Here is a 72,089-nt window from a genome sequence, read left to right as displayed (position 1 = left end):
TACAATATGTCTTTATAAATGGGAAACTGAGGTACAGAACTCACTGTACCACTCAGAGCATCACTTAAATGATGTCAAAATGGAAATAAAAAGCAGTATTATTGATTTCTTGTCCTGTACCCTAATCACTAAGTCCATTTCCTCCTAATAAATAATTTGAATTGTTTTCATTTTAGTGAACTATAAAGAAATAAAAACTTGTTTAAGTTGTCCCAGGGTGAATGAAGATGAAAAGGCAAAACAGGTACATGGCCTCCTTTCTTCTAAGCACTTCATCACATTGTACAAACAAATGAATGAAAATGAAAATGTTGAAAATTAAATGCTCCATCATTAGCTAAATAAGCAGAAGTGATAAATAACTGGTCCTAGGAGCATCATTTAAAGACCACACTACACTGTAAAGTATCCTCTTTTATCAGATTTTTTTTTGACTCTGCTAGAGTCACTGGAACCAGTGAATCAATAAATACATCAAAATATGGAGGTAAACAAAACCATAAAACATCCAATGTAACAACTGAAACACCCACAAATACATGAATATTTATGAAGCAAGAGGTACTTCTGAAACACCCAGCAAGTTTGATTGGATTGTGCACTCACATGATTGAGGGAACAGGAATTCCATAACAAGGAAAAAAAAAACCAGTGGATATGCAGTGGAGTTCAACTCATTGTTTTTAAACTTCCCAAAGCATAAAAAAGATGACCTTCAGTGTGATTTGAATATGGCAGTATCCGTTTCCTGATACAGAGTATTCAAAAAAAAATCATCCCATTTTAGTTTTGGCTCAAAAAAGAGGGTCATCAACAGCAATCATTTGAGTCTTATGCATTTGTCCATCTGTCCATCTGGATGGAGATCCTCAATCCTTTCTCTCTGCTAGATCCAAAAATAGGGTTCAGGGAGCTCTTGTCCTGTTTTGTGTACAAAGGCAACAGTTATATAATCAAATTCCTATGGGATTGCCATGAAAGCTGAAGAGAAAACAATAGACATTTTCAACATTTTTGAACATTTGCAATTTTTCCCAATTTAAAGACCATAAGCGTCATTAAATCAGATTCTTTTTTAGGATCTTGTATGCATTAAACACAAAAGATATTATGCATTTTCTCTCTGGTAGGCAATAGGACACAAGCAATAAAGACACGAACAATAAGACACAAGCAATAGGACACAAAGAAGTGGAATAAAGCTGCATCAGGGGAGATTCAGATTTAACATCAGTATAAAGTTCTTCACTCACTGGAACAGGCTCCCCAGGGACCACAGCACTAAGACTGGCAGAGTTCAAAAAGGAGCCGAACAACATTATATGATTTAGTTCTAGGTAAACCTAGGTAAAAAACTCCTGAGAATTTCAAGGAATTAGGCTTAGGATCCTAATGGACCCCATTCAGCTGAAGATATTCTATGATTCTATGACACCATTTCCTGGAAAGACCCCAGTAACTTGTGTTGTTTAAAGCACATTTTTCAGAAGGTTACATAGACTTATTCAAAGATAATGAAGATTGAAGAATTCAGTAATTTCCCTTTTAGCTTGCTGTCATCAAACTAAAATTAGTCACTTCTTTCGAGCCCCTTCAGAAGCAGGAGCAAGGCTGTTGAGAGCTAAGGAACTGAACAAAGCAGATTAAAACAGTGAAAAATAGACTTGACTCTCATATTTCTGGACTTTTGACTTATACTTCCTAAAAATCTACTGCTTAGTGATACAAATAATGTTCTTTCTTCAGAACTAAACTCTCTTTTAGAGTATTCTCTAAGAATATGAACCCAGATATTTTGGTGCAGATCTGTAGCTTCAGGGCTGAAGCAGCTTTTATGTGTAATAGGTAATACAATAAAACCATGAAAAGCTATTCAGGCTACACAGGTTGATATTTACTGATCTTTCCCTCTCCTCAAAATCACTGTGTCCTGGCATTATGTTTCAAGATTTCTAAATCCTATACCTATGTGTGCAACAGAGCTGCTTTATAGGTATCTTTTTCCAGCCAAGAATCTCCAAGACTCATTCTTAAGATTAACTGCAATCAATACACATCAGAGCATTGTGCAAATATCTAATGCCTTCCCACCAATGGGGAATATATTTAGAGTTATGCACAGAATTTTCTTTCAGAATTTGTTTTCATTGTGAGAATTTGAAATACAGTAGGAGGTTTTCTTGTGTAAGATGACAATTTTATGAATGTTAATTCTATTCCTCAATAAAGCACCCAACAGAAAACAGGTCTTACTATTTTTTTGCCTGACTGGCCATATTACTTGAGATATATATAATAGCAAAATTTGTGGGTTAGTTTTCTCTGGTATTCAACCAGCTCTTTTGTATGACATCTAAATATAAATATAGGGGGAGGTTCTGCAACCCTTATTTTTGCCATGTAGCCTTTGCAGAATTGATATTGGCATTGTGTCGTTCTATGGTGTCCCATTGACCTTATCTGAACATTAATTACAGTACAATTTGAGCCTAATTTCAATTAAATCAAGGAAAGGAACCTATTGTTCTTACAGCTCTCCAGTAAGCAGATAATGAATGAAAGTTTGCATATTCTGGTGTTTTTAATAGACTTTAGAATTTGATTGAAAATTATGAATCAAACTGAGCTATCATATTAAATTAGCCATTGGACAGGCCCTATTGTCTCAGTGGGTCGGTTCTCAACCTTTATTCTCTGCACACACTCTGCAAGATGTCTCACCTTGGGTTTTTTTGCTTTGAAGGGTTCTGGTTACTATATCATCATGGGTTTTGTTAAACACTATCTTTAGCCCTCCAGATCACTTGAGATAGCAGGAGGCCTTCCTGCTCTCAGCCTGGCTGAATACAGTATTTTTAACATTTCAGGAAGCACTTCAAGGAGACTTTCAAAGGCAAACAGACTAGTGTGGGGTAAATGAGAACACTAAGTGTGTGTGTCTGTTGCAAAAAGCGATGCTTCCATGGGACTGATCCTGCCTGGCACTGAGTGACTGAAAATAAACTTTAGGATGTTCAGGCAAGTCATAGTGTGTCTCTGTACAGAAGCGAAGAAGCAAACTATTGCTTCCCATGATAATTATCCCTGTAAGTATTGTCCAAGTGAACCACCATGTCTGTCAGCTTCTGTGAACTTCTCTAAACTGCAGAAGGCAGGATTCCAGACCTCCACATGTGAATTTAATGTTGGATAAATTTTACGGCCAAGTGTTGCCAGTCCCTTTCTAGAGTGTGTAATTATCAAGAAAAAAATAACTTGTCTCTGTAGCCCTGAGCATGTAGATCAGCAGAGCTGCAGGTTTGGTTGACCTGACCTTGGCTGGCATGTTGGCAAATTCCATTACCAGACCTGTGAACAGAGGACACAGGGAGCAGCCACCGTCCCACACTTATGCACTGCACAGCACCTTGGCTGGAGCCTGCAGGGAGAAGGGATCTGCATCCTAGGGAGACTGCTCATGGCCTGTACTTCCCAAAAAGAGTAGAATAGAATAGAATAGAATAGAATAGAATAGAATAGAATAGAATAGAATAGAATAGAATAGAATAGAATAGAATAGAATAGAATAGAATAGAATAGAATAGAATAGAATAGAATATCAAGGTCCTTCACTGGCCTATGAATATCTTCACTAAAAAAGCTTGCCCATATCTTTCTGGAAGAGTATATACTTCATAAACTATTTTTTTTTCCTCCTGGAGAAAACCACCAGAAAGTCTTCTTTATTTTCAGATATAAAAATCAAATCTGTCAATCCACTAAATCTGTCTGTCCTATCACGGCTCCTGTCTTACACATTTACATCTCTGATCAGCTCCTCTCAACAGCAGCCCTTCTGTGTGAAGCTCAGGATGCTTAGTTTGAGAGAGAGGGACAATAAAAAAAGAAGTTCTTTGTTACTACTGCCTTTTTTTTTTTAATTGTGCTGTGACAGGGATGACATTTAGCCAAATATCAAATGAAACATCCAGGAATACAAATTGTTTGCAAGTGAAATTTTTGAAGGAGGTCTCCACAGAGACTTGCCTATTTGTATAAGTAATGACTCCTCTAAGTCACATTGAGACTTGAGTGTCATCTGAACCATGGAATTTAAAATGAAAGTGAAGCTTCATGGCTGTATATACTGTTTAAATGTCACCTTTTATTCATCATGCTTATTTTACATCTAAACTAGTACTAGATCTTGTATATAAAGGGGGAAGAAAAAAGATGTTAATAAAGGAATGTTTGGGGCTACATGTTGACATTATGTGGAGAATGAGTAAATATTTTTTGCCAGAGCATGTACTTGATTTTACTAGAATCTTATAGTAACAAATTACTTCTATTCTGGGAACCCCTTAAACATCCTTTATCCAGAAAAAAAGGTTAAATTATAGTGCATTGAAACTGCCTCTGAGGAGGTAAGATGAATGAACAGTTACTTCAGGATTAATGTGGCTTTTAAAACAAGCTACAGTCCAAGGAATTATTAGCACACAGTGAAGATTGTATTAATAACTAAACAAGAGAGTAGTAACATACAGAGTACAAAAGAAAACAAAACCTTTGAAGAAAAAAACATTTTTTATTTTAATAAAAGTTTCTTTGATGTTTTGAAGTAGTGATTTCCAGATTGTTGACATTTTTCAAAATCTCAGTAGTTTATACAGTTGTGTTTAGGACCATCTTGGTTTCCTAGGTCATCCAAACACTAACAATGTTGTAATACAATGACCTTCTTCATACCAGCTAGATTCTCTACTGGACTGTAGAAGACCTCAAACTGTGTGCTTTGGTCCAGGTTAAACTTAGGAGTAGCTGTCTATTGCCTCAAAAGAAATTTAAAAATTCTTGCTCTAGATGATAACATAAAAATAAAGTGACTGTTACAAAATATGATGATTTTTTTCCTCAGTAGGTATATTCATTTGAGCATTTGAAGAGGGGAGAACTGAGGGGGGGGGGGGGTCCATACTACCTAAATATGAGATTCGTGCAGTGTTGACAACCAGATGCGAGTGAGTTTTATCACCCTTTGCATCCAGAGAAACAAAACAGGCAAAATGAAATGTCACTGGGTACCAGTTTTAGGACAGAGAAAAACCAACTTAGAGGTCTTCCATGAGCTACATTGGGAATCAACAGCAGCTTATGCATTTGTACAGACATGGCTTCCAACCCAAGTGTATCTGCAATGAATCTAAAGAAATTTTTTCTAGAGCCTCTACAGTCAAACTAGAAAACAAGTCTGCAGTCTTGTTATTTATGTCTGACTTTAACCCATAGAGGTTTTTCACAGTATAGGAAAGAAGATAGCTCAGCTAGTATCCTCCTCTATTGCCTATGATATTTTAATTTCTTCAAACATCTTATAATGTTCAAATTAGTCATTTCAGGTAAAACTAAATACAGGGGGACATTCTATGGAACTGCTAGAGTTCCACTAAAATATTGCATAGTAGAAAATATTTTCTGTTCTGATAGATAAGAATTTTATCTGTACTTACACTTCCAAAAGAAATAATTTTTAAATTTTTAATCAAACAATTCTCTTTTTTGTACAAGTTGGAATTCACTGGTCTTATTTTTCAATTATAAACTTGTTTATACTAGTCAGTCTGTAATAGTCTGCACTCCAAAGGCAAGAAAAATCAAACCTAGGACTAAAGAGCCAAAATGTGCAATGATTCTATTGCTGCTGTAGATCTAGGTCTTAATGACAAAGGTTGTTAATTGGATAAGGAACAAGGAACAGAATGGGAGTGAGCAAATGCTTTTCTCCATGGTTCAAAATCCCATCTGAGCAAGGCTGTTGTGAATGTACTGATTGACCTAGGACATCTCACTGTAAGACTCCACACAACTGAAAGGCTTTCCTCCTACCCACTGATTTCATTTCTCCCTGTAGGAAGTTGGGTCAAGGCCAGCACAACTCAGAAGTGCTCCACAGCTGGTGACATGATGGGATAGTACAGGGACAGATGGGTTATACCACCACTTCAGGGCTGGTCATGCCATGCCTGACCTGTCCTTGCTGCTGTGATGTGAGTCCTCACTCTGCTTTTGTAAAGATCCAGACAGTTTCTGCTGAAGTACTACCAAACTGGTCTCAAGGTTGCACTTCAGTATGGCATTGTGTTCACAGTATGCACTCATGACAGGAGTGTTTGGGGTGAACCAAGGGCCCAAAAAACATTTTCAGAACGCATACATGTCTATTGAAAATGCCAACCGACTACAATAGCATTAGCTCAAGTGAAAAATTAAGCTTAATAATCATCTTGTGATTTTGGTGATGGACAGTGAAAGAGATTTCACTTGCGGGACAGTAAATTCATGAGGAAATAGCTTCCAATTTCCTCAAAACCATATGGTGCTGGCACTTGTGTGAGACAAGATACTGAGGCAGACACTGTCTGATATAACACCTCCAATGGGCTTGGTGTGCAATAATATGACTGTATTTTTTCTCAAATGAAGACTCCACCAAATTGCTAACATCCTCTGAGAAGGCTGATCAACATTGTTAACACTTTTTTACATGTCAGATCAGAATTCCCCAACCACAATCTCAGTACTGGGCCTTCAGCCATTTGTCTGTCCCTCATTTTACTCAGGTAAATTCGGTACCTGTTTCACATTGTTTCTGCTGCCTTTGTTATATATACAAGACATTGTGCTCAGTGTTACATACATCTCATCCCTTAAGTGTGTGCTTCTGTGAATTTCCTTGCAACCATGGCCCAGTAGATGAAAATTGGGTCAAATGTTTATTTGATAAAGTCTTTTCTCTCCAAGGTATTTAATTCAATAATTTTATTGGCCCCTTCATGCTACACATTTATTAGAATTTTATTCCCCCCAAGAACACGGTCTGTTAGCTAAGCAGTAGTAGTTTATCAGGCAGCTATGTCTAAAGATTTCTGTTAAGAGTGCATACTTTGTCTGGCAGGTCCATGCAGAGCCTCACTAACAAGAATTGAGGAGAAAGCAAGGAGATTTTACTTGGCTATACATGAACAAAGCAAGTGGATTAATAGAAAAGAATTTCAACTGCTGGATTTCAACCCATCCTTTGTGACTTAATGGGACGGTTTAATAAAGAACCAAATAATGTGGGGAACCTGCACCCTATCTAATATTTCATTTGGCCTGACTCATGACTCCAGGTGGAGCTTGGAGTTAATGGTTAATAGTTACTGGTTATCAGAGTGTGCCAATGCTTAACAGCTTATGTAGCTTAGATATGGTGCTCTTCAACAGCAAAGCTCTCCAGAATCTGATGGCAATCACAGGCTCCAGTTGCTTCTTAGAGTCCTTACCATAGATGCTTTCTCTAAATGTATCCCTCTCTTTGTCTGTATCTCTGTGGATTCTGTTTCAAAATTTTATGGTATAGTTTTACAACCCTGCAAGCTTAACCAACATGCTGTAACAAGGATTACCATGGCTTGATTCCAAACTATGCAAAGAGCTGCTTTTATTAATTGTAAACCTGCCACTTGCTACCTTATTTGGTGACTCAAGCTCTTAAAGAGTAACAGACAATGAGCAGTCATTTTCCTGATAGCTCAACTTGATTTTGTAGATATCTGTCACACCTTCTTGTCAAATATCCCCTTCCCAGGCTGAAGAGGCCAAGCATACTTGGCTATCATCCCTCATATATAGAAGTTGCTTGACTTTGGTAATCTGAGAAGGAAACCCTTTCTTAAAATCATTTTCCAGCTTTATGGAATCCTTGGAAAAAGAAAAAATAAATCACTTTTTTGAAAATTAGGCAGAGGAAAGCGAGAATAACCTTGTGGTGCTAAAATACACAAATGCATCATAGTTTCCATCCCCACCTGTCTTTATCTTGACTCATAAACCTTTCATCGTAATTTCTCTTCCCCGTCCAGTTGAGAAGAGGAGGAATAGAGAAGCTTTGGTGGGTACACGAGGTCCAGCCAGGGTCAGCACACTACACTGCAATTCCACTATTCTTGCAACACTTAACACTTGGCCCTGAATAATTTAGGACTGTCAGCAACTTTTGTCTCCGCACTCTTGTATTTTCCCAAATCCTCACTAATCTCTTGAACAGTGCAGTCTCTGCACAGCTTCTTTTGGTCATGCAAACACCCAATCTATCTTTTCTATAATTTTGAGACTTTCTTTACTAATTTAAAAGTCTTCTCTCTGCTTAGTGTCTCTGAACACCTTTGGTAAGGGATGCTGTTGACAGGACTTCTGGAAACCCACCTAAGCATCAGAGGGCTACAATTGCATATAAAGCCCATCAGCAGGATTTAGAAGATGTGTAGAACTACAAAAAATTAGTATTCTAGAGGATACTGAGCTCACTGCTACTGCACACATGGATTAAGCAATCATAGCACACTGTGCAGCGAGAACACTTAGTGTTTACTAGTGCCTTGCAATTTTGTTTATGTTCAGGAAGACAGAATAGCTATTTCAATGAAATAATCCCTAACAAAGGTCCTGATCCTGAACAGATGCTCACAAAAAAGTCTTTCTTTTCTTTCTAGAGTATAAATAAATTACAGCAATTATATAGAATTCATGTGCATAAGAGCTTCACTAAAGCTTACCTTAAGTGAAATCAACCCCTGCTCTGATTTTGCCCAGTAGGATTGGCAGAGCACTGTGCTTGCAAGGGTAAAATATGAGGTTACTGGTCCCAGGAACTGAAAGCAGGAATAGAAAGGGGAAAACTCAAGATTTTCAATATAGTGCTGCTGAGATCTTCATCTTCAGGTACCACAGTAAAGACTTTTGAGTAAGAGGCTGACACATCTGCTAGGATAGGTCTCATCATGCCACCCTGGTCTGCCCATATGATCTTTGGGTTATCTGGCTCCTCATCACTGCCAGCCAGGAAGGAAGAAGGCACTGGCCTCATGGCACCCACCATGACATCTACCTGGCTGTGAGTTCCTCCATTTTCTTACAAGACTGAGATTACATCACAAGGGCAAGGTAAAGCACAGTGTAGCTCTGAGCATCTAACCTACTCCTCTCTGGACTGCTAAAAAATGGAATAAATAGTACTACAGAAAATCAGGGTTCTGCAGTTTGTACTCCTGTGATTGTTTTGATCAACAAATTTTCAGATCTAATACTTACAAATTTCGTTGGTTTCGTAAATGCAGAATGTACAAGACAGCAATCAGTAAATTTAACTGCAATAAACATAAAATACATACGAGTACCCTTGAAGGTGTATTGGTTTTACAGTGATAGAAAAAGGTGCAGCATTTTCTGGAGCTAGATTCAGAGTACTAAAGCCAGAAAGTCCTCAACTCTCTCCTTTTCCAATTTTATCTAGTTCTGTGTCAACCATCACTGTGAAATTTTGACTGTAGTCCCTTTATCTTATCCAGATGATCCACATGTACTGTGTTCTCTCACAGAAGAAAGATCTTAACAAGAAAAGAGAACACTCTCTTTTGTGAAGAAAATAAAAACAACTCATCTATTTCAACACTCTCCCACTATTCCAAGAAACAGGGTAACTAATATATATGTATCCTTTTAGGTTTTGAGTGTTTTTATATTAATGTCCATCTGTAATGCAAGAGTGAAATATATTCCTTGGGTTCTTTTTTCTGTTTCATTTTAAAGAGAAATTGCCCATGGTTCAAACTGGGGTGCAGATAAATTTGGATAAGAATTCCAACCTCAGAGAAGTGAATTAGAAATTAAAATAACTTAAAGGCAAGATAACATATGCTATTCTCATGCTTTGATTAAAACTGGTGAAAAAATCTCTTCGGATCTCTTTAGAGGTGTAACTTTGTCAATCACGTCTGGTTTCAGCGCACTGTAACTGGATTATGAAATCACTCCTGACTGATGCAGATTTATAAAGAGGATCTACTGCAGTTTGGTAGGACTTGATTGACTTTTTGACGGCTCATGAATATGGATTAGCCCTAAACCCTCTAGAATCTTTAGAGTTAGGTGGATGTTTTTCCACCACGTTAAACAATAAATGAAGAGCCTTCTTATAAGATATATATTAAACAGGGATTTGATGGCAACCTCACAGGGAAAGGATAGAATCCAAAGAGGAAGGAACAGAGTAGAAGAACATTTAGAGGGTAAATGCTAACTGGGTGGAATTTTAGAAGGAGAAGACATTATGAGATGAACAGAAGGTCTACAATCCTCTTGGTGCACATTACCCAAAAAACTTGGAGTTACGCCCAGGAATCCTGAATCTTTCGCATTTTTTCATGAAAAAAAAATTAAAAGGACCTGTTGAAGAAGACAATATGTGATCAGGAAATTAAAACTGCACCAGAACATACACATGCATATAAAAATTTACAAAACATATTTATGGATATTGCTTCTATTTCAGCTTTCTTGAGATAAAAGGAGGGAAGAAAATAAAAATATAAGAAATTAATTACCTAAGAAGGTTTCTGTTTTCTGAGATCAAAACAAGAATAAGAGGATATGTGATTATAATATCTTAAAGAAATATCTATTCAACATGGTCTTAAACTGCAGAAATTTTTTCTGCATGACATTACTGAGGTCAAGACCTTAACACATCCCAAAAGAGGCTGTATTTTGCAATAGACACTACAAGAATACACAAGAAATAAGAGAGTATTCCTCAAGAATACATCTTTTGAGTGATAACTAATTAAGAAAACCTTAAAGAGAAAATATCAAGAAACAAAATAACTTGATTTGATTCTTACTACAAATGTTACCTTCTTTTTAATCTATGAAAGACATAAAAATGTAGTGTTTTTACTACTCTATCACTGTATGTTCCTCATAATTGGATATGATGTATCATATCTATTTTGCTGCTCTAATTGCTAATTCATTTAGAAATTCACATTCTAGTGGATGAATTAGTGATCTGGCCATCTTTCACTGGTTTTAATATCAAGTGGTTCCTTATGCTGAGCATAATTAAACACATACAACAAGAAAATAACATTTTAAAATAATCAGAATGAAACCTTTTTACTTATTTGACACTAGTAATCTATTTAAAATAAAATTTTAATAAAATTGATCTGTTAGTGTTAATGAACCAATAATTTCTATTTAGGGTATTTTTATATAGTTTAGTTCAGCTTCATTTGCCAAGTTGCAAGTATAATATACTGAAATATTTTCTGCTACTGACAAAAGAGCACTGAAAATAAGTTTTGATAGAAAGTTGTCAATGAATGATAGGATTGATAAAAAACCACATTTGCATAAAATCATATCACATATACATGTAAATCCAGGATAATTTTGCTGATTTTCTCCCAACACTTTTTGTTCTCTGAGCAGTTTATTTACTTTATGTGAACTGATAGCTACCAGAACACAAATTGCTGTATCTCAGTTTAAAAAAACTAGTAGCACTGTGCACATTTATTAGTGAAGACTTTCTTGTAACTGTCATTGCAGTCTTCAGCTCAGAACATTTTTGTACAAATGAGGGACAGCCAACGCGTCAAAGGACAGTTAAGCAAATAAACCTTTTTAATAAATCTTCCAAATGTAAATTTGAATATTGAGAAGTTGGAGGAGAAAAAAGTGAAACCTGAAAAACATTAGAGATACAGAATTAGCACAGCAAAATTGATAACCACAGTTGCAACAGTGCTCACTAATTAAAACGATGTCATTTAAGTGGCAAAGCACTTAATATAGGAATAGATATATGATGAAATATAATAAGGAGATGTGTGTGTATTTTTTTGCACAGGGTATCACAGACAGCTTTTGTCAGAACAAATGGGGATTGGTAGAAATACGGTAATCTGGGAAAGAAAATTTCTGAAAGTAGTACCAATTCATGCTGTCTCAACTACTCCCATCTTCCCAAAAGAGCTCATGTAAAAAGTCCAGGCTTTCTTTAGTTTCTCTGCCTTTAGTCAGATCAAAATCATTGTTGTTTCTCATGACTTTGAAATTGAAAGAAAAATTACTTATTATCAAGGTTTTTATTGATACAATAGCATCTATTACACACAATAGGAAGGCTGCACTTAGCAGACCACCACTTTTTAATTCTAGCATGTTGCCTGATTAAGGTCTGTCAGATTGGACTGAGAAAACACATTTTTTTCCTTACTCCAATGGCATCATTATGGCTTATAAAAAACAGTAGTTATTCTCAGTTCAGTAAGGTACAATCCATGTATAAGGATATTGAAAAGATATATATTGTATAGTAGCAATTAATTCTCTCATCCTCCGCAACCCAAAATGAATAGAACAGAAATTCTCTCACACCATCGTTCCATAATGCAAATCCTCAGATGTGTATATCATCTCATCAGAGATTCATCCAGTTATTACCTGCCAGGAATACATTAATTCTGTATTATCTGCTAGCATTAACATAAGTAGAGCTTCTTCTGATACATATGAAAACCAGACTATTCACCTCTCTATTCCCTTTGTTCTCCTCAGTCCTTTAATTCTTGTTAACCCACTTGTTGTACAAAAGTCTTATTGGAGATGCAAGGTCATGTCTCAAAGTTGGCAATAATCCGCATTAACTAGAGGACCCATACAACTATCCAAATACCCCAATCTTGTCCATTTCATTTCCCATTGTACTGTTTGAGTCACCATTCTTTTTCTTCACCATGCAGCTGTAGACTTGGGATGCAGCAATGTCCTCCCTCTCCCTCCTGCTTTTCCATAATTACCTCAATATTTCCATTCAAGATAAGCCATTACCATTTTATAACCCACAAGAATAATGGTCAGGGTTCTGTCTAACAGGAACAACAACCAAATTACAGGTAAGATCCTAAGCATCTTATTTATGTAACTGAGTTCTGCATTTATATTTAGAATTATTATTTCCAGACTATATCCAGGGGTGTTTTTTCTAATTAATAAAAAATATGTATTCTGCTTTTGTAGCTGAGTAACACCTAATCATTAGGTGTCTGCATATAGCAACTATGAGGTGTAATGCTGTGTAATATCTTGTGAAAACTTGGGACGTGCAAAACCACAATTGCACAAAAAGTTAGTCTTGTAGCTGGTGTGTTTGGCAGATACAGCTAACATTGCCACAGTGTGTCCCCAGAGCCAAACAGTGAGGGCTCACAACCCAAACAAGAGCAAAACAAAACCTAGTAGTGCTATTTATGTCCAATATAATTCAGTGTAAGTTTCAGCTCCATCACAAAGCGCAGCCTTGCTCTGTCCCCAGCTTCTGGTGTGTGGGATTTAATAGCTGTACAGCCTCCAGGTGCATTAGTTGAGCTTGATGCCCAAACACAAAACCTATTTTTGGTCGGGGTTTTTTCATCGCAACAATGAGTTGAAGAAATTCATAGCATGATTAACCTTTCAAAACATAAAGAGAGCTTATAAGAAATATGGGAACAAACTTTTTAGCAGGGCCTGTTATTATAGGACAAAAGACAATGTTTTATCTTGTCTTCTTTTAAACTAGGAGAGTAGATTTAGACTAGATATAAGGAAGAAGAATTTTTACAGTGAGAGTGATGAAACACTGGCGCAGGTTGTCTGAAGAAGTAGTGGATGTCCCATCCTTGGAAGCATTCAAGGTCAGGTTGGATGGGGATCTGAACAATCTGGTCTGGTTGAAGATCCTTATTCACTGAAGGGGAGTAAGACTAGATGACCTTCCAACCCAATCCATTCCATGATTGCTAAATACTGTTCCAGAAAAGGAGCTAATACATTCACATAGGAGCGAGGCATTGGAAGGGCCTGACTTTGGCATTGAAAAGGTTAGAAGAAGCCTGACTTTGAACTTCAACAGATTTAGTGTAATACAAACCTATTCACTGGGTGGTGTTCATCAGTTGCTGATCTGTGCAGTGCAGAGCCAAAGCCGTGTAGCACTTTCTTTCTTCTTGTCCTCTTAGTTCCTGTATTTCCTATAACTTCTCTGGATAACCATTTTTTCTTTCCATTTTAGTTATTCCCAGTTTCTCAAGGAGAATTTAGCCATCAGCTCAGATCATCCACTGGCACTCAAAATCTGCATTCATAGGCAGCTTGTGGTACGTCATGTCACATTAGTCGCCCACAAGCTCAATCCTGAGTCACTGCTGTAGAGCCTGGCATGTTGGCTGTTAAGCCATTTCCCTTTTGTATAGTCATGGTTGCAAATGACCGGAAAAAAGTTTGCCCCTTTTTTTTGAATTGCTAAAACTTGAAGTTGTGATCTTAAAAACAGAAGGAGGAGAGGAATCATGAACAGCTAAGACAGAAAGAGATTTCTTATACCAGCCTTTATAAACTACTTTCCATTTTTCATTTTATGCCTTTCTTATTTAATTTATCAATTAATTAATGAAAAGGGGATACTTTGCCAGAGATGCACATGCCCTACTATTGCAAATAATTTGAGCAATTAGCTACAGTGCTTTGATATCTGTGAAATATATTGCACAAGCAAAAGGGTCCAATTTTTAGGGGCATTTAGGCAAAATTGTCACTCAAGATAGTTTGTAGGTGCTGAGACCTGTAAAATTTCTTTGTATTTAAGTGCTAGTTAAGCAGTGGGCTGTCTGAATCCTTTGTTTCCAGTTTAACAGTCAAATTAATATTTTAACAACAAAACAAGATCAAATAAAACTGAATTTTAAGAAATTCAATAAATATTTTTAGTACTTGGATGTAAGGGAGTAAGAGGGAACTGGAGAAATCTCTTTCTGTGTAAAAACCCAGTGCTAAACATTATTCAGAGTGTGAAAGGCTAACCACTATTACCACATCTGTGTTTTTTCACACACCTCCCCAGCTGCCCGCAATTCTCTTCACTGTAAATCTTTCCATAATGGTTTCCCTTAATCTCTTCTTTTGGATCATTTACAGTTTATGTGGAAGATGTTAAATTACCAGAGACAACAATTAAGATAATTTGCCAGCTCAGACATCAAGTCTCTAAGCCAGTGAGAGAAATGCCTGGATTCTCACGCCTGCTTGATGGTAATTTGTGTAAAGAATTGCATTAACCAGAGGCTAAAATCTGTCACATTCCTCTTCATTCAAATACTATCCTGCTCCCCCAGACCCACCTTCTGGGATGCTGGGGATATAGATTCCTGCATACAGAAGTGGAATTTGTGGTTTTAAACAGCCCGAGCCATTACTTTAATCATGAAATGTCTGTCAGATTGGAGTGCTAGTACCTCAGCTACTGCATGTTTTAAAAATCTAGCTCTCCATTAAAAAACCAAACTAATATCATACTAAAAAAAATTATAAAGTGAAATCAGACAAATTAAGAAGAGTGTCAAAGCAGCTTAAGTAGTGGGTTTGGCTGATAGAAACTACTTACCTCTGGAGGTAATGCAGAGATCTTATTTCTCTGTCCCTCAACATAGAAGGGTCCCTATGCTGACACATCTTAAATGTCACTGCAAAGCAAAAATCAAGTTGGTACAAAATTTGAAAGCACTGCATTTCATTTAAGCTACTTTGCCTGCAGCTGAAGACGTCTCCTACTGCAGGACTGAGGAGCAAAGCAAACCCAGAGGAGACTTGCCACCTTGCAAAATCTGTCCTTTGACTGTTTGGCTTCAAAGTTTAGTTTTTGGTTTCAATCATCATTAGAAAAAAAATATTTCTGAGCTAATTGATGCTACATAAACATGGATTTTCCCCCAAACTCCATAAAAATCTAAGATGAGAAAGACTATTTTCACCTGGGAATCACTTTTGAGAATTCCCTTTCTTGAATTTTGTGAATTGTCTGAATAACTGTATCTTACTGGATTCTCATGGGCCCTGGTGATTGTGCAGGAGGACAGAGCAAGGACACAATCCTAACATTTGATCTCTGTGCCATTCATGACATTGTAAAGCTTAGTGGAGCTCCCCAGATCATGTCCATTTCATGATAAAGTGTGTCAGGTAGCTCAGGCATTTCTTGAAAGACCACAAACCCTTTGATCATCCTTGCTTACGTACTCTGAACCTTTGTCAGTTGTAATATTTAATTTTTGGACATGAAGGAACCATAACATGTAGGCAGTGTTCAGTGTCGGGCAAACAATGGGTTTATGCAAATAGTTTCTGTTTTGTTCTCTATTATATTCTCTCTAAGTATTTTTTTTCTTTATTTTTACTGATGGTGAATGCATGTATTCAAGGAACTATTCATCTCAGCCCCAAGGTTTCATTCTCCAGAGGCTGGAGTGAGCGTGTATGGAGCCTCACATACCTCTTTTTGTATGTGAAGCTACAATTGTTTCACACAAACGTTTTTTATGTGTATCTACTTCCATCTGCCATTTTTTTACCCAACCACTTGTAAGGACCTTCTGTAATTTGCTGCAATGGATTTCATCCTTTCCACCTTGAAGAACTCTGTGTCATCAGCAAACTGTCACAGCACATCCCCTATTCCTGCTTGTCGTGTTTCTGTTAAACAGCAAGTCTGAGAACAGCACCCTGTGTAACTGCACTGCTGACCTCCCTCCATGGAAAAGTCAGATCCTTACTTACCCTTATCTAGTCTTCCAGAGCTTAGGATACTTTCTATTTTCTTCATTTCGATGTAACTTTCAGGGGTTTTTATTAATACCTGATGAATTCTAAAAATATCTCCTTTAACTTTGATGCTGTCATTCCTATTTTTCCTCAAGTTCATCACAACTGGTTATGTGCATGGGGACTGCACTTCCCATGCAGTCCCTCAAAAGTCTCTGTGTTACCTGAGAAGTTTAAATTGTCTTACCTACCTTTTTCTCAGCTTCTTTAAAAAAAAATCCTCATTTTTTATAGATCCTTTTATTTAAATCTAGCACAACTGTAGTAACTTTTCTTGTTTGTTTTATTTTGACCTGTGTGGTGTATTTGGGGTGTTCTAAATGCTGTGACATATATTTTCAGCATTTGTTTCAAAAATATTTGTATTGTAACAAAAAACAAAAGAGGAGTTTTAGTGATCTGTCTGAAAGGCTTCAGATCACAGAAAACAGAATATTCCGAGTTGGAAAGGACCCATAAGGATCATTAAGTCCAGCTCCTGGCCCTGCACAGGGCACACCCAAGGAGTCCCACCGTGTGCCGGAGAGCACTGTCCAAACCCTGCTAGAACTCTGTCAGATGCTGTGACCACTTCCCTGGGGAGCCTAATCTTGTGGGCAACCCTCTGGGCTAATAACCCTTTTCCAATATCCAGCATCAGCCTCCCCTGACACACCTCCAGGCCATTCCCTCAGGTCCTGTCACTGGTCACCACAGAGAGGAGATCAGTGTCTTCCCCTCCTGCTTCCCTCATGAGGATGCTGTAGATTGTAATGAGGTCTCCTTTCAGTCCCCTCTTCTCCAGGCTGAAAAGACCAAGTGACCTCAGCTGTTCTTCATACAGCTTCCCCTCAAGACCCTTCACCATCTTTGCTGCCCTGCTTTGGACATTCTCTGATAACTGGATAGTAGTGGTAAGGATATGTGGCAGCAGCTCTCTGGCCTCAGAGAGCAGGCACAGGCCTTCCCAGGAATTTTCTCTGTGGAAGGCTGTGAGAAGCTGCGAGAAAGATCAGAGAAAGAATAAAAACAATTCTTATCTCCACTTGCTGCACCTGTTGCTAGGCAAATGTGGAATATGTTATGGAGATTTGTTTACCAAAGGGTGGTGGTGTTTTGGTTGGTTGACCAATGAGGTCAAAGCTGTATCAGACAGGCTGGAAGGGGTTATGAGTTTCTTAAGAATATAGTATGAATATAGTATAGAGGAATAAAGCAATGGTTCAGCCTTCTGCATCATGGAGTCAGTGCTAATTACACTCACGTCAAGGGGACCTCTGCGTTGACAAGGATAGACCCCAGCAATCTAACCAGAGAAGGGGAGAAAGGAAGGAGTTAAAAAATACAAAAGTACATGCAGCAGACAAAGGCAAGAGCAGCTGGATTTGTGCAAAACTCTGTTGACCAGCGAATGACTCTGAAACAGGACTTCTGACCCCTCAAATATCAAGCCTGGAAGCAAACTTATTATGTGATTATTGTTTATAAAAAGAAATGAAAGAGTCCTGCTGCACCGCTGAGACATCTGCTGCCCCACAGAAACCACTCTTTCTTCATTCAGTCTTATCTTAGCCACAGAGAAACAACCTATTTCTCTGCATGCTGAGTCCTCACTTTTGATTAATATATATCAGTTTTCTGTCTTATCTATAGGTTATCAACCCTTTAATCAGGGATTGGTATTTTAAATTTTTTAAAAATATTTTAAAATGTGTACTTTTATTATGAGGATCCAGCTCATGACTGATGTCAGCAGGCACTAGAGTAATAGAAAAAATACTCCTAGAGTGAGACAGAGATGTGTATCTCCTGAGGCAGAGGCCTCAAATGTTCTCTGGGAGAGCTACCTTCCTTGGAATATACATTTTTTCTTTCAATCTTTCTTCAAAAAAAGATCCATACATAGCATGTCAATTTTTACTGTAGGAAAATCTTGACTTCATAAAATCTGTATCTCCCCCAAAACTTCTGGTAATGGAATTCACATGAACTAAAGAGGAACAAATGTTATTAAACATATGATTAAATATTATTCTTTCCCCTGTGGTATGCCAAAATAATTTATGTTCCAGATGCATTCCCTTTCAGAAAAGTATAACAGGCTCCAATTCCATCTCTTCCTGATACTCTGGTTGTAAACCCCATTTTAATGGTGAAAACATAGCCAAAAAATTAAAAAAAGCAAAATACAGAGTACAAAAAAAAATTTGTTTGGCCTTAAAGGAAATGTCTCCTCTTTGAAAACCTCATACTGAGCAAACAAAAGCAAAAGTATCTGTTGATGTAATATTTATCACCCAAATCAGTAATGTTACAATGATCAAAGAAAATATATTTACCAGTAGAGAGCTGGGTATAGATGTTGTTAGAGTTTGAAAACAGGAACCGTAAAAAATTGAATCCTGAATACAATTTTAATACATTAGACTTCTAACAGCTCTGTCCTGTTATAGTTCTAGTAAAAAAGAAAATACTATTGAAAAGACCAAAAGAATAACTTCTGAAAAAATATTCTTTTCTTAAAATAAAAGAGGTGATAAGGCTTTACAATAATATGCTTTCATGAAAATTCAGCAATATATTATGACAAAACAACTAAAAAGAAAACCTTTTCTTTGAACTTTTGCTTTTTTTTTATGCAAAGTATAGTATAGAACAGGGAACTCTTTCTGAAGGACACATTCAGTTTCTGCCTCACCACAGCGTTATTTAGATTTTCTCTCCTTCAAACACTTTTTCCAGAGAGGATAAGTGAACATTCATTGACAGCAGTATTTACATTGTTGGATATGAGGTCTTGATGGTAAAAAAGACTTGAGGAGTCAAGGGGAAATAACAGGTTTACCTCTTTATCTCAAGTATATATGGTAAATAGTATTTTTAAAAAGATGGCTTTAAACTGAAATAAGGCAGGTTTAGATTGGATATTAGGAAGAATTTCTTTATTGTGAGGATGTTTATCCACTGGCAGAGGTTGTCCAGAAAAGCCATTGATGTTCCATCCCTGGAAGTGTTCAAGGTCTGGTTGGATGGGGCTCTGAAGAATATGGTCCACTGAAGAATATGGTCCAGTGGGAGGTGTCCCTGCCCATGGCAAGAGTGCTGGAGCTAGATGGTCTTTAAGGTCCCTTTCAAATCAAACTATTCCATAATTCTATGAATCTATGATGATTTTTTTCAAACCTATAGTTCTTTTTTTTTTAGCTAAATTGTTTATAACCTTAAAGCTGTTACTTGGTGAGAGGCAGAAACTGTGGACAAGAATGTGAACTTGCACAGAATAATATCTATTGAGGATTTTTTTCCCACTAATAAGTAGATTTTGTAGGGAATTCTACTATTTTGACTACCTTCACCTCTACTTAAACTCAAGTAATAAACTGAGAATGTCTTCTGTGAATCACTATCAGCCAGCTGACACTGCCCATTTTTCCAGCTTCAAGTCATGCAGTTTATTGACCCTTTATCTTGTCAGAAGTTCCAACTTCCTAAACATAATGCGAGTTTCTTGTTTCAGACTTAAATTTTGTATTGTTCTGTTTCCCTGGGTTTGATCACTGAATGGAATAGTATTGCATTTGTTCTATAGAGAGTGCATAAATGTTTTTCGCAGTACATTGATGTACTAAATCAAAAACCTTACAGACAAAATTCAAAGTTTTACTCCAGAGTCTAGGCCACAAACCGAAAATATTGAGGCAACCATAGGTGCCAATCATGAACAGACTGTACTTTCTGTGGTTCCAGCAGGAATTACAAGTGCTGACCAGTTGCAGCATGAATGACCCAACATCTCTTCTTCACACTTCCATTTACACAGGTTTTAGTGAGGTTAGGTGCTGGCTCAGTGCTGCAAAGACCTCAACCTAGATTTTCAGAGGTTTGAATCAGAGAACAACCTATAATCATTACACGTCACTTTTTATTTCCTAGTTCCACAAAGGCAATAATAATTTATTCTTGAATTTTCTTAACAGCAAATGATGGTCTAGTTTTATTATAGTTATTACCACTTTTGTCAAGACAACTGGAGTCAGGAATTTGGTCATATTTTGTTTTATCCTCATTTCAGGGAAGCAGTAAGCAAGTAAGGATGCTGGACATGCCTGTCAAACAAGGACACAAGGATATCTAGAGGATCTTACAAAAACCTCTTGTTCCCTCTGGTTTCCTTGGCAGAGTTAATTTGTCCAGTTACAAAAAAGCCTGGAGTATCCAAATTTTGGTGAAACTTTCCAATAGTCTGTTGATTTCTTCTTTTCTAAGAAAGTCATATGACTTCCATTAAAAATGCCGTCACATTCCAGGGGATTTGAAACAATTTCCTCTCCCTCTAGAACAGAAATTCAATTAATATATCCTGATTTTGCAAGTCTTATGTAACTCTCTCTTTTACCCTATGAATTGTATCTAGATGTTTCTACCTGTCTTTGGATGAATCAGAGCCTTGTTTTCAAGTTTTTGAAAACACTACTGTAATTGTTCCAAACTCTCAATCCTTCTACTTTTCTTCTGTCTTCTAGAAAACCAGAAATTAATGTTTTCTAAGCCCTGGATGTACAAAAAAGACTCATTTCTTTACAAAAGAAGAGTAAAATATTCTGATTTCACTTGATTTCACATCTATTGTTCTTTGTGCAGAAAATTGTCATCAACATCATTCACTGTAATTACAGGAAAATAACACTAAGAGCCATAGTACCATATCTAAGTTATATTTTAATTTTTCTTTACATGTTCCTGAAGAGCAGAATTGTCTTTGGTTTACTGAAGACACAGCTCCTGAAAAGCAAACTACTCCCCCAACATTACACATGAAGCTTGTGGTACAGCACATATTTTATCCCTTAAATCCCAGCCTCACACTGTCTACTCATCACAGGAAACATGGCATTTTTTCTACAATGCACAGTAGATGCTGCCTTGCCCAGCACCTAGATGCTGTGATTGCTGTTTCATGTGGCAGCCTACTGTGGACCAGTCCCACAGCTGCCCTTACTAAAGTCTATAAAGGATGTATTTTGCCAAAGCTGAAGAAAGTGGCAATCTCAGCCCCACAGGCAGGGCTCTGCTATCATCAATATCTATCACAGCAGTTAACCTAACCATCATAGTTCTATTTTTTCCTGAGGAAAAAAAAAAAATATTCAGATTATGAATCATGCTGTTAGACTGAACACAGAATTCAATGAATTGTTCAAAGGCAGAGAACACACTTTGCTCTTCCAGCTCTTGCTGTTTTAAAAATAAAATGTGTTTTCAAGTTTAACTTATATTTTATGTCATGTTAGACCCGATTCTGCTTCTAAGTGTTGCCTTGGTAAAGACTTAAAACTTTTAAAATAAACTAAAAGTGTAACTGAGAGGGATTATAGTGAGAAAGCTTAACATATTTATTTGTAAATATATTTTTAAAATTATTTTCCTTGTCTAGACAATAGCAATTTCAGTAATCAAGATAGAACAGCACTTGTTATTCTGTTACGCTCTCATCTCCTGTTATTCTTCAATGCTGCAAGTCTAATAAAGGGTCCTGATCATCCTTGAGCCTTTTGGTTTCCATGTTCCCACATGGTATCTCCCAGCAGGTCTTCAAAAGCTCAGGGTCATCACTGGCTTTTCTACAGCTCCCACTGCTGTTATTGCTCACATAACTGATACCACAGTACTGGGGAGAAGCTACAGCAAAACAAACCCAGTGCAGACTACCCTGAAGTGCAATGCCTGATGTATTTTTGTTTCACATTGTCTACTGTAGCACCAGAGAAGAGCTCTCTGAATTTATCCAGGATGCAGGAACACAGCAATGGGCATACCATACTAAGTGCATGTACACTGTTATGCAGCTGGCTTTTCTGAAAACACAGCCATAGTCATGGGGTTTTCTTTTTAAGTACTTGCTTTTGGTTTTTTATTTAACTATTTCTTCTTTCTGTTACAATGACTTTACCAAAAGTTGGCTACTTGTCTCTAAAATGCGTATTTATTTAGGATATGAATTTTCAGTGCTTTAAGATAATTTCCAGAAGAGCATTCAGGCAAGTTCTGAAGTAAAATCTACTTACAGACTTTCTTGCTTATTCATGTGGTTCTGGTTTCAATTTATTCATTTCTTCTCAAGCACCATGTTGAACAAGAAAAATCCCATTTTTAAATGTTGTTAAATGGAAGAACTAGCAGTCTAAGTCTGAGAATCGGAAAAATGCAGGCACAGCCAGTAGCATTTAGCTAATGTCTTCAAAAGGGACGCACAAGGCAATAAGGAAAGAAGCTACTTACTGGTCTGTTCTTTGAAAGAGACCTCAGTAGCCTCTTTCTCAGCCAGCAAACTCTCAAACTCTGTCAATGCATGGAAAAGAGGTTTAAGGATGTATCATAATGCATATATACAAAGGGATAAGGGCTCTTTTAATGACCTATGGTAGTGACAACTTATTTCATCTGCCTGCCTAAGCTCCAACTCAGCTTTGGCAGTCACTGCATTGGAGAATATTTTCAAAGCTTGAGGCATCTCATGATGCAGACTTCACTGCTGAGGAAATAGTGGTCTTTTGAAAACCATACCCCCCTTGATCTCTGATTTGCAGTAGGGAGCATTTTATAAATCCCTGAATATGGACTAGAATAAGTTATGCTGTAAAAGCAAAAAATATCTTCTGTATTGTCATCCTCCAAAAATGCAGTTTAAGATTGAATAGGACTTGTCACAAATCACAAATTTCAGTGATGCAATGTGAAATTTTGCAAATGGGACACTTGATTTTTTTCTTTTTTTTAAGGGAAAATGTTATTTTTAGGCTGAATATATTTCTAAATGATGCAAAGAGTGTAAAAAAAATAATACAGATTCTTTGTGCTTTGATGAGTCAAACTGGAAATAAAATCATTTGGGATCAACTAAAAATCAGTTTGAGTATTTTGATATGTTTTCCATTTCTGTTTCTAATAAACACAAAAGACAGTGTTTAATAAATTTTATTTTATATTGGTAGAAGTGTACCTCCAGGTTCTCTCCTCCTTTTAAATTTTCCTTATTTTCCTACATGTCTTCCAAATTTATGCCTTTCCCTAATTCTTCTGTCTCCTCACACACATTCTCTCTGGGGTTTTTAATAGGTGAAGAGAAATTAAGCAATGCCACGGTCCAACTTTATTAAACTCTCAGAGCAAACAAGGCTAGATAGCAGGAAACAATAAGTTATCCACACCATCCGTCTTCGAGCACTGCATCACTGCTATAGTACAATTACATTAAGTAACTGAGGATGGTAAAAAGCAGTTCACACTGTAAAAGAAGTTTCTGAATAATAAGATAGTGCTGACAGATCCTGACTGACAAAAAGAGACAGATCTTCCCATTAGAAGAAAACATGAAAGTTAGTGAGGATGACAGTGGTAATAATACTGTAAAGCTCCGCTTCTGGCCCTTTGCATTTTAGAGATGATAAAATTATGTGACTTTTTATGTATATATTCTCATATAAATTTCAGAGTTGAAATGCTTAATCTAATTAACTGCTTACCCTCAAAGGAACTCACTTAGCATTTGTGTTCAGGATTTTTCACTCCATTTTCACCTGCTTTTCTGGAGTATCAGAAGCTTATGGGAAGAGGCAAGGAACAAGAAAGCCAGTTAATCTCCTCATGGTCTTTCAGCATCAAAGCAAAAGAAACTGAGCAGGACAAATACCAACAGACTCAAATCTAGGCCCGTGCAAAACACTTTAAGTAGACACATATATTTGTATATATACATGTAGATAAATGAGCATTGTGGCTCTGATCTGCTGTGTGCTGACATTTCTTTGTCAATTGTTGTCTACTCGTACTCCTATCTACTCACTATTGGTGGAAATGGGTAGCTGCTAGAGAAAAAAAGCTATTTTTCCAGCATCTAAATGAAACATTTTGCTTTGGGGCTTTTCGTGTGTGTGTTGAAGCAACACTTTAAACTAATTTAAGCAACCAATTGAGAAATTGGATGCCCTTTGCACTCTATTGACATACTACATTCACACCTGCCCACATTTTATACCAGAATTATTTTTATCAAGACATGGAGACATTGCATTATATTAAATAAAGTCTTTAGGCTGGTTGTAGGCACACCGAGATCTACTCCTGGCTCTTTCCATGGCAGAAAAAAACCCCATTATTCCTTCCTGCCTCGGTTTCCCTTTTTTCAATAAAGAGTATGCTCCTGCAAGAACAGGTTAGCTCTCACTATGCATTTGAATAAGACCTGTCACCCAAATTTTAACTCATCTTAGATGAGTATTCTGAATCTCCTCAGAATATTCTGAATATTCTGGAACATTCTGAATATCCTTGAATATTTGGAAACTCCAAAATAATGCTATTGAAAACTATTGGGGTCCAAATACTTATCCCATAAATCACGACATAAGCAAAGAGCTTGCCATAAATACACTAGTCTCTGCTTCCCTCCTTCCTCAAGAAGAGATGAGGGGAGAAAAAATTGTCTTTGCAGTATACTCTTGAGTTCCAATAAATTTTGGTTATGAAGTTCCAGCTGGGGTCTGAATTACAAACCTAAAAATTACCTTCCAACCACTGCAGTTTATTGGTATTGATAGAACAACAACACTTCCTGGACCTTAGCTGACCCCCCATGCAACAGCAGCAGAGTATCTTTCCTGCTGTGATATTGAATTGCACTTGCAGAACTGACTTAAGCAAGGAACAGTCCTCCATTTTCTCTGTAGAGGATCTAAAGAATTAGAAGGAATCGTTTGAAACCTCGGTTGCAGAGTGGGGTCTGTCAGTCTGTCTTCGTACTTGATAATTCTCACCACTCTACTTTTGCCCTCAGATTGTTTCAGAACCATATTTTAAGCTTAGTTCCTCTGCTGGCAGATTTCATAGCACCTCTAAAGGTTGAATTCAAGAACTCCTCTCTTCAGTCGTACCACAGGTCATCTAAGTGCATCAATTTGAAGTTTTTGTGGCAGGCTAGCCATTCCACCCCTGAAAGGAGGGGAGTCTGGCCCTGAACCTTCCAGCATCCCGTGGAAAGGCCTAAGGAGGGAACACATGGGGCAATACAGACTTTCAAAGCACTTTCCACACTTTTCATTAACAAATCTCTATGCATTTTTATTATTCATAAGATTGAATCTGAAGAAAACTAAGCCAGAAGCAGAACAGTTTGGTTCCTGCATAAAGAATCATTCAGACTCTAAGACTGGAGTTATCTCCTGTCTATCTGTATCCCAATGTATCTCACTCCTAGATGTATTTCTGCAATGCATAGTGTTATAAAAGTTCTCTAAAATAAAACCTTATGATTAGGAAAGTCTCTTTGGAGCTCTGCATCCAAATCCTCCTCACTGTGAAGGGCCTACACCTCCGTCTTCCCAGAAAAGAGTCTAGAAGCATTGGCATAATGTGAGAGGCAAATGGCCTACCAGGTATTTGGATAATTTCAGCATACCCTGGCAAGAAATAAGCAGAGAAACCACAGAACACTTTAAAGGTGTTTTTCAAGTGCTGAGTGAAGTTCAAGTGCACTTCAAACCAGAGAAGTTATGACACTCTGTTTAAGGCTTATTCCAGGCAGATAATTTATTTGTCACTAAAGAATTGATATTTAAAGTGTTTTCTGAGACATAAATATGTCACAGACTTTTCTCTAAAAGCAGAAAGGGCTTCCATTTGCTTAAAGGTATGTCTAGAATCCTCAGAGCTATAAGACCTCTATAGTTGGTACTGACCTGGAGATAAAACATGGTTCTCCAGACACCAAGAGGAGCTTGGACCTGTCATTGCTTGACTGAATGAAGAGCAAAGAAGGGTAGAGGCAGAGCAAGAGCAGAGAACTACGCATGGCACAGCCAGATATGTCTGCAGTGGGATTTCTGAGGTACTGCCCTTTGAGACAATGCAGCAGTGCTGTTAAATAATTCATTTATTTTCCTAAATATTTTCAAAGTTTATGCCCCAGATCTCCACTTCAGAGTGGAAAGAAGTACTTTCCCCCCACAAGAACCTTTCAAGTCTGATTTAGTAGGTGTTCTTCCATAACTTTTTTGATTTGGCCAATATCAACATAAATAAGAAAAAAAAAAAGAAAATAAAGAAAAAAACCACAGCAAACCACAGCACCTTAATTACAGCCTTTTCCTTGTTGTAACAGAAGCCACAAAACCCAAAGAAAACATTTTGGCTACCTCCCTTGTGGATATTTCAAGGTTGAGTTGGCAGCAAATAATTAATAACTGCTGGCATGAGTAGAGCTGCTGCTTCTAATCAGGAACTTGAAGTTTATCCAGAAACTTGTACTGCATCCCTGACAATGAGTTTGTTACTGAGTGACAAATTTAAGATAAAGGAAAAATGAGCATACAAAATGGTTTTGGAATTTACCTCATTCTCCTCTCCATTCTTATCAAAATATTACTTCATCCGCTTAGGATCATATACTTCTTATTTTGGGGAGTTGAAACACTGCAGCGCTGGGTCGCAGATTTCAAGGATTAAATGTAACAGAATCTTTCAGGGAGGTTGCACATCTTGACTATGAAACATAGTTCATCATATTTCACAAGATTAATATGAGTTTAATTGAACCACCAGAAGATATGTCAGAAGAATAATGCACATAATGGCACAGCTGTTAATTCTTCGTCTTCTATGTCTGATCCAATTCTCACTCAAAAGGACTCATTCCAATTGGTTTAACAGAAGATGAATTGGACCCACAGAGTGGATCCAAATTACAATGAAGGGCCCAGGAAGCCTTTGCTAATTTCTGTAAGCAGTAAATAGGCTCCTTATTAGTATAAATTAAATTGGTACTGAAATGTACTGAAGTGGTGGAAAGGACTTCTGTTTGTAGAAAAATGAATTTTATTCTCAGTTTCCTTTTCCAGATTGATCAGAGTTACATGAATACAAACAGCATTATTCAGAGGTCAATGCATTTTGTACCAAAGCCTAGAAAATATGCCATCTTTGTCAGAAAGAAAATCCATTTTCCAAGTTTGATAGAGCAAAATGTTCCAGTAATAACATAGATTGGTAAAAATATAAATGAAAAAATCTCAATTGAATTTCCTTTACATGTCCATCAGTTTAAAATCATTATTTAAACATTTTTTGCCTCTCTACATTTTTACTTTACATAGCCTAGAATAATAATCTTTAACGGAGGCATAAATGAGAATGATGCCAGCTGGAAAGATCCTTGGATGGAAAGCTGGACTCTGATCTTGTCTGTGACTTTGATTCATTGAGGCTTGAGCAAGAATCAGTATGTTACAGACTTAGATGTCTACAGATGTCTGTGTTTGTCTTCATAAATTTATTTCCCTAGATTCTTTTTATTGGCAGTGGAAAAGCAGGATTTTGTGGAGCATTGTTCATTCGAGCTATTTTTTACATTTATCTTAGAAAGAGCTGAGTCATATCTCCAACATGCCTAATTCTCTTTAATGACTATAAAGATTTTCTAGACAAGCAGCTTAGGTTTAGACATTCATATCTGCCTGTATAAATCCTACTCAGGGTAGTTCTCCACCTTTGTTTTTCTTTTTTATTCTTCCCTGTGCTCAGACATTCAGCTGTTCCAGACAAGAATATATTTAGCTGCAGAGAAACTTTGTCTCATTGAATATTAGAGAGACAGTACTCATGTACTCCATGCTTTGAAACGGCTGCAGAGAGATCCAGTGGAAGTGTTATTTCTTTATGCAAAGGACATTCCACAGTTTCTGCAGTTGTGTCACATGGATACAGCTATGGGTAGATTTTAGGCTTGCCTCTAACCCTACTATGATCCCATAATTATGTTGCTTTTCTTCAGGATTCAGTTACATTGGGCTTGTTCCTCTTTGCTCTATTGCCCTCCTGGAATTCTGCTGCTGAGCTGCACCCCAAATTTTCTACCAGCTGTGAAGAAGTGGGTAAGACATGGTGAGTGCATTTTCCTCTTGCTCCCCTTTCCAGCATACTCATCAGCTCCAGTTTTCTGCTGGAGGAAAGATACTGTGTTATTCAACTTCTCAGCTACCTCTGTCTCCCTTTGTTGCACTTGCTTTTGCTTTCCCAAGTCTTTATTAAAGTAGTACCAGCATTATTCCCAAAGGAAAAAAGTATTAACACATATGAAGAATACCTTATTAAAGATTAGTTGTGTATCATGCCACTAAATGGGAGCCCGTAGCTCCTTCCTAGCTCTGGATGGCTGCAGCATGCCAAGTATCCTATACTGTGGCATGAAATGTTATAGATCAACTCTCCAGCATTAAGATTTGCTTGTTTCCTTTCAGCAAAAGCAGCTAAATCCCCAGTCCCTCTGGCTTTTTACCCATATTCATATTAACTTTTACAGCAGAAGTCTTCTTCATTGATCTTTAAAGCTGAACCAGTGATATTGCCCACAAGTTTATAGGCAACGAAAACATGCAAGTGTCTGCTTGTGTTGTACATGTGATTAACTTTTATGGTGAGGAGGGAGTGGACCTTACATCTTCTTTCCTATCAAACCATTTTTTAATAACAGAATCTATTTCTTCATTCTCTTTCACACCACATCAACTTGAGCCATCTCTGAACATGCAGTAGATCTTTTCCACCTATAATTTCTAAGATTTATTTACTGATGCCTATGGCAAGGGAGGAACAAAGCAGTAAGTACAATATATGACTGTTAATAGCTGCATTTCAATGCTGGTCATGTTTGAGCCTTTTACTGCTGGGTAATAATAACTTCTTTATGAATGTTTGGAGATAACATACATCTTGTCACCTTGCTCCTTATGTGGTGGAACTGTAAACAAAATATTCTATGTGAGTACTTGCTATAAAATTTAAAATAAATCAAGTTACTCTCTTAGCCTGGTTAAAAAAAAACCGAACTCTTTCCACAGATTGGTTTCACCCTCTTTCTCCAGCGTGAAGATCCCAGATCAACTGTCAATTGCATGGACATCACACCCAGTATTACCTCTTTTATTTTAAAAATTGTTTGGAGTTCAAGCTGCTTAGAGTCCTCTGTGGAAGTAAGGGTTATTAATGCAGACCCAGAAATATACTAACACATATCTCTTGCACTGTAGATGGTTTACAGCATGGAAAAAGGAGCTCTAATTTTGCACCTTCCTGAGGAGCCATCTTGATTGTCTGACCTGGCCATCAGGTGGTGAAGAGAAGCAGATTCCATCTCAAGTCAATCACAAGATGCCACTGTAGCCAAAAGATCTTGATTCAAAGCTCTCTGAAGTTCCAATTCAGCCTCCCTTGGTTTTGATAGCACCTTATTCAAAGATCTATTTCACTGCTTTTTCCTATCCCAAGTTCCTTTGGATTCAGAATTTAACTCTGTGAAAATGCAGATATAGACAAAAATATGGTTCACCTGTATCAATACAAACTGTTTTCTTTCTATTTAGAAACACATCTAAATTATTTTGGCTGACCTCTTTCAGCTGGAAAAGTAAGAGCTGACTTTTAGGGCTGCCACATTGGTCCCAAGTCTAAGAGCACACGTATCTTGATCGAATTTATGCAGTCAGTACCTAAAAGTTCCAAAAGTTTTTGCTTGCACAGATTCAATATATTTAGCTTTACATTACATATTTAAGGAGGTTAATTGCTATGGGTTCCATTCATTAGCAGTTGATAAAAACAAGTTTCTCTAGAGGGCAATTAAATCTGTTAGGATAATGACTGCCTGCTGAAAGTACCCATCCATACACAGTAACTATACAAAGTGAGTTGAGTGGTGAAAGTTTCTCATGTAAGTAACTCAAGCTGACGTTCAAATTTTTCTTGAACAATCCTGCATGTATTTTTAGACTTAGCATTAACAGGCATTAGAATCACAGAATAGAATCATTAAATTTGGAAGAGGTCTTTAAGAGAATTTTTGTCCATCTTCCTCTTTGTTGGTAGGCATTTTTCCTGAGCTAGGAGAAGGCTATCCTTGAATATTAACCAGATCGCTCTGGCGCCTTCCATCTAGGGCTTTATTCCATGTACTCTACCAAGCAGATCCCTGAAGAGGTCCAATTCTGCTCTCCTGAAGTTCATGCTCTGCACCCTCCTCACTGACATAAGGATTTTAAACTCGGCCATTTCCTGACCACTACAGCCCAGGCTGCCCTTGAGTTCCACATTCTCCTCCAGACCCTCCTTGTTCGTGAGAACAAGAACATACAACATAGCACCTCTCATCATTGGGTTCCCTATCATTTGGAGAAAGGAGTCATCAACAGCACATTCCAGGACTTTTCTGGTTTGCTTGCGCCCTGTGTTGTCCCTCCAGCAGATATTGAGTTTATTGAAGTCCTCCATGAGGACCAGGACTTGTGAACGTGAGGCTGTTCCTCTCTCTATAGAAAGAGTCCTCTGCTCATTCTTCCTGCTCACGCAGCCTGTAGTAGACTCCCACTGTAATACAGCCTATCCATGCTCTCCCTACAACCCTGTCCTATAAACTTTCAATTGGCTCGTCATCCAAGAGATCCATGGAAGAGCTCCATGCATCACAGCTGGTCACTGACATAGGCTGACGCCCCCTCTTCTCCCTCATCTTCCCTTCCTGCTCTTCCTAAAGAGCCTGTATCCTTCCATTCCAAAACTCCAGTCATAGGCACCATTCCAAGACATCTCTGTGATGCCAATAAGATCACAGCCCTGCAGACATGCCCACAGTTCCAAACAGTTCTTGTTGATTCCCCATGCAGTGCATCTCCATAGAGGCATGGAAGTTGGGCCCCAGATGAAACCAACTCACTGGCTGAAGAGGCTGGAATACTTTTGTGTTGTGCTTCAGGTGTTCTCTTTCATATCTTCTGTCCTAAAACAACCTCTCAGGAAGCTCCAGGGCCAGAGACTCTCACACAGAATGCTCAGCTGTCAATAGTGGAAGGGAAGGCAGAATGTTATTGCCTACATACCATCTGAGAATAAGGCCTGCAGAGAGTAGGGTGAGACACCCTGGCTGCAACTCATAGAAAGCTCAGTAGGATAATTAAACATTCATTTTCTTTTTTCAATTTTTATATCTTTTATTTCTCTGTTTCTCTAACTTGTGAAATATTCTGCCACTTTTTTACTTTGTTTTCATTCTTGCTGTGAGTTGCATGTCTATACTGAGAGAATCCTTGCTGTAGATTTTGTAAAAACAATTTCTGTAGCAAAAGAAGCATTTCTGTTGTTTCTTACTCCCACTCAGAGCATTAACAAGAGCAGGATAACGGATTCCTATCTATGTGCCGTGACATTCTTCCTATAAAAATGCATATACAGTACAGTGCTTCTAACATGCTAACAGCTACAAACTGTTTTAGTATTGATACCATAATATATCCTCAGCATTTATCATCAATTCTCAACAACAAACTGTGTCCTACACTGAGGGTGTTACATTTTAATCTCCATTGGGACCAGAGTAATGTGATGTGCAAAGGAGATGTAAAACTTCTTCTATGTCCATTTTTTACATTAAAATCCCATTGAAATATTGCTAAAATCTTAGAAAATCATGAGAAGATACATATTGCAAGACTGAATATTTGAGGACAATAAAGGTGGAGGGACATAAACTATGTGTTTTCTGAATTTTATGAAAAGCTTTTTTTCCTTGATCATACCACATTTTGTGTATTTGTAATGTTTTGATTTTGCATGTCGATAAACTGTAGGAAATTCAAGTTCAAATATACAGGGTAAGAACATGTCTGATGCTGGTTTCTAAGGCTTGGCTGTGAAATTTGCTATCAGTGAAATATTCAAGATTAAACATCAAAATCAACATTAGTGAGTGTTCACTAAGGGGAAGTAAAGATAGCAAAATCTACATCTCTTTTTCTCTGCTCTACATGCAGAATTACAAAACCAAGGAACTTTGAGGAAACACCAGATTGGTTTTCCTAGTCATTTCATATGATATCCCACACTCAGTTTGCTATAGATTTCTAGAGCTACTATGCTCTATACATCCGCAAAAATAAATTTTAGCCTTTCAGATACACTGATATGCTGGAAAACAAAACCTCTCCCTGTGTCTGGTAAACTGTTCTGCATCGCATCTGAGTTACTAGGAGAAGCTTTGCATTTTCCCTACTTAATTCTGCCCAAAAGCTTCCCCAGTTTTACTCCCATCTAATTATTATAATAACACTACTTGAAGGGGAAAGAGGAACAGCACTGTAATTGTGATATGTTTATCTAAGATATTTGCTCAATTTTTTCTCCAAAGTTGAAAGGTAGTGAACATCAGCATCTTTTCATCATAGGAATATACATATTAAATGAATGAAAATACATTAAAATACACTCAATTAGGAAACTTGTGTTAATGGGATGATAGAAAATATTTTCAAGAATGGTAAGTCAGCCTAGCTTCACTGACACAAGTGCAACTGGACTGATTTATATCAGCCGAGGAACCGGACCAACATGATAAGTCCAAAATATAGCGCTAAACGTATGTGTGGTCAAAAGTTTACCCCATACTACAACAGTGCTTGTACTTCAGTGTATAAATATGCAGCTCTCATTTGATTTTACAGTCATACAAGCTTAGAATATTTCAGCAAGCTTTATTTGTTAACTAGAATGAGTTTGAAACGATATGCAATATGTTTGAGTTACAGGTTGCTGAGGACTCAGCTCAGGTTTTCTGCTCCTATTGCCATTGCAAGAGCAATGAAAGAAAACTCAAGACAACTCATTTCCAAAGGAAACAAATATCTTTACTGCTCACTAAACTGTGCTCATATGAACTGTTCGATATGGTGGGAAGATTTTAACTAAGAGAAAGCCACCTTTGTGCATAGAATTATGCATTAAAAGTCAAAGCATAGGATTCATGAAGCTAACAATTTCCAGATCACTCCATCCCCGCTTGGATAAATGTAATAAATGACCTTTCAGGGAGACTCCTGTGACTCTCTGACAGTCACACCAGGCAGAGGACTTTTCTCCTGTATTTGAGCTGAGTAATACCAAGTTGCTGCCTAACCCTGACCTATCATTAATCATCACAGAGCTAGACATATACAAAAAAATTATTAGCAATCAGGTAGAAAAGTCTGGAAGGAAAGAGACTCCCTTGCCTGACAGATGCAGAAGTAAGTGCTCTGGCAGGCTGCTCATATTTGGAAGGCCCTCTTTGGAAGGCTGCTCTCACAGCAAAGAGGATCAATAGGAAAAAATCAAATGCATTATCTTTGTTTACATCCTAGGCACAACAGTGTAAAAATCCTCACCAGGCTAAGGAGCCTGACAGGGTGTGATGGATGCCCTGTTTAAATGACGCCTTTGAAAGCTTTCACAATGCTCTGACAGAGGACTCACTGGAGAATAATGACTTCCCCTTAAATTACAAGAGCCTGGGATGAGAAGGCAGACAGTGTGAATGTTGCACTATAAATTCAATATGTTCAACTGCTTCTGGTGCTAAAGAGCAATTGTAAGTGGTGAAAACACATCCAAGATTCGTCTTTGACCCAAGGATGTTTTGGTTATCAGTAATGAGAAAGCTATGACATTTTATTTGAATTATTTTTTCCACTTACAGAATATGCTTGCAATCAACAATAAAAACGTGCTTCAGGCTTGAATTTGCTACACTGGAAATCCATATAAAAATAATACATAAAAATTCAATGGAGGTGCTCGAGTGTGCATTGTGTATTATTCTTAAGTGCATACTGAGAGTGTACCAGTACAGCTATTTGGTATATTATGTGTGTTATGAAGCTTTAGAATAATAGATGAAATATCTGGAGATGGAAATATTATAAAAAAATAGACTTTCTCTAGATAAAGGAATATTTCATGCAAAGTATGTGGGGTTACTGGCAAGGGAAAGCTTGATCTTTCTATAAAATTTTCACACTCATGCTCTTCACCTATATTACCAAGCTAAAAGTAAAGGAAACCTCTTTGGAATAAAATTGATGGGCTGGCAGAGACATTTACTTTTTCTGGTTTCTGGTCAGTAAGCAAACCTATGCTAAGAAAGCAAAGCTCTTTCACCTCCAGACTGCATCTAGATACACCTGCATTCAGATTAATAGATACCACACCAGGAAAACAAACTTCAAGTTATTTCAGCCACCACATGCACACAAAATAAAAATCCTGTTTATGATCTGAGCCCTAAGTATAAATCTTTTGACAACATATTTCTCTTCCCTGCTCGGGTGGCTACATACTTCTCAAGGACGCTATTCTGAACAATCAGAATGAAAAAATGCCTCACACTATAGTGGCCTTCCAAAGACCAGACTCAGTAAAGGATAGTGAAGGAGCTTATTAGGAGAAGACAGCAGGTGAGGTGGAAATTACTTAATTCCAGGATACACTAAACTCTCTAGGAAGTCTAACTTTTTTCTTCTTTTGTCATTAAAACAATCCATATTTTCACATTCCTGCTACTTGCTGAAGGCAACTACTGACAGCTCACCTAACTGAAACATTTACAAGTTCCTCCAGAACAGCATAATATGTGCAGCAAATACCCACATGCTGCATACATCATGCATCCCTCTGCTGGTCATTTTGTATAAGAGAAATGGAGAGAAAAAGAGAGTGAAAACTTATATGTGATAGACAAAATCAGAAAATATTAGTTCAAAACATAAAATAAAATTAATTACATCCATGGGTATACCAGTCATCAATAATGTGTATAACCTTCGTAATCTGCTGGGAAAAGGAACAAACTACAATAACCTGAGGTTTTTTTAGTCCAATTGCAAAACCATGTTTCAGTGGTCATGTCTTGCTGGATTTTCATTGATTTGCCAAATGGATATCTCAAGGTCACCACAGGAAGGTGCCAAAAAGAAATGCCAAATTATGGGGGAACATCTTTTGTTCTTTTTGTTCCTTTTTTTTTCCCACGGAGGATCATGGGCTTTGGTAGAAATATATTTTCTTTAAAATTTGGCTGAAGAATGCCAAGATGTTAGATAGAAATGGAATTCTGGGTACCTAAGAAAGAAGAAGATTTGGCATTTAGACTGATCTGTTATTTACTTTTCTCCTCTTACTCTTTTTCAGACTTTCAGGTGTCTAATCTCTGTGCAATCTCATTCTCCGTAGAGAGAAGAGATGCTCTAAGTAGACTAGTGAGATTCAAAAGATCTTACTACTGTATTGCCCCACGTAATCTGTAACTTTTAAGTCATGACTGTATAAAACTAACTTTAATTCAGTTTGAATATTCTTCAGGCTAATAATCAATTTTGTGCTGAGAAAAAGTCAGTAAATAACCTATTTTTTTTTTGATACAATCACTTTGTACATTTCCCAAAACTACCCAATCAAGACTAAAAATATTCAGTGGATTTTGGAGCTGTCATGCATAAGAACCTCTGACTATGAAAGTATCAATCCTACGTGGGTAAACCTCAGCTCATCATTAAGTTCACAAGCAAAGGTCAGTCATTAAATATTGATAGCAATAGTAATAATAAAAACAATAGCAATAATAGTAATAGTAGTAGCAGCAGCAGCAGCAGCATTGTCATCTTATTTTTATTCAATTTTGCATGTCAACATGCAATTTAATTAAGTTCAGATGTTGACTCCAGTTAAACATATGACCCAAAAAGCAGAAATGCTTTCCTGGACTTTGATTTTCACTTAGGTCACAGGATGGACCCGAACCCCAATCCCAAATTTTGAATTTGGTATTTGACCTCACAGCTCACTTTAGAGTTGACATCAGCATCCTCTGCTTACATATGAGTAAGCCTAGCTACATGATGTGCTGACTCTGGCAGCCCTTTATACCTTGCTATTCCTACAGAGTTATTGAAAATGGAATTGGGTTGTCTCTACTTTAATCAAGGGTGAAAGCAAGACAAGTTGCAAGGGAGAGGGAATGAGCAGTGCAATTTGTTGACTACTGCAAATCCCACTCTATAATTACATTTTGTTCTATGGTAGTTATTTGAATTCACTTAGTACTCAAAGCACATAATTTCTAAAAAAAAAAAGAGAAAATAATTTACAATTGAAGCTAATGGGGTGTTAATAAAATATAAATCTAATGGCTGTTGAGGCTCATGGAGAGTGAAACAGACAATTACTGCTCTGAATGCTCCACTAAAAAATAAAAAGTTGTTGTTTTTGGAAGCATTTGTTTAAACCGTATTATTTGGTTTGCTAGAAATTGGCAGAGAGTTATTGTTGGAAAAGGTTTTTCAGGGGAGAACTGGGAAGGTATGAGTCCAGAATTATGGGAGTGGAGAAAAAAGGATCCCCATCAAGCAATGAAGTTTAATGATTTCAGATGATGATCTGCCTAGGAAATATATCTTTTTTAGCTGTCTGTGTTGTGTTTGCAGGGAGGTGCCTTTGAAAATTGGTTTAAAAATTTAAGATTAGGATTAAAGTGAAAGAGAAAATATTAAGCTTACTGAGAAAGTGTTTGGTCTCAATCTTTTTCTCATCAAATGTCCAGAAAAATCTCAATAAGGAGTCAGGTGGTTAGGGGTGCCAGTGAATGATGTTTGGACTTGAGAATGGTTTTTCTCTCCCAGTCGTCAAGGAACTCTTTTATGATCTTAAGTAATTTTTCAGTCACTCACCCTATTTGTTCCACATTGGTAACTTGAATTTTCAGTGTTAAAGCCAGCACAAGCTGAAAAATGTGATGCATCTTTTCATACCTAACACTTAGCTCTAGTTTGCTTAAAATAATCTCTAAATATAAATTTTTTTAAATCAGTATTTGGGAATGGAAAGCCATGCCAAAGGTATTCCCACCCTGTGTGCAGATATTTCTGTGTATATTAATAACAGGAAGGATATATCATAAGAGCGTGTAAAAATGCTACACTGTCAAATGTTTTATGGAGTATGAAATTGTAAGTGTCAACACAATAATAGTAAGATGGGGGTTGTAGTACAGTTAAGAGTGATCAAAATCAATAAATTCAGAAAACTGTCTGGATGCATCATAAAAGCAGAGTGTTTTTAATGGCTGCCTCTCCATGACAAAATGAAGATAAACCAGAGAACAGAAAATGAACAATTATGATATTTTAGGGTCTAGCATCCACCTCGAAGTTATGTGCTTTGGTATTGGGCAGATGTCTATAGCAAAGCAAAGACTGAAAGCTCATTAAAGGAAATAGGATTCCTTCTTTTGTCCTAGATTGAAAAGTGAAATGTGAGACAGCCTATTCATTCACCAATTTCACTCTCAAGTCAGCCATAAAATTCAGTCTCACTGTAATGATGAATTTGCGGGTCTACAGAAACAGTGGAGCCAAAACAAGTTCTTATTTTCCTTCTAATTAAACATTGGTTGTGTCTGTGGCACCCAGTTCATTGTCATGGCACTGAGTAGTAATATTTCACAGTGCTGAGGAATTATTCAAAACCTTTTCTGATTAGCCTTTATTAATTGCATGATGAGGGTCTTTTAGAAAAGTGATTTAGAATCCCATAAATGTAAATTTACAGAATTTTGAGTCTAGTTGTCTACAATTGGGAAGTAACTGTTAAATGATGCCACAAGCATATGACAGAATATCTAATATTTTTAAAATATATATTATTACTTCTTATGCAATATATGTTTATATATATTTGTTACATGTGTAATACAAATTATTTTGAGGGAAAATAGTGATATCCTAAGCTTCTGTTTTTATATGTCCAGTTTCAGATTCTGAAAATAAAGGTCTTGATATGTAATGACTTCTTCTGAATTGCTGCTTGGTAGGACTCCTGCCAGCAAGACTTTTTTAGCACAAATTTAATTCAAATGCAAGAGCAATGCAAATATTTGCTGACTCAAAGTTGGATATATGCACAAATATTTTGCTGAATGTGCACCACAATTCTGAGTTCTCCACCAGGGAAATAGAACACATTCAAAGACAGAACATCATAAGGTGCAGCTATCCAAACTAATTTTTATTTTACCATGGTATATTGATTAATGTATTTTAAACATATGTCACCCCACAAGTGTGGTACTGTAGAAAAATTACTTCATTGGGACAATTTTGGAATAAGAAGAGCTAAAGATATCCTTAGTGTGGAGGGGTTCATTTCTTAATATGGGATAGTTATAATTGGACTACCATAGGCAATTGTTTCATTCTGTTTGCTCCATGTCACTACTGCCCTTAGATAAACTGAAGGTCTCTTTGTGCATATGTTTAAAATTCAAACATGGTACAAATTGAGAAATATTCTTTCCCCTCTGGTGCATAAAAATGAAGGGATGACATTTGTCTATTGCCTTCAACAGAATTAATTTTTGGATGTATTTAGAACATAGAAACCAAAAATTGTTTTTCCATGTATGCTACATTCTTGTCTTTGGATTCCTAAAACCTGTGCAGAAAAAACCTTAAACAGAACTGCTGAAAAAAAATTATGTTTGTAGTTGTTCCACTTATAGTGCCAAAATACACAGGGATATTTTTGTTCACTTAAGAACTCACAGCAGAAATGAAAATATTCTGTACAGAACTATACAAATGCTCAGTTCAGAGTCAACCACTGGTGATTTCTGCCTTTGCATATGCGAAGGAGATGTTAAGGCTTTGTTTAATTATTACTTACACCATAATACAGTCCACAGAGAAAAATTAATTGCAAAATGTATCCATCTTAGAGAGAAAGTAATATCAGCTAGGATAAAAGCTGAAGCTTTTCCAATTAAAGCTGCTGTCAGTAAAATGCAGAATGTGATTGTAAATGCAAAGAAGCAGTTTAACTTTAGCTCTCCTGCAAATACACCATGGACTGGGGATGTGAACACCATCTGTCCAAATACTGGCCAAACCAATCTTTTTAATAATTATATAAATTCAAACACAATCACCCTGACATGCAGCGTAATCTTGCTCCAAGGTTATTTAAGACAAGCAAAATCTCTGTTTATCCTTGAAGAACTAAGTGATGAGTCACTTTCTGAGTATTTATTTAACCCACTTCCATTACATTCATTTGTTGCATCTCTGAATATGGGTTCAAGAGAGCCTGAGATCAGAAGAGGAGCAGAGTTATATGTGCAATCCTGTTAAATGGTAATCCATTTTAGTCTTAAGAGAGAACAGCTCAATCTTCCACTGGTATTGATTGTCCTTGCTACCATATTGCCAATTTGAAATTATAAATATGGCATGACTAATTAATTAGAAGGTTTATTACTTTTTAATCTATTGTCTCCTTAAGAAAGCAGTTTAATAGACCAAATGAAATTTGTTGGCTATTTCAATTCAAAAATTATTCAAAACAATGATGTAAAGCAGCTCTTTCTGAAAAGTAATGAGATGATCACTCCTATTACTTTTTAAAATCATCTGAGGTTGACTAAGTGTTTTAAAGATCTTCTGGAGACAACAGAGAAATGTGTTGGCTTGTTTTTCTAAAGATAGACTTTTCCTAAATATGGATGCTAGATGACGCTAAGTCTGGTCAACACGCCTGGGTGCCATGCAGATGGACTTGGGCAAGCTCAAGAACTGAGAATCTCATGCAGTTCAATAAGGCCAATTGGAAGGGTCTGCGCATGGCTCAGGGCAATCCCCCAGTATCAATAGCTGGGGAAAAAAGGATTGCAAGTAGCCCTGAGAAGAAAGACTTAAGGATGCTGGTGAATGAAACGCTTCACATAAGTCACATGGAATGAATGTGAGTTCACATTCACCCACAGCCCAAAAAGTCAACCATGTCTATCACAAGAAACACAACCAGCAGGTCAAGGGAAATGATCCTTTCTCTCTTTTCTTTGTACTGGTGACACCCTATCTGGAGTATTGCGTCAATCTCTGGGGCCCCCAACCCCAAAAGGACATGGGCATGTTGGAGAGGGTCCAGAGAAGGCTACTAAAATGCTCAGAGGGCTGCTTCCTCTGCTGTGAAGGCAGGCTGAGAGAGTTGGGGTCATTCACCCTGGAGAAGAGAAGGCTCTGGCAGAACCTCATAGCATGTTCCAGTATGTAACAGTGGGCTCTAAGAAAGAAAGAGACAAACCTTTAGCAGGATCTGCAGTGATACGACATGGGGTGATGATTTTAAAATAAGAGAACGTAGATTTAGACTAGATACAGGAGAGTTTTTGAAACAATGGTGAAACATTGGAAAGAATAGGCTACCCAGAGAGAAGCCACATCCCTGAAAACATTCAAGATCAGGTAGGAAAGGACCCTGAGCAACCTGGTCTAATAGAATATTTCCCTGCTCATTGCAGGGGGGCTGGACTGGATGACCTCCTTTCCAACCCAAACAATTCTATCATTCGGTGATTCCCCTGTTAGGGGACATGACTTTTGGTCATGTAGGAGTCTGCTGTAATTAGTTAATGTTATTAGTTGTGAGAATTTATAGATGGGAAGTCTTGAAGTCTTGGTCCTGCATAAGTTTTACTGACCAAGTATTACATCCAATATTTTGAAGTGCAGAGCTAGGAATGAATAAAACATACAACACAATACCTCAAGTCATAGTTGAAAGTTTAATAGAAAAGATGGAACATTCCCAGCTTGGATACACTTCTCCACACTTCTTTCTGGTAGTAAGCAAATATTTTCAAGGACAGGTCAGGAAGAGCAGATACTAATATGTCAGCAGCATTAATGTGTCAATTCATCTGTTAAGCAGAATTTTAACTTTTGCAAAATATATGAGTTTGAGTTTAGTTCTATTGCATTGAAACTATAGCAGCATCTATATAGTCTAAAGTTCCTCTGTACCAGCTGAAAATCTAGACCACCAGGCTTTTAATAATTCTAGTTTGTGCAAATAAAGCATAGTTTGCAAAAATGCATCCTTCCAACAACAGCCAAAATAAGTAACTGTTTTTATGGAGAAGATGCAATATAAAAAAGGAAAATCCTTCCCTAAAACAGTTTTCCAACTCCAACAAGCTGTTTCTCAATGAAGTCCTGAGATGGGAGCAATATTTCTCTACTCAATACCTTGTGACAGATTTTCTTCCATGAGTTTTTCCAGTAACTTTTTCAATTCATATAAGCTTAATACTCATAGATGTGCATCACACAGCCTATTTACATGCTGTATAAATATTATTTTATGAGCTTGCCAGCTACTGTTCATAACAGGTGCTGAAAGCCCCATACAATTACTCCTTTATAAAGGAAACCCATAGGTTTTTTTCAGAAGTCAGAACTTAAGAGAAGTAAAGGAGCTGAGACTTCTTCTTGAAGCTACTTTAGTATGCAAAAACTGTATTCAGGTTCCACATTCCAGCTAAAATACACGTGTACAATACTTCAATCTTCTTTATACACTCAAACCAACTTCCTTAAAATGAAAGGAAGGCATTTCATTACTTTGGATTTATGTACATTTGCAAGTAGTCAACTAGGAGAAAAATTATTAGTATCACTCTCTAAGGGGGTTGTATTAAGAAAGTCCTTATTAAAAAGCTTATTCTTAAGTAGAAAAGCAAGGAAAAAACAGCAAAAATGTGAAGCTGTTACTAACCTGCCTTCTGACTTCATATATCCTTTAATGAGAAAGCTATAAAGCTGTTGCTGTAAGAAACTTTCTTTTGCTAATGCTGTAAATCCAGGAAATGTACTTCTTGAAATATTATTCCCTTATATAAAGTCAAGGAAATGCAAATAATTAGGCCATTATCCAGCTGCAAAAAGCAACTATGTTATCCCTTGGTCATACAGTAGATTAAAAAAAATAAAAGTTTTCTGAAAGACACCATTTACTACTTGGTGAACACCTGTTCTTTAGATTATATTATTAAAACAATCATGATATGATGCCTAAATTATTTTTGGTTCACCAGCAGTCTAAGGCACCAAATATATACATTGCTTTTGTGTTGCCATGACATTTTGATTGTATCGCACATCTTCGGTCGAAGTACCACTATCATTTTTTTTTTAAATTTGAAAATAAATTAACAAAAAATGGCCAGGGCATAACCTCCCTTCTTACGTATCATTTGTATAGCTTCATAATTAATCGATGTGTCTGAGATACAGAGTAACTAATGAGACTTTCTTAAGAAAAATGTCTTTTATCTCACACCAAGACATGAGGTGCTCGGAGATATTTATTCCTTTAAAAGACCAGTATGTAAAAATATTTCATAAGCATCATCATTTTTTTATCCTATAGAGATTATTTTTATATACTTGTTTTCATGTGTAATGGTTCCATTTTTCTTTTGCTGGTTACTCTCTCTTTTATTGCAAATAAAAATATGTTTGGATAAATTGCACATAAAATTGTTTATTGCTGCTTAAATCTACTGGAGGTTTCAAAAAAAACATATTGTGCAGAAACTCTCATTCAAATTGGGTAAAGATTCTACTTCCTGTAAAATTCTATGCCTTATTTCTTCTAAATCAGAATCTTGCAAGAGGATAATTAACAAAAGAAGCTGAAGAGGTTTGTTGGTGTTCATTGACATAGATCCAGCAAGCATGAAGCTAAGTTTGTTTACAGGTTGTAAAGACTGAAACCACTGCAGAATTCTTTATTTTCAGTGCCTTCTTTCATTTATGGTCCTTAATATGAAAATGCCCCCTGGAATGGTCCATGCCTGCACAGGGTCAACACATAGACTAGTAAATAAAGCAAGCTCCAGACAGTCCTTGGACCTAATGTGGTGTGGCATTCCTTGGGTATATTTTTCTAAAACCAGGAAGGCTTCTTTTCTCTCTCATGGGAAAAGTTATTGCCCCTGCATTGTGCTTGAATGTGGTGAAAGACCATTAGCCATGGTCAGCTAAAACCATGCCAGGGAGTACAGGAAAATATAGGACAGAGCTCACACCCAAACAGTGTTTTTTTAATTAAAAGAGAAATTAGTCAGAGGGCTGGGGATAGGAACCTGAGTGACAAGCTTGAGTCACAAGAACAAGCAACTCCCGACCCAAAGAGAGCACAAGGCTGAATGTGAATGCAGTTGGCTCCCCAGTGCAGGAGATGCAGATTCATTTTGTTTGGGGAAGAGAGAAAAGGCAGGAGAGCATAAGCTCTTTACTGAGGAAATTTAAACGCCAGGTCTTCAGGTGACCGTAATTACATATAGTCTTGAACAGACCTGTTTAGTTAGCACAAATTCTTTTTTGAGAGGTGAAATATACACATGGTCTATATTTTCAAAGATCTTCATGCTTTGAAAGACACATAACTGCATTTAGGACAGATGAACCTACAGCCTCTGTCATGGCCTACAAAATACTGTTTCAGCTTATATGAAATGGCAGAATTTTATGACAAGTGATTGGGGTTAGTTTCTGGGTGTGTACCACAAGTACAGAAACATTTAAGCACATTACTGAAAAGTAGCTCATGCCCATGGATGTGATTGAGCTGGGTCACTAAAATCACCAGTCGCTTTCAAAAATGTCAGACAATAAATAGAGTTTACTAATGTTAAATATTGGCACATAATCATTTGGTGACTCATCACCTTCTAAAAATCTCACTCTGCAACTGCTGACTAGTAAAACATCAGCAATGTCAAACAAAGAGAATAATTTCCTTCAAGAGGTTTTTCCATTTTGCCTGATTTTTTTGCCAACTGAAGTCAATGGCAAAATTATCTAGGATTTAAAGGGCACAGGATTAGGTCATTGGTGTCTCCTAATCCATTTGTCCTAAACCTCCTGAAGAGAGACAAGTGCTGTAAGTGTAGAAGAGAAGACATTTGTTTTAATTTTGCTTATTTGAGGTAACAAAATCTGGCACCAAATGCATTTGTGTGTCTGGGTGTAATTATTCTCCTTTCAAGGAACTGCTATTTCTCTCTCGCCTCAGGACCATTAAGGTGTTAAGTACAAAGACATTGCTTGATGGAAGTAGGCTCCAGACAGTCTGAGATGTGAAGAATCAGCCTGGTGAGAGTTCCCCCATCAGACTGTTGATTAAACAAAGGTAACTCAGTACCATATCACCAACAGTGAGTGCAAGGGGGGTGGGGAGGGAAGAGGAAAAAAAAACAACTGCAAGAATGAAAAGAGACAGAAAATCCTAACCCTCATATCCTTCACAAAATTATTTCCTATTACATTTTTTTCCCTTAATGTCTCTCAAGTTTTAAGTTTAATATTTCTATTGAGTATAATCACAGTTTTGTTGCTGCAACAATTTATAAGGTAAAGGCACACAAAAGCAGAAGCTGGCAGCAAAGGTTTCCTTAATAGCTGCTCTGTAAGTGTGATCATGGGTTTCAAGGGCTGCCTCCCACTCCCTCCACCTACTAACCCATTAGTCAACAAGGACAATCACTCACCACAGAAACAGGCTCATGAAAGATGCCTCATTCTTACAATAAATTGACCTGGATATAAAAATGCAAATCTGTCATCATAAACCACTGCAAATTCATGTGGATAATGACAACAAATGTGAAGTTAGCTTAAGGTTTTGAATAATGATATTGAAAATAATTAAAAAGGAAAAAAAAGTTTTTTCCCACATGTTTATCTGTTACAAATTGATTTAATGAACTGAAATTTTTTCTGTATTCTACCAACAATACCTGCAGACTAATCTGTGACAGGTGAGAGGAAAGGAAAGAAACAGTCATGTTCTGGAGCTGTATTTGACCAGATAGTTGCAATTGGAGAGGTCTTGTCTGGTCATACAGGACAGTTGCACTGTCACCTCCAGTGGTATCTTACATTGGGTAGTTTTCTGGTTTGAACATAGAAGTATTCACACCTGGACACGTGTCATGCATAATGCAGATCAGCTATCAGCTCTGGAAGGTCTCAGTCAGTCTGTGCAGAAGGTCTAAAAAGTAGTGGTTGAGATATATTGAACTGAACAGAAAATTTAAAATTTCCTCATGGACTTTAGAAAGAAAATCAATTTTTTTCACAATTTTAAAAGACAGCCTCTTTACTTCTATGTATCGGGGATGATACTGGGCTTGAATACTATGTTAACACTAATAAATCTTTGTCTCAAAAACACATTGGGAGGGGATTCAATCATCTTTTGTCCTGGAGTTTGTTTGCTATTTTTTGTGTGAATGGTCACAAAAGGTGAGTTTTGGCTTAAGTATTAGGGTGTGTTTGTGAAACATTGGTGGTACACAGCCATATCTCTTATTTTACAGGAAAGAATCAATGGAGGTCACAAAGCTATTGCCAAGATCATGTTAGAGCTTCAGTTGAAGAGGTTATAACCCAGATAAAATCTTTTTATCATTATAGAACCCAGCTAGATGGACCTCATATCCAGAGCTCCTTTCTGATAAGTGTTGGAAACAGCTGTCTGTCTGGAATAATTCTAGCAGGCACTGAATACTGCACAAATCTGTATGCATAGAGTGGATTTCAGGATCTCTAAATAAATCAAGCTTTTTTGATTCTTTCTTTCTTCTGCTGGAGGATGTATTACGGGAAATAATGCAATAAATTCTGAAGTAGCAGAGATAAGTAACTGCTTTCTGGTTGTTTTTCACATCGACATAGCATATGTGCAATTTCTCATTAATCATGGAACATAGAAGACCAATCAGAAATGGATAAAGGCATGATGCAAACAAAAATTCTGCATTCTCACAACAAAAGAAAATATATAAATATATAAAATATAATATTATGCATCTATAATTATATAATGATGGAGTGGTTTGGGTTGTAAGAGACTTTAAAGATCATCTGGTTCTGATGCCCTCCTGCCATGGGAAGGAACATCTTCCACTAGACCGGTTTGCTCAAAGCTCATCCAAACTGGCTTTGAACACTGCCAGGGATAGGGCATCCTCAGCTGCTTTGGGCATTTTGTGCCTGTGCCTCACGACCTTCACAGTGAACGACTTCCTCCTAACACTTATTATAATATCATTCACTCTAGCAATTCAGGGACGCTCTTAGAAATAAGCAAATAAGAAAGTAGCACAGACATAAGAAAGAATATGCATGAAACATTCACAGTTATAATGGAAGCAAGAAGCAACCTACAGTGTCACCAACTTTTCAACTGACCCCAGCAAGCTTCCAAAAAATATTAAGGTCTTCCTTGAAGTTGTAAAGTTTGTATGCCAAATGAGTGAAATAGGGACGTCTGGAAAAAAGTATTCACCTGAAACAATATGAGATGGCAGGGAGAGAGGAAGTGAAGGATAAGGCAGGGAGCAAGTTCCTGCAGGCAAATGTTATTCAGAAATTTGGGCCTTAACTGTGATTGACAGCATTGAATATTATCATTCACAAACAGCATCTCCAGTTCTTTTTAACAAGTTTATAATTAGAAAAACAATAAATACTTTACTTACAAAATAGGAAAGCAAATTTGCAAATAATCTCCTATCTCCCAGATACAAATAAGTCTCTGTAGGTTTTTATCAACTAAAAGTCATCTTTTCCCCTTAGAGTATTACATCATTAAATCATCAGAATATCATAACAAGGACAATATGAACTGCTGAAATGATGGAATGCAGGCTTGGATGCCACAAACAAGAAGTGTATTCTCAATATGCCATTGATTGAGCCAGTGGAGCAGACTGGCAGCATACTTGTCATGCTGAAAACTGATTGATAACAGGGGTAGATTATTTATAGCAAGCTTTGCTATATAAGTTTTTATAGAATTTCTTGCAGAAGAGTACAAACCCAGCTTGTTATATTTGCTTATCCTGAACAAAGGCTCCATATCTGAAATGCTATGGATAGACACCCATTCTGAGGTAGCATCCTCTAGAAAACCAGCTTTTCCCTCTGCAGCTGATGCCTTATTTCATTTGTGTGAAGAATCATTTGTGCCAAATTTTGAAGGAAGAAGGGGCAGGCAACTCAGGAAGACTGTAAGGATGTTTGTTGTGTGGTCATGCAAGTGAAAAATCAGAAGAGCCAAAGCCTAACTAGAATGTTATCTGTCTACTGTCATACAAGGCTATAAAAAAGATTTTTAAAAATACATTAACAACAAAAGAAGAGCAAAGGAGAATCTCCATCCTTCATTGCATGCAGATGGAAACATAATGACAAAGGATGAGAAAAAGGCTGAGATACTAAATGCCTTATTTGCTTTAGTCTTTAATAGTTGGTCTCCAGGTACCCAGTCCATTAAGCTGAAAGACAGGGACAGGGAAAAGAGTAAAGCCCACATAATCCAAGGGGAAATGGCCAGTGGTCTGCTATGCCACTTAAACCTGCACAAGTCTCTGGGACTGGATGGGATTCACTCAATGGGTGAGGGGGCCAACAGAAGTGCTCACTGAGGCACTTCCCATCACTTACCAGCAGCCCTGGCTAACCATGGAGGTCCCAGGTGACTGCAAGTTGGCAAGTCTATCTACAAGAAGAGTTGGAAGGAGGATGTGGAGAACTGCAGCCCAGTCAGCCTGACCTCAGTACTAGAAAGGGTCATGGAGCAGATTATCTTGAGTGCCACCATACAAAATGTGCAGAACAACCAGGGGATCAGACACAGCCAGCAGGGATCTATGAAAGGCAGGTCTTGCTATGTGTAATTATGTATTAATTATAGTGTGATCATTGTTCTCCCAAAAAGTGATTATTCCAGAGAGTGTGATAGATTCACCTGAAGATACATAGATAATAGAAAACTTTGGAAACATAAATGTTTCTTAGCAGCATATTGAAAAGTCAGAGACTAAACTATGAGGAGGCTAAATGATTGGGCTAATTTTATCCAGAGAATGTAGGGTAGAACTGGGAGCTGTATCGCAGACCTTAGATCTGTATCTAGACCCTGAGCCTGAGAATTGCATTATCCTAATGATCTTGGAGATCCTTTCCAACCTAAAAGATTATGTGCGTCTCTATTTCTCCTGTCTCTGCTTAAGCTTAGGTACTATAGGTTAGTCTATGTGAAAAAAGGCAGTTAAGTTTTGAAAGGCATCATGGCCAACTGATCCAGCACCACACCAATAAGTAGGTTTGTTGCAGTTTGACTTTCAGAATATTGTGATTTTAGGGGTATAAATATTGTTAAATAAAGGACAGTTAGCCATTTTTAAAACCTAATAAACAAACAAAAACCCTGAACAAACAAAAAGAAAAAAAAACCCTATTGAACCTAAAAAAAAAATCTGAAAGTATTCCAAACCCAACCACATAAATAGCAGAGGTATGAGAACTAAAATGATACAGGAATACTTGCGAATTGACATGTTACAACAATCAATGGGCAACTCTTCAGAGTCATTTGCCAAGTATTAAAAATCAAATTGAGTGGAAGATGCTTTCAATTCATAAACCACATCCACCATGTCCCCCACTGGGTGTACCTGACCACAGAGGGCCACCAGGAACACCTGGGACCAAGCTCACATGGCCAGAGGTAGCAAATTTAGCATGCTACTTCTCCTGAACGCCAACAACCACCTCTCCAGCAAAGCAGGAAAGGGGAATTAAAAGTAACCAGTTTCTGCAGCTATACATTGTTCTACATATTAATAACTACTCTGTCACAAAGACAACAACTACTCAAAAATCTTTCACATGGACCTTGTTATTGCACAGTAATTAATGCTTGCGCTTAAATCTGTCCTGACCTAACCCATGGCAAACAGTTGCATTTGGCTTGCTTACTCAGCACTTCTCACCAAAGACATGCACACAGGTTTAATTAAATATTGAAATTAAATTAATGAATTAAAAAATATCACCTGAGGAACACAGCATCAGTCATAAATGGAGAATTCATTCTGAAACAGAGATATGTCTGATTATTGAAAATAGGAAAGAGAGGAAAAACGTCTTTTGGGGAAAAATAAGTAACTATTGTCCCATAAAATCATAAAATCTGTGTGGTATAAATACGGCCTTTGGACAAACAAAACTAGTTGGTGTGCTTTGTCAGATGTTTTGATTACATTCATTTTTCTTGAACAGATATCATTAGACTTAGCCAGTAATATACGCACAGCAATTAAATCAATAATGGCTCTGTGTTTTATAGAATTTCCTTTTTAGCACTCACAAATCTGAAGTATTTTTACCAGTATTTTTTCCAATATGGTGCAATATTTTAAATAACAACATTTGGTAATCTAGAGAAAGTTTGGGTGGTTTTTTTAGTAAATTTAGATTTACTCTCATGGATGAAACACTGCCTGAGAGAGAACAGCAAGAGGCTATCTGTGCCGTGAGGCCTCAGTTTGAATAAGCCTCGATAATGATTAACCTTTTTCCCTTTAGGGAATTCTTCCCTGCAGCTCTCTGTTCAAAACTGATACCTTTTGATTCATCAGGAATATGTTCTATATATTCACATCAAGGGCTCAGAGCACATAAATTATCCAAGACTGAAATTTCACTTTATTTCAACTATTTAAAGTTCAGTATTGAGACTAAGACAATGAGCTAAGTGCTTCCAAAACCCAGTAGCGAGTCTGAGGCACTTCTAAAGGATATTTCACTCCTTTCTAACATAGATATTCAGATATGCAAGTACTTCCATTGGCTAAAGACTAGTCTGTGGACATACATAGGTAGCAAACCTATGAGCTGAATAGAGCTGAAGTCAGGTGTAGCAGTCCTAACCTTGAAACTAACTAAAAATCCTATGAGGATGATTAGTGGTATAAAACCATATTTTTTAGGATTTCTGTCAGTCTGTATATAGAAATCTAACAAGTATTTGTTTACTTGGGAATAGAATGTGTTTTGTATGTAAATTATTGACAGTGGACTTTCTCATTGCTGTTTTCACAGTGGAATACTTTTGAAGCAGACTGTGCTTTTGCAGTACTTTTTCCCAGTAATGCAATTAAAGAAGTTGCAGGTATATTTGTGCATAAAAAAGCCCAAAGATCCAGGGATTGGGTCCTGCAGGTACTTTGATCATCACATTTTTGCCTTCACGAAACAATATTAACTGGTTTTTCTAGTTAATTCCTTCAAATATTGCCTCTTATTTAAAAATAATATTTTGTCAGTATCACTGTAGCCTTATTAAAAGAACTTCAAATAAAAGAATTCATATTATGAGGAAATCAGCTCGAATGATGCTGAGCTCTGAACCATAAGTTGACTGCTTCAGCATTCTGCACAAAGTAAGGCACTTCCTAGTGGCTAAATTCATTTCACAAGCAAAAAATAACTGCTACCATGAATACAAGTTTTTTGATGTGAAGATCTTCTATTTGAAGAAATGTTTCTGAGGACCACCACTAGCTCAAAGTTTCTAAGAGAGGCAGGTAAAGACACTTTTGCTGCCCTAAGAATTAAGGGCTGAGGTACAGCTGACTTCATTGACAGTACTGGACAAGAAATAGCAAAGTTGGGTCAGAAAGAGTGGAAAAAACAGGAAAATCTTGATAAAATACCTCTCCACAGCCAGGATGATCAAGCACATAGTGAATGGAAAGGTGAAGAACATAATAGCTGTGGGCAGATTTAGTCAGATTTCCTTATTTATAGGGTTAAGACATTAACTTCTAACATCTGATAACAAATCTTCTCAAAAGTAAGATAAAATGAATACCCTCTGGAAGTGTTCTATCTGGGCATGGAGGATGTGCTCTGAGACTGAAATTCCCTCTCTCCTGGCCCATCCACAATTTTTAACATCAAATTAGCATGGATTGAGACTGCATTAAAATAATGTAGATAGCAGAAATAATACTGTTCAAAAGCTAAATCAATGAAAATACCCATATTTGAGTGAATCAGTGAATGTATCAGTCTGGTGGTATTGTGTGCTAACTAAATTAATTTTCCTTTTAAATAGATGGCTTTTTAAATACACAGCTATAGGACATGGCTGATGATCAGTAGGCTTTTTATAAAACTGGTCTTTTACATTTTTTTTTTTAAAAAACTCTGTTGTTGATATTTTTAACCATGACTAAAACTATAAGATTATAAACATCTTTATAAATTTAATGGAGTTTATTACCAGCCTTAACACAATTGCAAGTCTTAACTCCAAATCACCTCCTGAAATCCCTGCCACAGGTTAGTAAAAAATCAGCATAATTGCAAGTAACTAAGTAGAATTTTAGCATAATGTCTGCACAAGCACTAAAACTGATGCTGGAAATTCAATATTAATTGTGTTGGTAGAGTTAAAAATCTATAGGCCATGAGTGATAAAAATAACTGAAAGAGTTTATATTATTTTGCTCATTACATATATATTTTAAAACTTCTTTGTATCTAAATCTGAATGGTACATGACGCTAAATATAACAGCAACATTTTCTTTTTCATAACCAGTTTGGAGTTAATGTGCTAATTAATATGTATACACATAAATCAGAACTCTTATAAAAGGAAAAATATGCAATAATGTTTACTTAAATCAGATTAAATAACCCAACCTCATGCTGTTTTCCTACACATAGCATTTTGCTGCAAGTGTAATTAGACAAATAAGATGCTTCCACTAGCACTGCTTTTCACAGATAATTCATTTTTCAAGCATTAGTGCCAAGCCTCAGTGAGATCTCTTATCTGATATGTGTTATAGAGTGCCATTTCCATCCAGGTTCTTTTCCTGTTACTGGAAGTATCTTAATCATGAAGAAAGTTGTTGTGAGCTTTTTCTTTCCTCCTAACTTATCATCAAATTTGTAGATAAATGTTTCAAAGTATTTAGTTAATCATGTATGAACTGCATTTTAATAAGTTTTTATTGGCTATATTTATTGATATCTCATAATACTAACAGTGAATTTTAATCCTTTATTTCTCCACTATTCACAATAGTTAATCATTATCAAATTTTAATTCTAGAATATCAGAATATCGTATGAAATCAGAATGTCAAATGATGACCAAAAATACAAAAAATAAAATACTAGTAAATTTCATTTTGATTAGGGAGTGCAACTTTCTGACTTTTTCAATTTAATAGCCTAAAAAAAGAAAATGCCTATTTGAGAAACATGGAACATTTAATTTCATTTGACACGTCTAGATTTAGACAGCCTTCCCCTGAGCTCAAAACAGGGCATGGACAGAGTTCTTTCTGCCTTCCTGGTATCTCTGTTCCTGCATTTTCTGACTTTGAAATTCTTTCATGTTGATAGCCTTGTCAGTTGCTCAAGCTGTGCAATTTGTGATGAAAAAATCAGTTTTTCTGAAGAGCAGCAGGATCCAGGAAGTTTTTAATTCATCAGAAATTTGAAATATATTCTAATTCCGATTGACACTGAACAAAACCCAAGTATATATAATCTTTTGGCAAACTGTAAGAGAGAAAAAAGAGGAGAAAAGAACTGTAGCAAAATGTTCAGCTGATGATAAAACTGAGGGGAGTGGCTGATAAACCTGAAGGCTGTGCTGCCATTCAACAGGACCTTGATAGGCTGAGGAGTTGGGTGGAGAGAAACCTTATAATGTACAACAAAGGCAGATGTTGGGTACTGCACCCAAAGAGAAATAACTCTAAATATCAGTAGGTCAGGGTCTGACCTAGAAAAGAAAGCAGCTCTGTGGAGAAGGAACGGGGAGTGTTTGTGGATGGCAAGTTGACCGTGTGCCAGCAGTGTGCCCTTGCTGCCAGGAGGGCCTATAATATCCTGGGGTTGGGAAGACTGTGGCCAGCAGGTCAAGAGAGGTGACCTCTACTCTGCCCTAGGAGGCCACATCTGGAGTATTGTGTTCAGTTCTGGTCTCCACAGTTCAAGAAAGACAAGGAGATACTGGAGCAGGTTGATGAGGGGTCTGCAGCACCTCTCTTATGAGGAGAGATGTTTAGTCTAGAGAGAGAAAGCTGAGAGGTGATCTCATCAGTACATATAAATATGTCTAAGGTGGGCGTCAGGATGTTTATATTGATGCCCAGCAACAGGACAAGAAGCAATGTCCACAAACTAAAATACAAGATCCATACTAACATGAGGAAGAAGTTCTTTATACTGAGGGTGGCAGAGCACTAGAACAGGCTGCCCATGGGGGGCATGGAGTTTTCCTCTCTGAAGACATTCAAAACACACCTAGACATGTTCCTGTGTCACCTGCTCTCATAGCAGGGGAGTTGGATTTGATGATCTTCAGAGGTCACTTCCAACCTCAACAATCCTGTGATTCTGTAAAGAAACTTTGGAAATTTACAATAGCTTTTGGAGCCATAGTATTTGGCAGAGGCTGCAGAGAATTAAATAGGAAGAAAGGTTTAGCTGAAAGACAAAGAGATCTTTTCAGGGATTTTTACTAGAAATTCTTCCCTGCAGCTCTCTAAATAGCAGGAAGAACAGAGGAATGAGGACAAAAAGTGTACTAGATTATAGAAGAAAGGCTATAGATATAAAATTTGAGCCTAATATAAAAAAGGTAGTAGGTAGGGATGATGTAGATTATTACAGTCTTTAAAGCCAAAGAGCAAAGATGCAGTAGAGTATGGCAATGATGACAAAAAACATACACAGCACTGACAAAATGTGGGAGCAAATATTGAACAGGACAAAGTGAGGGAGAATGTTCATACAAAAGTATATCACTCTGCAATAGCAATCAGATGAGAAAAGTTTATATGGAAAAGGTGAAAAGCAGACACAGAACTTCTTTCCATTTTCAAAACCCAGTGACTCTATGAAGAATGATTACACAACATTTTAGAGACATGTCTCTGAAATACACTTCAAGGTATGAAAGTACAGTCTCAAAACCAGAATGCTTTTACACGTGATCAAAGCAAAGCTGTGAGCGAGCTAATAGCATCCTTGCAACTATGAGCCAGAGTATCAGAGTTCAGCCAATCAAGATACTGGCCCAAAAATATGCATTCACATAGACTGGTCTAAACAAGAAGGATGCAAATTGCTCACACTCTCCAGATCCATTATCCATCCTTGTAAACTTTATAGAAGTGAATTTATGGGAAATGCCCTAAAAAATTCAAGGTACTCCTTCACATCTTTCATACATGATCCAGTCACATTATCTGCTTTAAATATTAATATTGGCTGTAACTATAACATATAAAATCCAAGAAAATCATCTAAATTATAGGACTTTGGAAATTTTTTATGAGATAGTCTAATGAACCAATGTTGAAACATTGGCCTCTTTGTACTTAATGAGGTTAGATGATTTTTCAGGTGTGAGATAGGAAGTGTTGTCTAAGGAAAGAAGGAAAAATCTCTTGCATATTTTAAACTAAAGACATAAAGCTATGGAGAAAATAATTGAAAAACGGTCTTTATCTGGATTTGACATATGAACTTCTGTTGCTGCACAGACTGTGCTGCTGTTCCCATGGACTGTGCTGCTGAGGTAAAGTTTCATATATTTTACCTTGCAAGTGAGTTTCATTACACATAAAGATAATTGTGACAACCATACAAAGGGGGAAAGTCTCACACAGCACCATGACAATATCCATTTAGACTTCTGTATTATTTAATGATCACTCCTGCAATAAAAGCAAAAATAAATAGGTGAAAGACCTGCTAGCCTATTCATCATAGTTCCATTTTAGCCAAGTTCTAGGGAAGAAATTACAATTTGATGCCTTGAGTAATAACTCCTAGCATCTGAACTAAGGAGCTTCTGAAGTGGCAGAATCATTTACTTTTATGTGCAGTTGACCATTCTTGAACTTTTCTTGGGTCTGTATATAATTTATGCATAACTTTTATATAGTCAGTTTCTTAATTTTAACTTTTACTAGTTAATTCCTCCTTTCCTCTTAAAGCTTCACTCGTGTGTTGATTTTTGTAAAGAAGTATGAACACAAAATTGAGGTAGCATAGTAGAGAATTAGAAACTGAAGATCAGGCAGTGGCCAATAATACATGTTTTGCTAGACTGAAACTTGTGTGAGCCAAACATGCAAAATCAGCCCATTTCCCTTTATTATACATAATAGATAAGCAGGTTCTGATTATTATACTTGGATAGGATTTTCATGTGCATTTTCTATATATTACTACTCAAAGCTTTATCTAACCAAGGCAAATAATTTTATTCAACAGGTATCTAGAAAATGTATATAGGAATCAAATTTGTCTTAGTGAAAAATTGATTATTCTTCCAGAAAAAGGTCTCAGGGTTCTGGAGGTTTTTCAACTCTGAGTCTTGATAGTAAAATCTCTCAGGACAGCTGATAAAAGGAGCTTGAACTGTCTAATCTATAGACTATAAAGAAGTGCAAATAACCTGCACAAGTAGTTACTCACAGAGGACAAAGACAATGGTCTACATTTTAAGTAATGAATCAGGCTCTTCTCTTGCTTTTATTATTTAACTTTTATTTAAGTTTGGCTGGTATACAGGATTATGAAACATTGTACAAATTGTTTTCTTTTTATTTAATTTTCTTCTTTTTTTGGAAATTGTGTTTTAGGCTAATATACAGTTATCATCCCCTGGAGAACTATATATGTCCATTACTGCTCCTCTGTAACATTTAATAATAGGGAGTCATTTATTTTCAAAAGATGACAAGATACATGGCAGAAAGGAATAGACTCTCCTGCATGTCAAGCTGATTTTATTCAACATTTTTTTAGGTTTGTCCTCTTCTATCCAAGGCATTCATGTAGACATTGTGCTTTCAGTCATCAGCAACATTTATTTTCATGAGACTGTAAGATTAATGTTCATAACTCACAGTGCCATAGTTTAGATCCAGATTTTTCAGGGGGCTCACTCAGGTACCATAACACTCAATATTGCCACACTCAGCTCTGGAAATGGAATTCATAATCTCAAGTGGGGGCCTAAGTTCCATTTACACAGGAGTCAGATAGAGTTCAGTGCTTAGTTTCACAGTCCCCTATACACTGAACTCACAAAGCCCAACAGGAGGCACTGAAAGGAAAGCTTTTCATGGCACTCAACAACACTCCCAAATTGGTGGCTCAGACAAAGACCCACATCATTGCATTACCCCACAAAAACCTATGGCATTTCTTTTTGCAAAGATGACTGACTCAGGTCATCCTCATCCGCTCAGTCCACCCTGGAGCTGGCAACATAAATTCAGTTCCCTCTGCAGCCAGAGGAGGTTTGAACCATACACCCTCTCTTGTTACAAGTTTTTTATTCACACTCAGTTAGAGCTTACTGGGATAGTGAAATTTCTGTCCTTCTTGACTTTCTAAAGCTATAGTAATCACCTGGAGCAGAATTTGAAAAGACTGACCAAAGTTAGAAATATGTTACAAAAAGCAGATCATCCTAACTTCCAGTAAAACATCAAGTAGTGAGATGTAGTTCCAACATTCCTTACTTTCTTTTGACTTACACTGTGAGAAATGGAGCCTAATAAAATTCTCTATATTCGCATATCTTGTATACAAATATTTTTGAGTTTGGATATTTATTCTGTTGATTAGAATTCCTTTTAGCTTTTCATTTTTGTGTTTGCAATATGACTTTGCTGGCATCCTGCAAGCTTATCTTAAATAGCTAACTCCTAGTCAAATAATATTCTGCTCTGAAAGCTTTTGATATGCTAATAGAGCAATAATTTCAGACTTGACTTCAGATTAATATACAGTAATTATACTTACAAACAGGTGAGGCTCTTTTCAGTTTTATTGCCCCTGTTTACAGATCAAAGACCTGGCTTAGGCGTCACATCAAAGATATGATTTAACCTTTTGAGTTTCATCACAGGGAAAAGACCTGAATTACAATTACAATAATTTTTAATTCTCAATGAATAAAAGCATGATCAACTAGTCAGATGGCAACTCTGTCAATTTGAAGATCAACAAGCATAAAACCTGACCTACAAGCAGGAAGATTCAGGCTGGGTTCTTAGTAGACCAACCCATAAGCTCCACCATGGGTGCTAGATAAATTCTCTGACTTTTATCATAAAAAGTACTCCAATAAATAATCCTGATATAAAGAATAGCCACTTGAGAGGAAAAAACTTTCTATTACAATGTTGTCAGAGCCCTATCTAGCATATATATGTCCTTCAATCATTTTATGGATACACATTATTATGTTAAAGAGCATTTTCATAGGAATAAGTGGGGTTACTCCTGTGAATAATATTGCACAATGTATAAATGCAAGATCAGAGATTAATTCCTCTTTAATAGGAGGAATTAAGTAAATAAAAAATTTGAGAACATGTGTTATGCTCTGTATATATTAATCAGTCTTCAGTAAGGAGTAAATTGTGTTGAGAAATAATTCTCATTGCTTCTCCATCAATGTTTCACCTAAAGTTTGCAACACCTATATAAATATATTTATATTGCACATAGTTATACCAGAAAACCATAGCATTTCTATTGTTCAGTCAGGTCTCAAAGGCTTTAAAGAAGAAAACCCAATAAATTATCAGTAAAATTATTAATTTGCATTAGTCTTTAAATACATTTGAAAAAACATTATTCCAGGTAAAAACCTATTACCACAATCATGAACAACAAATAATGTTAAAATGAATTTACTACTCTTTTATAAGTCTCTAGCTTACAAACTGGGACATTTTATTCTATCTTTTATGCTTTGTTCTTTACATCCAAGTATGTGGATATATGACAGTGATATGAGAATTTTGCAGATTATTTCTGCTCAGCATAAGTGCTAAAGAGTACACAAAGCATCTTTCGCCTCCTCCTCCATCAGTCAGCAATATCAGCAATATCAGTCAGCAAAATTGTAAGAGTATAATTGCTCAGGGAATTAGTTGTTTGGGATCCCCGTTTTGAGGCACTTAGCTCAAGCTACCACCATCACAAATGATCTATGTCAATAAACCTATCTAATGGAGATAGGAGCCTACTGGCAAAATTTCTTTAAGAGCAGTGCTGTCTCTCATCACATGCTGGCCGGTAACACCCACCTCTTCCATTTGCTTTTGATGTCTTTACCATTTTCCTCTCTTACTGTCTTCCATATCTTTCCAACAATTTAATCCTGATGCCTTTGGACTCCTTCCAGATGATGATTTTTAACTCTGTTAACAGTTCAAGACAAGTTTGGGTATGGCCCTGATCCACTGGTCTAGTGGAAGGTGTCCCAGTCCATGGAAAGGGGGTGGAACTAGATGACCTTTAAGGTCCTTTCCAACCCGACCCATTCTGTGATTCCATGACAATGAACAGTTGCACTGCTTTGCATATGCAGACCCATCTCTGTACACTCGTCTGTTTTCTCCTGCCTGGCACTCTGAGCCACTTGTTGTGAAGTTTGATCTCTTTTTTTTATCAACTTAACATACTGAAGTCCTGATCAGTGATTAAGGCCTTGATACACCAACAAACTAATTGCAATGTATTTTAGTAACAGTTATAACATTTGTAGCAATTAGAGAGCTTGGCTTTGTTTTCAACAGTAAAGGACAAAATTCTATTTCCACCATAGTTAGTATCTCTGGATATCATATGAAAGAGATGTTTGCTTTAGCCAAGTCATCCTCTTTTCTTGTTTTGGGAATATTTTAGAAATAATAAGAACATTTTTTCACAGTCGCATTGCTTTGCAAAAGATATCATTTGTTGGCAAGGAAACAGCCTGCAAATCTTTCTTGTCCAGGACAAATATTTCTTATTTATTATTACTTTGCCCTAGAAATATATAGTAAATAACTTGTCCAAGTCGTCTTGACAAAGCATCATTTTTGCCTTTGTCATTCATCAAGGAACTAGAAAACCAGTACAATTTTCCATTCAGCTTGTGTCAAAGATATTGGCATTGTTATAGAAGATACCGGCCACTATTTGTTGCTTTGACACTCAGAGTAATAATATTGGTTGGAATGAATTCAGTTTGTATGACCGCATTATCCTCTGCATGCACTCTACTTGGAAGCTTTGTGCAATAATATTTGTCATATTCCCCATTTCTGGCTGCGGTTAATATCCATGAACAAGGAAAACGCTGCAACTTAAATTCAGCAAGTCAGAAAGGACATCGACATTACTTAGGTTTATGTTTCTCGATAGAAGAATACCTCTTACTCCTTTAAAACCTTCTAGATGAAATTGCATCTGTTATTCAAGAAAAAAAAATCTCTCAGTCTCTCAGTGGGATTCAATGGGATTTTCTTGAATGCCAGGTCTTAAGACACAGATCTGGTGTCCAGAACATCAAGGTTCAAAATGGCACTTTCTGGTAATCTACAGGAATTTTTTGCATAATTTGCATAAAACAATTTATAAGGTCCAGATGGAAGTTTATGTCTGCATTCTAGGACAAGCCTTTAAACATCAATTTGAAGTCCTTTTCTGACATCAGGGTGTCTACCCTGCACTGCCAAAGCATGTACCAAATCATTGAAAACCGATGAAGAACTGAAAACACAGTGATAATTTCAGATAACACAATCCAGAAAACCTTGATTAGGTCAAGATTTTTTACCAAAATTTCAATAGGAATTCACCACCGACAAAATCAGGAGCTGGAGCAACACTTTTTTTGTAAGGACTGACTGAATTCCTGGTCACACATGTCTGTACCATAACAACCCCTCTGAGGTAGTTCTATATTGTTTTGCATGCTCTCCAGGAGAGGACAATGATTAATCCCCTATGTAATTTTTAATTCTTATATCAGATCAGCAATTTGCTATAGGCTGAGCTGAAAACCTGAGAGACATTCATCACCTCTATGCGTTATACAGTTTCCATGCAAGCCCTAGAAAATGCTCTTCAAAAAAAAAAATTAGGAAAAGTTGGATTTCATTCACACCTATTTTAGCCCTCCTCCTTCAAAAGACAAACCCAATCACATAGACTAGAAATAACTCTTCAGTTGTACTGACTTTCTAGGCAAGAAAAAACATAATTACTTGTCAGTGGGTATAAAATACAGGCAAAACTTCTTTCCATAAAGTTGAGATTTTCACAAAAGAAATGTCAACTGCTCCTCAAGGACCAGCTGTAGGATGATTTCTTGGCAGTAAGGGGATTAGAGACATGACACATAGATTAGTTGGAATAAGAAATCATTCACTGTGCCAGAGGAAACAATGAAATTAAGTATGAGCTTTGCTAGTTTTGCCATACTCCCCTGGTCCAGTTTTGTTTAATGCAATATGTTTATGTTTTTCGTGCTCATTTTCTTGTCCAGTTGAACTGAAATAGGAACTCTATCAGGAACATGCTAATAAAGCTGTCTTCTAGCTAATGCACACACATATAAAAGGTAATCAAATTTGACAGATTTAGCAATTTAGTGGATGATAATAAAAATAACCATATTTTCTTCATAAGCCTCTTAAGCTATTAACCACCAAAGTTTCATACCCTAATGAGACTTCAGAATAAGAATATTTATTGTTATTTGAGAACAACACATATAATAAATTTTACGTCCAAAATTTTTACAGTTTATTTATTTATTTCTCTAAATATTCTACAGGACAGGATGAAAATATCCAAACAATAATAATAAATAAAAAGTTCAAGTCCCTACTGGACTGGGATGTGTGAAGTCTAGTTTATAGTTTTAGGTTACAGTGTCTGTCATTTGTGTTTGTCACATGGAGTTTACATAAAATGCAAAATCCATCAATGTAAAAAACCATTCACAGTGGGAAAAGGTATTATCATCCCATCAAGTGTGAAAACTGTCTCCATCATAAGACATGATAGCCCCAGTGAGCCATCAAGGAGACTGCCATTTTTGGAAGGATCCAAACCTAAATCAATTGTTCAGTGATTAATACCACTTAACCTATATACTTGTCTCTCAGCTGAATGTGAACCAGCTTATCTTCCTATGTCTGTTTTTAGGCCAATTCTACCCAGAGCTATAGTACATAGTGTAGAAACAACTCCATTCACTCCTAATCTATCTCTATCACTTTTTGCACAGGTTTGCAGCCCTGAGAAAAATAAACAAAACTTTCCTGTGAGCTACACAATGTTATATATGTACTGTATAAGCACTTTGACCACAACAAATGCAAGGTCATTTGACTTAACACAAGAGGCTTAATTAAACTTTAAATTGGTATATACAAGATGCATGCAGATATCTATATTGCTGTCACATATGAAATTCTGTGAGACTTACCACTTATTCCATGAAATGCAAAAGATTGGATTATACCCTAAACCTCATGTGAGGGCAGTGAAAAGAGAGATGAAAAAGACTGTTCTGCTTCTTTCCACGTATGAGTGCAACACATTGCTAGTAATTTTTTTTTTAATTTCAGCAATTAAAAGAACCAGAAGATTTCCTTCTGTGCTTCCAGTTTCTTGGGTGACCTTCAGTAATTTCAGCCCCCTTCAGTTTCTCCTCAATTTCACCTCTGTTTTCATCTGTAAAGATAACATTAAATTATTTTCTTCACAGAAGACTTCATAACAGATAGCAACGATTATATAATAAGTGGAAGAAACCTGACAATTACTGTTAGCAGAGCCATTTTCACTTTTGGCTCCCTTTGCCTGCACTGCATCTGTCACTGTTTTCTGTTTTCCTGATCAGAATGAAGCTGTGCAGCACAGGAAGAAATCTTCCTTCAACACCTGCATCTCATGATTTTGCAGTGTTTAATTTCTTTGTTCACTAGCAGAGAGTCTTTGTGATGGAAATCAAGTCCAGGCTTTTCCTCCTAGACAAGATAACTCCGTAGTGAATTCTTATAGTGTCTTTTTATGACATTTTTGACTAGGAGAGAGTTAATTTTCCCCAGAATAGCTGGCATGCAGTTTGGATTTTTGCTGGAAACAGTGTTGATACACTCAGGGGTGGGTTTGTTATTGCTGAGCAGTGCTCACACTGAAAACAGAGCCAAGGCCTTTTCTGCTCCTCCCCCCACCCAGCCAGTGAGGGGGCTGGGGGTGCACAAGGACTTGGAGGGGACACAGCCAGGACAGCTGACCCCAACTGACCTAAGAGATATTCCAGACCATGCAGCATCATGCTCAGCATACAAAACTGGGGAGAGGAGAAGAAAGGGGGAGAGGGAAGACATTTGGAGTAATGGTGTTTGTCCTCCCAAGTCACCATTATATGTGATGGAGCCCTGATTTCCTGGGAATGGCTGAAGAGTTTTCTGCCCATGGGAAGTAGTGAATTATTCCTTGTTTTTATACAGTTTTTTGCATACACAGCTTTTCTTTCCCTATTAAACCATCTTTATCTCAACCCACAAGTTTTCTCACTTTGACTCTTCCAATTCTTTCCCCTGTCCCACAAGGGGGAAGTGAGGGAGCAGCTGGATGGGGATTACTTGCCAGCTGTAGTTAAACAAGGATACTTAGTTATGCAAGAAACATGAGCTTGAAAAGACCTGCCATTGGGTGGACTGAATTGACTGGAAGACAGTCAAAACGTGTCATGAGCAGATTAGGTCAAGCAGTGTCAATGACTGAGGAAGAGCAAAAGATTTAGCATCAGAGAAATTGCAAGTTTTACCTGGATAGAGAATTGGAGCACTCAGCACTATTTGTGTTTTAAGCAACAAACATTTTTCTCCAACACAGCTGAGCAGTGTTCATCACACATTTACGGTTATACTATGCCAGGACATACACATATATTTTTATGCTGCATGCTCTGACTGACTTGCAATACCCTGAAGTATCAGCATATAACCAGTTTTGTAATATCCTAGATTGAAACTAACCACAAGATGGAAAACTAGACAGGCCAGCAAAAGAAAAGCTCATGGATCAATGCTGGAATAGATTCTGTCCTCACAAAAGTTACTGGTTTCAGAGGACACATCCTCAGAGCATCCCTTTGGCAGGATGCAGTAAGAAATGTTATGGCAGTAAGAAAAGCCATATTTATGCCAAAACACACTTATAGCTCAGAAAAATGCCCCTGAGCCTACAGAGTTCACTCAAAACCTTAATGCCAAGCAGAAAACAGACACAACAGGGAGTATTCTTACTGTGTCATGTCAGGTCCCTAGAGCTGTCAAGGAAGGTTACACTCCCTATGAAGTGCTCTGAATCATGCTATGAAGGACAGTACTTCTGGCTTAAGAGGGATCATGGAGTAACTTCTTGGGCATTTTGCTAGAATGACAATGTGTATTGGAATTGCTATGCGTGAAATGGATGCCAAGACAGCTGCAGGCATTTCACTTTTATTCACAGTGCAGTGGTACTGAAGCAAAATGTCTGTGGAGATTCACCACCCAGCAACAGAAACCAAGACAATTGTGGGACAATAAACTCAACCACAGAACAGGGGGACAATGACAGAACCATCGTCAGAGCTGAGGGACTGCTGCTATCTTCTCCCAGTCACTTCGTTTCCCAAAGCCAACTCTAATGCATGGAGGAAAAAGTAAGTTTTGAATCCTCAGGTTTGCTCCAGAAGGAGACAAGACTACTGAGTAGCGCAGTCCACTCCCACAGTCTGATGCCAAAAAAGAGCAAACAACAGAGGAAAGATTACTTACAGTCACTATGAGCACTCACTAGAAGTTTGCATGAAAATCACTCATGGAAATATGGGAAATCAAGAGAGCAGTCATAAGGACAAGGTAGCTCTAACAGGGAAAGTAATATTTCCAGATGCAGAAGCTGTTAATTCAGATCCTCATCTCCTCTTTTAGTTATACTGCAACATGTGTTAATACTATTAAATTGGTATCGAAGCTGGAAGATGGTTTGGTTAATAATCATGTGCTTTTTTTCATTATATAGTGATCTTCCCTGTGATGGATTTTATTATTTGGTGTAATTATAAAAATAATTTGAAGGGTATCACTCTTGTCTTCCTTTAATCACAAACCATTTTTGGTTCTTTGTTTTTCTCAGGACTCAAATTTTATAATAACAAAAGCAGAAAAGTTGTTTTATGAAGGCAAACTTGATAGATACTTGAGTTATTTCTTAGCAAAATTTTATTTTGCAAGGATTAAAAACAGCAGAGCTGTTTTCACGTCCTGGTCTTATCTTCTGATAAAATCCAAGACTAGGTTTTTTGACAGCTTTTTGGGTTTGTATGTGGTTTTTTGTTTGTTTGGGGGTTTTTGGGAGGGTTTTGGTGGGTGTTGTTTTGGTTGCTTGGTTGGTTGCTTGGTTGGTTGCTTGGATTTGATGCTGTAATATCAGCTTAAAGAATTTCATTGGTTCATAATAACCTGGATAGCTACCATTTTAAGTGGATATGGCAGACCAAGGAAAGGAGAATAATTATCACAGAAAGGTGTTGTTCAAGTGATGTATAAGGTTAGTGTTTGAGTTAGAAACAGAACTCAGATTCAGAACTCCTTGAGAAAGACCATGGGATGACAGAGCCTACAACCTTCTTCTCCCTGTCACCTTTAGAACTGTTGGACTTAACATACCACAGCAGCTTTCCAGCTTCTTCTCATTCCAAATTCAAGTTGAAACCAAGGTCTCAAACCCCCCTAAATCAGCCTCCCACAACACATTATTCCCAATGTCTCTGCCCACACCAGTGTTAAAATTATGTAGAAATAAGATAAATCACAGAATTGAAAGTCTATGAAAACAGCTGGGTTTACAGTCTAAATATTGATTGTTGCACTTCTGTAATGCTTTGCCTGCATGGGAGTGTCATGAATATGTTATGGATGATACTTGGGTCAGAGTTTTGTATTAAGGCATTTGGACTGCGCCTTGGTCGGAGCTTGAGAAAACTCTACAGCAGTGACACTGCTGCACATGAATCCTAAATCACAGCACTGAGATGTGCTTGAAATTAAGAGTGACAGAATAATTTACTAGCAATGTGGGATGCGATTAACTGTAATGAGATGACACTGACCAAAATGAAATTCTAAATTGAATGATTTCCTAGTAACAACAAGACTATTGGGATGCAGGACTAACCCTCTATGTGAAATGCTTTATTTTTTCAGTCATTTATCTCAATGCAATCATCTGAATGAAAGTTGGGGTTGGACCAGAGATTGTAAAACGAGAGTTTGCTGGTATGCACAGGAAAGAGACTGAATGTCTTAATACATTGTTAAATAAATAACCAGCATGTGTTCAAAAATACGGTGCCTTCTTATTATCCAGCCATAGAATTCACAAAGTGCAGTGGCACCAGGCAGTATTAAGAGATTAATAGGATGTAAATGAGAAAAACAAACAAGTGCAAAAACAGTTCCCATAGAGAGAGCCCAAGAATTGCAACCAAGTCTTATTTTAAAAAATGGATCCTCAATAGCAATGAACATGAGGTTAAATGGAGTGAATAGTTTGGTTGCATCTGCAAAAATGGTAAAATTCCTAGAAGAGTGATGAGGGGTATCCGGTGGCTCTTATGGATGGCAGTATGAAACTTTAAAGAGATAATTGTGAGTCTCTTCTGATTCAGAACTCAATGCAAATGAAGGAAATTCAAACTCCAGCATCTACATGCAAATTTGGAAACATTAGAAATTCTCTATTAATTGACAGGATGGGATGTGGAATGTCTGACCCTACATGACTGGAGAGACTGCTGAGGAAGATTTCACCCTGCAGAAATGCATCTTAATAGTAAGGACAGCAAAACTGTCTGAGAAAAAGCTCCCAGCAATGACAGTCAATGGTTCAGAACAAATACGGTCAAACAAAAGGTCAAAGACAAAGTAATAAGCAAAAGCAGACTGACCAAGAGGACCAATGCCCAGTTTATGTATAGAGAGACAAAATACAAAGGCACAAAGAAAGTATTCAAAAAAGGGCAGCCATGGAATGGGACAAACAAAACAAGCAGAATATGTTGCAGTTCAAAATAAAAAGTTTCTGGGGAAAGAGAAGGAAGGTCAGTGTATGGATGGAGAGCTTGCTTCTGTGGGATGAGATGGATACTGAGACTGACTCACAGAAGATATTAGAACTGAGAGCAGCATCACAGGTGGACATGCAGAAAAATTTGTTAAGAGAAATCTGGCTCAATGTTAATAACCTGATGAAAAGTTTTCCAAGAAAACAGAAAAAGTATTTTTTCTTTTAAAAGATGATGAAGAAATGAAAGCTTATTCACAGTATCTGAAGGACAACAATTGAAATATTCCTATTCATCCTCTTTTCACACAAAGAAGCTGATCTTTCTACTTTGTAATCTTAATGATCAGTAAGGGTCGTAGTATCTGAATTTAAAAGGCTAGACCAAAAGCTTTTTCTGGAAAACTAGAGAATAAATGGAAGAGCAAGTTTGAAAAAGCAGGAAAACCTATGAAGAGGTATTTCTGTTTTGCAAAGATGCGTAAAAAAAAATTAAAAGTAAAGAAAACATCCGATCCCAGAATGGGATATGCTTTCCTTAAATAGAAAAATATTTAGAGGAGCATCTAAAGCATCACTTGCTACATTTCCTATTTGTTAAATTGGAAAAGTAAACCATTTTACTGTCAAGGAATAAGTGCAAAAAGGGAGGAAGAACAAAGAATGATGAAAGCATTTATTGATGAAACCGGTTCAAAAATGTCAGTACTCTGTGTTAATGAAATACTTTAAAGTGATTTGTTTTTAAAGACAACATTAATTAGAGAACCCTCATGAGAGAAGACACTGAGAGTTGTATGTCAAGTGACAGGGTTTTTTACTCTACAGCAGATTCTCAGATCTCACTGACACAATGAACCCAAGACAAAACATTCTGTAGACAAAACTTACTCCCCGGGTCTTATTAAAATAAGGAATGCAATTTCTCAAATTACATATACAATATTGGAGCTGTGGGAAGACAAGAAACATAGAGAAGGAAAATGCCACATAAATTCACCAAGCCCTTCAGCCTGGCTTTCCATCTGCTGCAAGCAACCTGCTTCTGTAAGCTCCTGCTCTCTACACAACCTCTAGTTACAGCTCCCTCTCCTGCTTTCCTTCTTGCCTTTTCCTATATTACCTAACCTTATGTGATCTGTAATCAGTTGTAATCTGCAGCTTTTGTAAATATAAGAGCATTTCCAAAAAAGGACAATTGTACCTGTTGCTTCACAGTTTTTCCCAAACAGACATTTTTTGCTCCCAGTGACGGTAGCTTTGATTTCTTACATGAGTAGACAAAATCTTAAAAGTGTGAGCTTTATGCATTTGTTTATGTATGGTCACAGAATCATAGAAAGGTTTAGGTTGGAACGGACCTTAAAAATCATCAAGTCCCACTCTCCCTGAGATGGTCCGGGATACCTTCTCTTAGATTAAGTTCCTCAGATCCCTGTCCAATCAAGTGGCCTTGATCACTTCCAGGGATATAGATATATTTCTGATATCTTGAGCTGAGTAGGTAGTGAAGATGAGATTTTGTATTGTGGCTGTCCTTCATGAGTAGTTTACAAACCTCTTTTGGTATTTTGGTTTGTCTACTACTGGAAGCATACCTTTCCTAAAAAATATTTTGGAAATTACTTTTGGATCATGAAATCTTATTTGTCTTGAAAATTCCACTGCACATAACACAAAAATTCATACTCACCTATGCTTTTTTCTTTCATAGCCTTTTTTTTCTAACTTATTTTAGAATTTTTTCTCCTTAGTTTTTTTCTTTTTTCAGGACAGAGGAAAGGGTGTCTTGTGGTACTACTGATACGTGCCATCAGCAATCTTTCTTGTCATTCTCAAGAATGTCCATGTGGTGATAAATTGTATATTTCTTGTCCTTGAGGTGATAAATTTACTTTTATTTTTGAAACACCTGCTCAACTGAATTTTAGTCCATAGGAGAAAACACCATCCACCCTTAGTTTGGTGCCTCCAATGAAATTTGATGAAAATGAGATCACCCAGATTCAATTCAGACACAGTCTTCTGGTGCCTAGGCATACTTCAATTTATTTATATTTAGAAGGTCATTCTTTCCACATCAATGATTCAACACATGTTAACAATTCAATCACTCTTGATCCTCCTTTCCATCTCTGGAAAGGCATTAATTTAAATAATTTTTGAATTAGCATGGGAAGACATCTTAATGTGATGAAAATTTTATACTCCCACTTCTCCTGAAAACACACAGTTAGATCTTTAGATCTAGATCTTCCAAGATGTTTATTCCTAGTTATGCCTACTGAGGATAATTTGAAGTTTTAGTTTAACCAACTCTTAAAACCTTCAATGTTTCTTTCAGAGGAATGGAGATGTCTAAATGGGATACAATTAGCTAAGAGTCCTCTGAAAACTTGGAGTTTAAACTCTCTTTCTAACTTACGCATCTATAAAATGGGCATAGTATTGCAGCATCATAATATGCTAAGCTAGAAAATGTTTTTGAGATGCCCAGGTACAGTATTCAATAAATAAATCACAGTGAAACTCACACAGAGTATTTAAATAGGCTTCAGCTAATTTAAGTGAACCTGGGAATAGCTTTCATCTCCTATGAATGAACTTTGAGTTTGTACCCTACCAAAGCCCTAGACTTGTTTATTGCCACTAACCTACAGTTTGCTAATCAAGTGATGTATGTTATCTAGCACCTCATTTGTACTTTTCAGACTACTTTCTTTATACAAAAAAAAAAAGGTTCTTCCCTGGAACCAAAACAGGCACTATAAATTTTCAAAAGGCATTTTTTACTGTGAGATTTCAGGGGAATTTTCTGTAACAGAAAGATAAACAGTGAAATCTCAGAAAGAGACAAGACCTGAGCTGGAGATGGATCAGACCTGAAGCCTTTTCCTGAGATTTTATGTTTCACTATTTTTTCCCACAAATCTCAGAAATTATGCACTGTTTATTTTGAGATCAGATTTAATCAAGACATAATTACACCTTCAAAAAGAGGTCTATAATGATTTAACTGGCAGACCTTAAATATGATGAAGACACTGAAATACACTTTCAAATACACTTTCAAAAGATGGAATTGGTCACAATTGTTTTCCAGCATCCCCTTTTATTTGCATATGTATTTACTGCATCCTATTTTTCATAGTGTTTCATAGGTCTAATTTCACACTTGCTTCCATCAGCTTTGTGACCTGCTTGTAATTTGAAGTTCCAGTAAACTATTTTTTTTACTTCCTTCCTTGGGTACCAATAAAACCTCCATCTGCGTTAAAAAATTAATATTGATGTGCAGATTGAGTACAAAAATATACCTAGACCAGCTTCCAAAAACTCCTGATGATTTCATTAAATCTTTTTAATAGCCACTGTCAGTGGGAACTCTGTGTTCTCAGAGAAAATGACTTGCTCTATTTCTTCAGAATCAGTATTTGATTTTTAACACAAAATGGCCCCAAGTTAAAATAATAGACAATTATTTTGCCCACAGTCAAATTGAGATTTGTCAACTAAAATCCTTTATGGGAGATGCAATGGATGTAGTGTGTTTTACTTGGATACAAAAAATTACACTTTGTAGTTTAGTTTTACTGATTGTCCTATTAACAAATGCTGGTATATTAACTGGTTTAGTTATTGCTTTAACAGTTTTATTTCAGAGTAGGAAAAAGATTATACTGGTCCAAAGACTTTTATGGCTCTACTTTCTTTAGCTTCTTAGGAATACTCACTGAAATGTGATTACAGCAATCAAACACTAGAGCAGCTGGGCCAGCATAAAATGTAATATGGAAAACTCTCACTATTTATTTAGGGTACTTCCCACAATCTGTGTATTTGATCAGGACATAAATTCAGATTGCTTCCTCCCCATTTCAAATTTGGAAATACATGTAATAGATTCTAGTCGAGAATGAAATATGCCAGACTGTAGAACAGGTAGCAAATTCATAAAGCTCCCTCAAAAGGTTTCGGGGTAACAAAAATCCATTGTTTTCCTCACTAGTTCTGGGGAAAATCTCTCTCGGCTAGGACTGTATACATGTGCTATCATGAGATGAAATAGGGTGTGGATTTATTATGTACACCAGTTCCTCTGTGAGTAGCAGTTAAGAGAAAGTAAGAGCCTGTTCAGAATTGTTGTCCTGGAGTAAATCCTCTGGCTTTCTCCATGGCATCTTGTTTACATTACCATACAATTCAAATCAATAAGCAATTTTTAATTTTTCAAAAATTTTTTCTACTGATTTTATTTCAGACAATATCTTTCACTGCAATAAAGCTAGTTTGGTGAACATCTCTCTCTTCCTTTTAACTGACTGATCACAGTTTTAACACCAAGCATGTGTTTAAGGTCTTGCTGAGTGATGAAATGCTAAAAAGTTCATTAAAAATCATTTTATTTATCTAAGTTAGGCAATCTGTTTAAACAAGTCTACAAGTATCATCAGTAGACACACAAGATCCCATAACAGGTCATACCAAAAGTCCATCTATCTTAGCATCTTAGCTTTACAATTGCTTACTGCAGAGCAACATGAATAGAAAGGACTTGTAACAACATTTCCCAAATATATTCTCGCTCCTTCAAACCCATTCTAGCTCAGTGACTTATATCTTTGTTTTTATACCCTGCACAGGGTTTTCTTCCAGGAATCTGTCTATCAAGTCCTTGATCCCACGTCATCTTTTAGCATCCTAAATGTAACATGGGGTAGAGTTCTTCTTGTGAAGAATCAAAATCTCAATATCACAGAGGCCAAATATTCAAAAAGGCATCTCTGTTCCATCTATCTTTTTCTGATAGTTTTAGCTTTTCTATTCAGTGAAAGAAATTCTGCGCGTCCATCCAACATGTTTCGCTCTCCTACCAGTGGAAGACACTGCACCTTCATTAAATCTCTGCTTTGTCCTTTTCTGAATTTTTCCCAGTTCTTTCATATATATTTTGAAATGGAAGCAAAACTATGAACAAGATAGAGTTGAACAGTGGATTCAGACAGTGGATGACTGAACCATCTGTCTGGCAAGACATTACTTCAGTTATTGTGTTTCCAAACCGCATGATACGGTCTGATCTACCTTTTGACAACATGCTATCATAATATAAGTAAGAATAATAAGATGTAACAGGGTTCTGAAGTAACACACCCCAAAAAGGGTTCTCAGAAACTGAAATTAGATTTTTATATATGTGTGAAAATATTAGATAGCTATATTTTGAAAGGAACCTCTATTTTAATTTACATATGTTGCAAATGTTTGGGCCATGTTTATGAACACAACTTTTACCAGTTTCAAAGGATTATTTTAAAGTCTTTCTGCTAGTGAAAGGATTGTTTCCTATTCCCAAGTATGCAAGCGGCTGATGACTCTCTGTCAGGATTGCAAAGGAGCTTTTCAGTTACCTGTCCAGTATAGGACCTGGTTATTCCTTCGGGCTCTCCATGGATATATAATACAAGCACAACTATCAATATATTATTTATAATTTATAGATTCCAAGGGTAAGACTGAAGAGTTTTCAGATTAAACACAAAGAATTGGCATTGTGTGTGTGCATGAACTCCTCTGATTTCTCTTAGACATGTATCTGTAAGTTTTGCTCATTCATTGAGGGGTCAGTAAGAAGCAGAGAGTTGACACACAAGACCATCCAGTTCATTCAGGAGCATTCAAAAGTCCTCTCTAATGAAAGAAAAATGTTTAATCTGATCATAAGCTTTTGCATTATTAAGATATGACAATCTGAAACATACAAATACCAAGAAATATGGCAGCTATAATAAAACTCTAAATGACATATCAGAATGGAGAAAAATTTGCATTGAAATCTTGATAAATTATGGCCAAGAATGTTTGCATCATTTATGCGGGCTGGGCAAGAGAAGTTTTAAACTGCATTTTCTGCATTTTAGCAAGGAAAAACACATGGCATTTGAAACACTGAAGGGTAAAATATTAAAACAGAAAAAATCTCATTAAACCATAGCATACAATCATAGAAAACTTGAAAAGTGTACCTCTTTCAGTTCTGAAAAACAGTCACAACTACAGATACTCTAAAAGAACATGGTACAGACACACAAATTGTATACATATATCC

Source organism: Molothrus ater, chromosome 2, assembly GCF_012460135.2.
Source record: "Molothrus ater isolate BHLD 08-10-18 breed brown headed cowbird chromosome 2, BPBGC_Mater_1.1, whole genome shotgun sequence".
NCBI classification, from domain to species: Eukaryota; Metazoa; Chordata; class Aves; order Passeriformes; family Icteridae; genus Molothrus; species Molothrus ater.
This window is presented reverse-complemented; position numbering follows the sequence as displayed.